The 72,089-nt window shown below is 37.7% G+C and overlaps 3 non-coding genes across 3 annotated transcripts; all 3 read right to left on the bottom strand.

The window, feature by feature from the left end:
• Positions 1 to 36,109: 36,109 nt before the first annotated feature.
• On the bottom strand, positions 36,110 to 36,216 carry LOC116125944. Its single transcript, XR_004127414.1, has one exon. It is a non-coding gene; the product is annotated as a small nucleolar RNA R71 (small nucleolar RNA).
• A 7,826-nt stretch (positions 36,217 to 44,042) lies between these two features.
• LOC116125941 lies at positions 44,043 to 44,148 on the bottom strand. Its single transcript, XR_004127411.1, has one exon. It is a non-coding gene; the product is annotated as a small nucleolar RNA R71 (small nucleolar RNA).
• Positions 44,149 to 54,587: 10,439 nt separating this feature from the next.
• LOC116125943 lies at positions 54,588 to 54,694 on the bottom strand. Its single transcript, XR_004127413.1, has one exon. It is a non-coding gene; the product is annotated as a small nucleolar RNA R71 (small nucleolar RNA).
• Between the last annotated feature and the right edge of the window lie 17,395 nt (positions 54,695 to 72,089).

The following is a 72,089-nucleotide window of genomic DNA, read 5'->3' as shown; positions in this document are numbered from 1 at the left end:
GCATTATTTAGCATCTAAAGCATATATTCATCTTTCCTCAACCGGACTATGAGGATATGCTTACGCGATTTCCATCTTGTTTATATGCATCTCTAACATCTTATGGCATGTAAATATATGTTTTAGTGAGCTTAACACTTTTGATTCATCTATGGATTATCAATCCATTTACATTACCTCTTGCTCACATTCATCATCTTAAAACATATATTACATTGCATCTTCATGACCATGTATATCTTTCAAAGATCATCTAACTAATGGGTAAACATTAGTACATGGCTTAATTACAACAATACATTAATAATCATAAGAATTAATCATGTTAAATCTTAAACTTTAATAACCAGAAGTTTATTCTTTAGGCCATTTTCCATCCATTTCTCAAACGAATTGGCTCTTGGGCTAAACATAAAAGTTATAGGACCATGTCTTAATCTAATGCTTCAAGAATTATCTCATTTCGATTTTTATAACTCAAGTTATGGTTGAAATATTGAATCATGTTTAACATAACCCGTAAACTAGCCAAATCTAAATTTTTCATATTAAACCATGCCATATCAACTTCTATTGACAATTAACAAATACGTCAACTTATGGATCAATTAAACCTCCCTTTAATAGTCTTTACATCTTAAAGGAAGTGTAAAACTTCATTCCCATGATCATCCATCATTGCTATAACATTGTAAGTTAATGCAGACGACACATCAACACTTCTAATAGCAACCATTCAACATCATGTGGCCTCTAATACTACAAGTTTTGCCACAATCAACATCAATACTTCATTTTCTTTAATTAAAACATAACAACTCATAAAACATGAATGGCAATAACTTCATGTATAATGAATTCAAGGCAATAAATTACATTAATGAGTTCAACTACACTTGCCATCAACTAATTCTATGCCTTAAAGCCTTAATTTAAGGTTTCATTAAAATCTACAAACCCTGGCATAATCCCTAGTCATGGGAGGTTCATCCTTATGTAACGCCTACTTTGAGGTACATAGCTTATTCATGTTTATTTGCCTTTAAATGTTGTTTGTTGGCCTTAAGTTAAATTGATATGTTGATATTGTTGTGTGGTTGCCCTGAATTTGGTGGAGAGTTGGCGAATTAGAGAATTATAGACTTCACTGGGGCGAAGAATAAGCCTCGCCTCGGCGACATACGCTCTGTATTTTTTTGTCGAGGCGAAGAAAAATCTTTGCCTGGGCGAAGAGTTGGCTGAATTTCTTGAGAAGTTTCTAAAGGAATTTTCCATAGGGGTAAAGTGACCATTCTACCCCTAATTAGCAGGAAAAGTAGGGAGTGAAATGTAAGAAAATTTCATGGAGAATGCATTGGAGATGAGAGTGTAATTGTAAAGAATTAAAGGGAAAAGATGGAATTTCCAAGAAAGTGTAAGGCCAAAATGGGAAAGAGTGCTTATTTATATGAGCTAATAAGGGTTTAGCCTTACCAACCCTCCCATTCTCTGCACCCTATACACCACTTCCACTCTCCATTCCTCTCATCTCTTCATACAATTTGCTAAGGAAATTGAGGGCTTTTGGTTGGATTTTGATAAGGATTTGATCCTTAGCATCAAAAGGTGAGGATTCTTGCTCTAGTTATGAGATTAATTTGTGCAAGTGCTGAATTCTTATTAAGTTTATGGTTAGGGTTTGAGAGAAAGAACAAATTACCAAAGATCAAGAGCTTTTTATGGAACTACTCAAGCACAAAGTAAGTAAATCCAACCCAAGCTAAGATTTAAGTAATCAAATGATTTGATATGCATGTATATGCTCATGAGTTCGAGATTGATTGTTGAGAATGATGCTATTGTTGAGTATATGGCTTTTGATGAGTAGATTTGAGCCATGAGTAGTAGAGTTGATATTATGGTGGCCAAGTGAAGTTTGGTTGAATTTTAGAAAGAATTTGAGTAGAATATTTGAAGCGTATTTTCCTGGCTAGGATTTGTGATGATTAAAGGGAGTTTTACTCCAATTATGGATGGTTTAAGAAAGAAGGAGAATTATAGTTAAAGTAGAATTTAAGTATGCATGGTAGAATTTAAGTATGCATGCATGTTGTTTGATGAAATGCCTAAGAGAAACATATGCATGAGTAGAGGAAACTTAATTTTTGTGCAACATTGCATAATTGCATTACATGTTTGCACTTATTAAAGAATTATAAGCATGAGCCATCCACATGCATCCATTTGCATATGTATAAGAAGTTAAAGAAAGAATTAATTAAGAATAAAGAGAAATTAAGAAAAACACAAAAAAATTAAAGAAAGAAAAGTGTTAAAGAAGAGAAAAGAATAGGTTGTTGCGATGGGGAACCCGTGGGTGATAAGAAGAAGAATTCCCACATACACGCCACCTTAATTGAGTGGCCTAAGAAGAAGAAGAATTTGTACGGCTCGTAAGAGTGTATGTGGATGAGGGCTATACCAAGAAGAATTTCCTACATGCACGCCACCTTAATTGAGTGGCCTAAGATGAAGAAAGAATTTGTACAGTCCGCAAGAGTGTATGTAAATGAGGACTGTACTCACTCACATGGCCAGGGTTCCAAATCCATGCATTAACTAAGTCCGATCGGCAAGAAAAGAAAAGAAAAGAAAGAAAGAAGAAGAAGAAGAAGAAGAAGAAGAAGAAGAAAGACTAAGAAAGAAGAAGAATAAGAATAAGAAAGAATGAGAATGCTTGAGCAAGCAAGAAAAGAAAAAGAAAGAATAGAAAGAAAGAAATATAGAAAAAGAGAAAGAAATAGAAAAGGAGAAGGAGAAAAGAAAATGCATTTCTATGCATAACTACATATGCATCTCATCCATGCATTTTACCATGATTCCCATCATGGTTAGTGAGAATAAGAAAGAAAGAAAGAACAAAGAGAATTAGAAAGAACAAAGAAACTTAGAATGAAAGAACGTGAGAATTAGAAACAGTGAAAGAAAAGAGAAAGAACAAGAGAGAATGAAGAAGGAAAAGAATAGAGTAAGGAAAGAACTCAAGAGTAAGTCGCGGGGATGGAAGAGTAGAGGATTTACTTATTAAGCAATTAGTGCTCACCCCGCTGTTTTTTCCTGTTTTACAGGAAATAGGTCAAAAGCAGTCGGATTGATGTCGAGAAGTGGAGAGAAATGGCACTACTGTCCACCGTTATTTTTTTATTGTATATACTAGTTTGTATTATGTAAAGAATTGTATATACTAGTTTGTATTATGTAAAGAATTATATATTAAGTAAAGAAAATTTTTGGGCCCATTGCTTTTCAAATTATATGTATGTATGTATGTTTTTCATAGTATAATTTCCGAGTATACTAGTTAAGAAATAAGCTATTACAAATTAGGCCAATCTTCTTTGATCTATAGAGAGAGAAAACTTGGATTAGAGAAGTTATGGTGGAATTTGAGAGAAAATGGTGAAAGGTTGAAGAAAATGGTTCCTTCTCCTCCCTTGAACGAAATTTATGGATAAAATTTATTGAATTTTCATTTTCATCTCTCTTATAACATGTAATTACCTTATTGGCCCAACTATTTTCATTATCTAACTCATAAGTCCTTAATTTCACATATAAGGGCAATTTAGTCATTTGGCACTAGCATAATTATTACTTTATTAATGCCATTCAATACAATTAAGCCTACTCATCCTTGACTTTTTGCAATGCTTATCCATACGTAAAATGACTATTTTGCCCCTAATGCATTTTTATGGATAATTGATTCATACCATTCCAAATGAATTGACTATTTTGCCCTTAGTTAGATTTTATGCTTTTTAACACAAAATTAACATCTAAATGACTATACATCTTGGGTATTACAACCACAAATGCCTTATACATAAAAATCAATATAATTTAGCACCATAAGATGTAAAACATGCCAAAGAAACTAGATGTAAGGATAATAAAAATAGAAAATTATAATCTATCAATTGCACTTAGTGATATTCATTACAATCAAATTGAAATAAAATACAAATTATACAGTCAAGTTTACCTCCACCAAACGATAAGGAATTACCTATACAATCAAGTGTACAATATTAAAACTCATTACCATCCTCATCTTTGTCATCTTCGTCATCTTTGTTCATCTTAATTTTGGCCATTTGAAGCAAGGTATCTATGCTTTATTTAATTTCCAACCAAACATTATCTTAATTTTGAGTTCGTTTTATGCCTTGCCTGATGCTCACTCTTTCATTTGAATTACTCTGGAGAACATTATGTGAGTTTTATCTTGCTCAAAATGCATGATTCCTTTTTAAAAATCAAACAACCTTGAACATTATGTGAGAACATTATGTACATTTCATTTGAATTACTCTGGATTATAGATTATGTTACTTTTACTATTAATAGTAAAAGTAACATAATCTATAATCCACGATCGCATAAATTAAAAATCAAAAAACCTACATCAGCAAGAATAATAAGACAAAGAACTTTCTGGCTTCTAGCCCAAAGAACCTGAAATTCAAGATCTAGAGCTGTTTTTTTGGTTTTCTTCAAGATCGCCTTCTTGCTTCTTGCTCTTCTTTTACTCCATTGCTTCTTTTCTTGATTTCCTTATGAGCTCTCCTTCGATTCTCCTAAATTTTGTGTGCTGACTTTGTAGCTAATGTTAGGGTTAGAGTTTGGATGAAAAAAGGAAAAAATGAATTGAGCAAAAAGGGAAAAAGGGAATGTCCTTATGAACTCTCCTTTGATTCTCCTAATTTTCTTCGATGTTATAGCAAAAAAGGGAAAAATTGAATTGGGTGAATTGAGCCATCTTTGGTCTCTTCTTTTCTTTGTAAAATTGAATTGGGAAAACTAAATCCTAAAAGAAGAAAAATAAAACACAAGAAGGACAATAAGCAGGGAAGGGGACAAACACACTCTAAAACGCAATTGTTTCCCTCACACTTTAGTGTGAGTTTGTATTTTTAGATTAGATATATCAAACATAATATATATATATATAGTAAGGAAGAAGAAATAAATGAGTAGATTGGCTTGAGTGGTTAAGGGGAAGAGTTGAGAGAAAAGTGCATAAGTTCAAATCTCATAGTCCCCTTTTTTAAAAACATGGGTTTTTCTAAATCCTAATACTACTCCAACTTCTAATTTTATAATGAGTAATATTCCTAGTTCCCATTTTTTAAAAACATGGGGTTTTCTTAATCCTAATACTACTCCAACTTCTAATAATAACTATAGACTAATAAAACTTGACTAAATTAATTAATATCAGAAAAAGACCCTACAAATAGTATTTGATTAATGAATAACATAATCTTCAGACCATACAAGCGGTTGTCTCGTCCTCTTTGGAATAATTTCATTCTTTTGGGTTGTCACATACTAAAGTATAGATAGTATATATGATAATGAAATTAGAAGATTGAGGTAAATTATGTAGTTCAAGCTACCCTTGAGGTGGGTGTTTGATATGTGGTTTTAGGTTAATACTCAATTTAATTTAATATGTCATTTCTAATTTATTTTATCAAGGACTTGATTGAGTGATTGATTTAAACTTCTAATTTTATGGGGCGAATGAGAATATATATGCATGTAAATGATGAATATGTATTAGCTTGAAATTATAACAAAAAATCAATTACAATATTTATAGTTATGACAAATAATAATATATATTAAAGATAAAAAAATTTATTTTTTGTATAAGCATAAGTAATTGATTAATTAAACAGATATAAAAACCTGAAAAAAGCTTAGTTGAAAAGTTTGGGTTGTTAAATCTATAAAAATTATGAAGGGTCGAATAATATAATTTGTGTTTGATATGATGAATAATAATATATATTATATATATCAAAGATAAACATTTTTATTTTTATTAAAAATTAGTCTATTAAATAAAAGGAAAAAATTAAGTTTTTTTAAAAAAAGAAAAAATGCATAAAATATAATTAAGAAAAAAAATAAATTTAAGATAAATAGAAAAAATTGCCCAGCCCCTTTTATCTTTTTTCCCCACCCAAAAACTCCACCCCCAATTTTCTTTCTTGCTTGCTGCTTACCTTCCCTCATCCCCACATGACACTTTATTAAAATGTCAAATCAAGTTCAAATTTAATTAAAAGGACATGTAGTTTTAAAGTGTTAAGTTAATAGCCTTATTATTGATTAAAGTTAATTAAACATAATTAGTGGTTAATTAAGATTAATGAAGTATTGTGTAATCTTTTAAAAATTACAATATGTCCCCAAAGAGCCGAAATTCTTGCAAACAAACCTAAACACCTTCTTCTTCTTCCTCTCGCCATTAACGCATCCCTCCCCTGGTTGTTGTTTCTTCTAAGCATCATCTACATCTTCTTCTTCTTCTTCTTCTTCTTCTTCTTCTTCTTCTTCTGCATCTACATCTTTTTCTTCCTGTACATCTTCTTCTTCCCACCATTAACACTATCTTCTTCCTCTGCCATTAACATCTTCTCCACCACAGATCCTCCTCCTCCTCCTCCTTCTGACATTTTGTCCAGGCATGTGTATCTCCCCTTTCCATTTTATATTTCGATTTACAAAGATTTAATGATAGATTGGGTTTGGGTTATGATTTTGATTTAGTTGTTTAGGTTCTTAGGTTGTGTTTGATGTCATGCAAGTTGAAAGGAGTGAAATTTAGTGAATATTTTCTTGCATTATGGGTAGTTGGGGGTGGTAGCATGATAAGAATGCAAAATGTCATATTTACGCCCTTAATGTCTAGTCCTTTATACTTATTTGTTGCCTAAATGTACTCATTATTCTATTTTGATTTAAGATGCAAATGGAGGCGTTAAATGCAAAACGGAACTAATTAGGTGAATTCAGACAGTTTCGACATCACTTCGTAATCTGGGCATAACTCTCTCATCCGAGCTCCGATTGAGATGATTCAAAATGCTGTGGAACCCTAAGAAAGAGATATACAACTTTAATTTTTTAAGTTTGGAGAGATACTCACTGAATCAGGGTTGTAATCGGGCTTGAAGTTGACATACCTGCACTACTGATGTTCTGGAACATTCTGCCCTATCATTCAAGTCAATTAGGCAGTTTATTATTGGAAGTTTTGAATACCTGTTGCACGCAAGTTACAGCTAGAAACACCACTTTCCTATTTTACAGTAGGACTTTATTTTATTTTCAATTAATGAGATTAGGATAAATGTTATTTTAAGCATATTAGAATATTTTTAGGAGATTTAGTAGATATTCCAAATTTGAATTGGATATTCTTAAAAGGGGGAGAGAGATCAGATTAGGAGGATTACACACACCTCTCTTCCTCTCTTCTACAATTTTCTCTTTTGATTTTCGTGATGGCCATGAGCGGCTAATTTTCATAACTTGGTCGAAGGAAACAGAGGCCTCGGAATCATTAAACTATAAGATCTAATATGTTTTTCTTTAGTGTTCAATATATGTTTGAGTATTGAATGTTCTTCTATGCCTATTTTCATGATTGTTGCATTTAATTACTAGGAGGCCTACTAGTTTAGTATTTGTTGCAATCTATTGCTAAATTAGATATCAAATCCGTAATTGTTTGATCTCTCTAATTTGTGAGTAAAAAAGAGTTGAGAATTTGCTGCGTCAGGAATTATTAATTCTTAAGAAGAACACTCGACTAAATTAAATACAACCGCTTGTGTTTGTGTTGTTCAGCTTCATCAATCTCTTTAGTTCTTAAGGCTGCCACTAGATTAAACCTTTAGCGCTTGTCTAGGGTTGTTTAGTGGCAAGATTAATTAGATCACTTGTTTCCTAATTAACTACAACTAAGGAGGGATAGGAAAATAGTTCCAACGGTGAATACTCAAAGTAGCAATTGATATATGCTTGCATCGATGATCAATTGAAAGATTCCAATGGTGGATATTGACTTAGACCAAGGTTTGTTATTTTGATTGATTTCGGTAATTTAACTTCAATTGTTTTTCCTGAAAGTGTTTCCGTTCTACTCAAACCGCTCCAACCACACCCCCGCCGCCGCCTTGTTCACGTAACATTAAATTTGGCTAGACACTCTCCGTGGGAATGATCCTGACTCACATTACTACATGTGTTTTTAGGTTTTAATTTTGGTTGCCTGCGATAGCACACCAGATTTTGGCGCCATTGCTAGGGAGTGATTCTAGTTGATTTTTTTTGTTTTTGTGATTCTTGTTGTTTTTTTTTTTTTTCAGAAAAGAAAAAAAAAATCTGAACTGTAGTACTATTCTGAATTAACAGTAGTACTATTCATAAGAAAAATTTTGGCTAAATTAGGAGTGCTGCGAGTACCCGTTTCAAAGAAAACGAAATTCTGAGTAAGACTAGAAATTCTAGCCCCACCCTCTTCACGCCAAATGACAACGTTTGATATGGTTTTTGGCCATTTTTGTGTTTCTAGCCATTTTATTTTATTTATTTATTTTTTCTAGTCAGTTTTCATTATTTGTCATTTATTCTAATTCTTTGATGAGATTTTTTGTTTTATGACCAGATTTTGGGTCCTCTTATCTTGGTGATTTAACATTCGAACCAGAATTAGAGAGCACTTTGCGAAGGTTAAGGAGGGAAGCTTAGAGAAATTCTGAGGAAAGTAATTTGGCCCTTGATTCCCAATTTGCTAGTAACTCTGATTTAGAAGAGGAGGACGTCATGGCTGGAAATCAAACTTTGAAAGAGCTTGCTGCCCTTGATTTGAATCAAGCACCTTTATGCATAACATTTCCAGTTTTAGATGCTACTACTACTTTTGAATTAAAATCTGAACTAATACATCTCTTGCCCACTTTTCATGGCCTTGCAGGTGAAGATCCTCACAAGCATTTAAAGGAGCTTCATGTGGTTTGCACGAGTATGAAACCTACGGGGTGATCGAGGAGCAAATTAAATTAAGAGCCTTCCCGTTTTCTTTGAAGGATTCAGCTAAGGATTGGCTTTATTATCTACCCTTCGGGACTATCGGGACTATAACCACATGGAACGAGATGAAGAGGTTGTTTTTGGAGAAATATTTCCCAACTTCGAGGGTGGCCAACATTCGAAAAGAAATTTGTGGTGTAAGGCAGCACAACGATGAGTCTCTACATGAATACTAGGAACGTTTTAAGAAATTATATGCAAGCTGCCCCCATCATCATATTAGTGAGCAGCTACTTATCCAGTACTTCTATGAGGGCCTTCTATACACTGATAGGAGCATGATTGATGCTGCTAGTGGAGGAGCTTTGGTGGATAAAACTCCAGAGGCCACGAGAAACTTGATTGCAAATATGGTGGCCAATTCTCAACAATTTGGCACTAGGCTTGACCTTCTATCTAGGCGTGATAATGAGGTAAATATTTCCTCCCTTGAACAACAAATCTCGAGTCTAACTTCTCTTGTTCATCAAATGGCTGTAGGTAATATGCAAACGGTGACGGCTTGCGGGATTTGTTCAGTAGTAGGGCATCCAACTGATATGTCCCCAACTCTTCAAGAGGAGCCTATTGAGAAAGTGAATGTAGCATGTTGTTTTCCTGGACAACCACAAAGGAAGTATGATCCCTATTCGAGCACATATAACTCGGGATGGAGGGATCACCCCAATCTTGGCTATGGGAATTCATAAGTGAATCAGCCTGTCACTCAAAACCGCCCAAGTTACCAACAATATAAGCAGACATATCCCCCTAGACAACAACCGGGACAAACTTCTAATTCTGGTATGTCTTTAGAAGATATTGTCAAGTCTCTTGCCACTAACACTTTGCAATTTCAACAAGAGACGAGGGCCAGTGTTCAAAGTTTGGAGAATCAGATGGGCCAGATGGCGACCACAATAAGTAAGCTGGAGGCGCAAAGTTTGGGGAAATTATTCTCTCAAACGGTGGTAAATCCAAGAGAAAATGCAAGTACGATCGTCTTGAGAAGTGGTAAAGAGGTTGAGATTCCAATAAAGGCAACCCCTGCATCGTCGAAGGAAGAAAAGGAGAAAAAAGTCATTGTAGACAGGAACATTCCCAACGACGATGGTGTTCCTAAGAGTAAGTTTCCACCTCTGTCCGATTATAAACCAATACCTCTGTTTCCTCAAGCTTTAGCAGAATCTAGAAAAGATGAGCAAAACAGAGATTTATATGAGACTTTTCATAGATGCGAGGTAAATATTCCACTTTTAGATGCTATTAAACAAGTACCTCGTTGTGCTAAATTCTTGAAAGAATTGTGTACAATTAAGAGGAAACAGAAACTTAAGGGGTTTGAAAAGGTGAGAGTAGGAGAGAATGTTTCTGCAGTGATTCAAAGAAAACTCCCAGCGAAGTGCAAAGATCCAAGTATGTTTACTATCCCTTGTACGATAGGTAACACTATGTTCAAGAAGGCCATGATAGATTTAGGAGCTTCTATTAATGTCATGCCATATTCTATATATGCTTCTTTGAAACTTGAACCTCTGAATAAAACCGGTGTTGATTCAATTAGCTGATAAATCTAATACCTATCCTAAGGGTGTAGTTGAGGATATTCTGGTACAAGTTAATGACTTAGTTTTCCCTACTGATTTCTATGTGCTTGATATGGAAAACGGTGATCATCTCTAGTAAATACAGTGCATTGCAAGAAAAAAAGCCTTGAGTCGAGCCAACGACAATAAACAAAGGCGCTGCTTGGGAGGCAACCCAAGGGGAGTTTGTTTTCTTATTCTCGCATTTTAAATTTTGGTTATTTTTGCCTTTTCTTTGCTTTTCATCTTACATTGGGGACAATGTCAGTTTTAAGTGTGGGGGAGGGGATTTAGGTTGTGTTTTAATTTGTTCTAAAAAAAAAAAAAAAACAAATAGTTTTTTGTTTTTAGGAAGGTTTACGCTTTAAGTCATGTCTTTGAATGTCTAGTGATGCATGAAATAGTAACTTGACTTTTTTATTGAACATATTCCTTGACTTAGGATGTTAGCAATATTTCATAAAATAGAGTTAATCAGATTTGAATCTTTGTAGTTTGAAACAATATGTCTTGATAAGTTGTGTGAACTTGGTGACGAAGCATGATTGAGGAGTGTATAACAACCCTTAAAAAAGAAAAATTGTTTCTCTTAAGCTAGTCCTAAATTTGGGTTTAAGCAAATAGGAAAAAAGAAAAAAGAAAAAAAAAGGTATGTGATGGGTCGAGATGGAGAGTAAAACGCACTCACTCATAAACACAACCATGAAGTGAGATGGAGCATAAAATGCACTCATTCTTTTTCAAAACAGAAAAAGAAAAAAAAATATCCTCAGTTTGCTACCCAGTTTGTAGTAGTAAAGAGAAACAGTTGAGGAAAAAGTAGAGAGGTGAGTTGTACATGAATTGATTGTGATTGGTTTCCTTGTTTGCATTGACTGATTGAGAGTAATTACGGAAAATGATGAAGAGAGATGAACGTCATTAACTCTACTTTATTTTACTTTGTTGCTTCCTAAGTTAGGAATGAATATTCATGGATTAAATATTGTTGCTTATGCATCATGATGGTGTTCTTGATATGACTTGAGTGCAGTGTTTGTTTGAATTAGTTTGCCCGCGGACGTGCAAAAGCTAAGTGTGGGGGAATTTGATGAGAATGCAAAATGTCATATTTACCCCCTTAATGTCTAGTCTTTTATACTTATTTGTTTCCTACATGTACTCATTATTATTCTATTTTGATTTAGGATGCAAATGGAGGCATTAAATGCAAAATGGAACTAATTAGGTGAATTCGGACAGTTTTGACATCACTTTGTAATCTGGGAATAACTCTCTCTTCCAAGCTCCGATTGAGATGCTTCAAAATGCTGTGAAACCCTAAGAAAGAGATCTACAACTTTCATGTTTTGAGTTTGGAGAGATACTTGCTGCATCAAGGTTGCAATCTGGCTTGAAGTTGACACACCTACACTGCTGATGTTCTGGAACATTCTACCCTATCATGCAAGTCAATTAGGCAGTTTATTATTGGAAGTTTTGAAGACCTGTTGCATGCAAGTTACAGCTGGAAACACCACTTTCCTATTTTGCATTAGGACTTTATTTTATTTTCAATTAATGAGATTAGGATAAATGTTATTTTTATGATATTAGAATATTTTTAGGACATTTAGTAGATATTCCAAATTTGAATTGGATATTCTTAAAAGGGGGAGAGAGATTAGATTAGGAGGATTACACACGCCTCTCTTCCTCTCTTCTGCAATTTTCTCTTTTGATTTTCATGGTGGCCATGAGCAGCTAATTTTCATAACTTGGTTGAAGGAAACGGAGGCCTCAGGATCATTAAACTATGAGATCTAATCTGTTTTTCTTTAGTGTTCAATATATGTTTGAGTATTGGATGTTCTTCTATGCCCATTTTCATGATTGTTGCATTTAATTACTAGGAGGCCTACTAGTTTATTATTTATTGCAATCTATTGCTAAATTAGATATCAAATCTGTAATTGTTTGATCTCTCTAATTTGTAAGTAAATAAGAGTTAAGAATTTGCTACATCAGGAATTATTAATTCTTAAGAAGAACACTCGACTGAATTAAATACAACTACTTGTGTTTGTGTTGTTCAGCTTCATCGATCTCTTTAGTTCTTAAGGCTACCACTAGATTAAACCTTTAGCGCTTGTCTAGGGTTGTTTAGTAGTGAGATTTGGCTAGACACTCTCCGTGGGAATGATCCTGACTCACGCTACTACATGTGTTTTTAGGTTTTAATTTTGGTTGCCTGCGACAACACACCATAGTACCGATTGTAGGTGGACATGACTGAAAATGTGTTCTAGATATGATAGATCACTTAAGCGATCTGGTATGTCTAGTATAATGCAGTAGATTGTAGATCACTTAAGCGATCAGGTGTATGGCAGAAGATTGCTTAAGCAATTTGCTATAAGTCTGGAATATGGCAGCAGATTGCTTAAGCGATCACGTAAATGGCAGAAGATCGCTTAAGCTATCTGTTATAAGTCTAGTGTATGGTAGTAGATCGCTTAAGCAATTAGGTAAATGGCAGAAGATCGCTTAAGCGATCTACTATAAGTCTGGTGTATGGCAGTAGATCGCTTAAGCAATCAGGTAAATGGTAGAAGATCGCTTAAGCAATCAGGCTTAATTATACCAGATTGTTTAACCGATCCATTATATCACTTAAGCGATCCAGTATGCGATATACCAGATCTCTTAAGTTATACACCAGATCACTTAAGCGACTTTGTAGATGCTTTTTAAAATCTTTTAACCTTTAATACATCAGTTAATAATTTTTTTCTTGCATTATAGGTACTTGGCTATTATTAGACATGAGATAAGTTATTTTGGGTGTTGAATATTTTGGTGAGTGGGTAGAGGAAGAAAGTTGTTGGAAGTGGATTGGGAAGAGCAAAGAAGTTATACCAATTGCTGTGAGCACAGAGGTTAGTTTTGATGAGTTGATTGATGAAATAATTAGAAGAGGTGATTTGAGTTGGTCACGTAGTGATATAGTTGTGAAGTATGTTTTAAGTAGAGTTCCTTAATATTATAAGGTACCTCCTGCTATATTAAAGTCCGATGAAGGTGTGAAGTTATATATGATTGATGTGGGTGTTAGGAAATGATCATGCATGGTAGCGGAAAACAAAAAAATATTTACATCATAGATAGTTTCTTAGAACCAAGATCAGGGTACAAATTTATAGTTTATACATAATTTTAGAATCTGCAGAATTTCAATTTAGAGTTTAAGAAATCATACGCACATTTGGAGGCTCCTCCAACTTGTCTCTGAACGTATTTCGCTACCGACCTAAGAGTAGGATCGAACCAATGTAGTCCACACGAAGATAACCCCAAGGAACTAGAGAGGGATTTGCTAGATCCTCTTTAGCCTTTAAGAACCAATAAGCAATCAAATAAAATTTGATTTCAAGCAAAAATAAAACTAGCTTGAGAAGAGGAGCAAAGGGGCTGAAGTTTTTCTTTGTGAATGTAAAATGAATTAATTAAATTAATTCACAAAGTGTTGCACTTATATAGTGCACACTTTGCCCTGTTCCATCATGGAATGGCCTTGGGCTCCAATCCAAACACCCCTTGTATCCAAACATCCCCATTTAGATATTTTAATTTTAATTATCATTATCTCAATTTAATTTAATTAATATATATATATATTAACCTTTAACAATAATGATAATTTATTTAAATATATGCGAACACATATTTAAACGTAATCTCACTTAGATAATTTTAATATCAAATTAAATAAAGGCTTCGACCTCAGCAAATTTAATTGCACTGTAAGATTACCAAAATACCCTTTTGCCTAAAAAGATGAAAATGTCGTTCTTATAAACTGGTTCTTAAATTATCTTCTATGTGTGTGACCCGTAGGCTCCTTATCAACCGACAGTGTGTAGTTTCGCGATTAACACCAATGTAATATCCACTTTGAGGTACATCTTTAATTCATGTTCATTTGCCTTTTAAATGTTGTTTGTTGGCTTTAAGTTTACTTGATATGTGTTACTGTTGTTGGGTTGCCCTTGGTTAAGTTTGTAAGTTGTTAGAATTGCTTGGATGCCTTGAATTTGGTGAAGTCTTGGCAGATTTTGGGAAATACAAACTTTGCCGCGGCGACGTAGGCTTTCTATTTTTTCGTCGAGGCGAAGATCTGGCTAACTTTCTTTGTGAAGTTTCTATTTCTTGTTCTATTTCTTTTCTTTTCTTTTTCTTTCTATTCTTTTCTTTTCTTTCTTGTTTTTTCTTTTCTTTTCTTCTCTTGGCTTGTTCAAGCCTTCTCATTCTTTGTTATTCTTATTCTTTCTCATTCTTTGTTATTCTTATTCTTTCTCATTCTTTCTTATTCTCATTCTTTCTTATTCTTTCTTTTCTTATTCTTTGCCGATGAGACTCGGTTGATGTATGGATTTGGAACCTTGGCCGTGTGAGTGAGTACAATCCTTTTCTACACGCACTCTTGCGGACCGTACAACTTCTTCTTTCTTCTTAGCAACTCCATTAAGGGGGCGTGCATGTAGGAATTCTTCTCGGTGCAACCCTCATCCATATACACTTTTACGGGCCGTATAATTCTTCTTCTTCTTATGCCACTCAATTAAGGTGGCGTGTATGTGGGAATTTCTTCTTAGCACTCATGGTTCCTTATCACAACAACCTATTATTTTCTCTTTTTTAACACTCTTTAATTCTTGCTTATTCTTCCTTTCTCTTTATTCTTAGAGTATTTTATTCTTTATTCTTTATTCTTTCTTAAGTTTCTATACATACACAATTATATGCATATGGATGGCTCATGCTTAAAATTTCTTACTTAAATGCACTTATGGAATGCACATATGCAATGTTGCATAAAATTAAAGTTTCTACTCAACTCATACTTCCCTTAGGCATTTCATCAAACAATACTTGTACATGAACAAACCCTAATTTACTTATCATTCAATTTGTTTCTCAACCATCCAAAAATGAGAGAACATCTCTCTTGTAGCATCACCATACCTACACGGCAAACACACTCCCAAAAATTTCTCCAATTCTTCTAATTTCAACCCATCATCAAACCATCATATACACTTCTCATATTCAAATATATCCAACAACAAGCATAATTCATCATCAATCTCATCTCAATTTCTCAATAATCATAACATATGCATACTTAAAAAAAAATCTCTACTCACTTGAATTCTTAAACTTTAACTTGAGTTGGATTTTGAGTGGAATTTACTTACCTTATGCTTGAATAGTCTCTCCTAAGCTCTCTACTCTTGTTGGATTCAAATATTCTTCTAACCCTAAGCTCAATTCAGTATATGGCAATGACACTAAAACTATGGCCACAGTGGGATTGAGTTGTTGCTCTATCCAGTTTATAATACGGGTCATTGGTCCAGAAACTGAATAAATAATATCGAGAGTAACCGAAGGTTGACACTATTTCTATGCATTCGTCTCGTCGAGATAACGTATGATGAAAGGATCGAATTGCACGATAACCATATTGTTGACAGGTAGCTACTTTGCTGAATCCGAATCTATCGGATGACCATGATGCCTTGCTAGGGGCCAATCTTGGTCTGTGTATTACTGAGACGATTAATTGGTGTTAATCGCAATACTATACACTACCGATATAATGAGGAGTCTATGGGTCACACACATAGAAGACAATTTAAGATCCAAGAAGAAAGAAGGGTGTTTTCATCTTTTAAGGCGAAAGGGTATTTTGGTAATTTCACTGTGTAATTAAATTTGCTAAGGTCGTAGCCTTTATTTAATTTGCTAGAAAAATTAAATAAGTGAAATTACGTTTAAATGTGTGGTCGCACATATTTAAATATATTATCATTATTGTTAAATGTTAATATATATTTAAATATATATTAATTGATTTTAATTGAGATAATGATGGAAAATAAAATAAATCAAATTGGGAGTGTTTGGCAACTTGGGGAGTTTGGGTTGGAGCCCAAGCCTATTCCATATGGGATTAGGGCAACTTAATTAAAATATAAAAGGAAAAGTGTGTGTTAATTAATGGGAGGAATTGATTTCTTTTGAAATTAAAACACATACAACCCCTTTCTTTTTCACTCCCACGGCAGTAACACCTTTTAGCCTAAATCAATTTCAATTGATTTTTTCTCTGAATCTTGAAGCTAAAGAGGATCTAGCAAATCCCTCTTTGGTTCTTTTGAGATTGTCTTCGTGTGGACTACGTGGGTTCGATCCTACACTTGGATCGGTAGCAAAACATTCGTTAACAAATTTGGCGGAGCCTCCAATGTGCGTTTGTTTCTCTTAACTCATGTTTAATATTTCTGCAGATTCTTATTATGATAAAATTGTAAAATTATACCCTTGATCTTGGCTCATGTAAACGATCTTGTTATATCATTTGTTTTTGTTTCCGCTGCGTATACGGGACCATTTACTAACAGAAGGTTTGATGTCATGACTATGAACATAGTCGAGTCCATAAATTCGAAGTTCTTAATAAAAAGAGAGTTTCCAATAGTTACCCTTTTTGATGCAATCTAGAGGACATTGTCATGGTAGTTCTATGAGCGTTGTACGAAGTTAGATAATTTTACCACAACCCTTGTTCCGTCAGCTGAAAAATTATTACGAAACGTATGGAACTGTCAAATGCACTGTTTGCCTATCCTTTTAATGCTCAAGAGTTCACCGTGCGCGACTATGGTCCAGATGCTCTAGTTAACCTTCTTAGTAAAACTTGCAATTGTAAAGTGCTTGACATTCAACGTTTACCTTGTCCTCATGCACTAGCAGCACTAAAACACCAACAGAAGCCAGATTTTGGTTCAAGAATTTACATGGAACTTTGCTCCCTTCTCTATATGGCAAATCACTATATGTTGGCTTATTCAGAAACGATATATCAAATTTCTCCAGAAGAGCAGTAGGTAGTGCCGGCAGAGTTGGTTGACATTAGCATCCATCCGCCATTCAAGAAGATAGAAAAAGAGAGAAAAAAAGTTAAGCGTATTCCATCAGCCTATGAGGTTCCCCGGAGGATAAATAAGTGTTCAATTTGCAAGCAACCTGGCACAAGAGAAACAGTTGCTAGAATTGATCACATGTAGATCCAGAAAATTAGGTTCGAATTGATCAGTAGGAAGAAAGCAAGCAATTTGCAGATAAGATCGGATCGCTTAAGCGATCGACTTTTATCTATAGATCTGAATAGCAGATCGTTTAAGCGATCAAGAAGAAAGATGAAATCGAGAGAGTTGCTAAGGCCAACCATTGAAGAGTTGTTGTTTTCAATTTTTTATGTTTTAAATTTTATTGTTACCTTGAATAAATCATCCTTTATAACGTTTTAAATCAAAATAATTATTTTTTATTTTTATCAATTTTAAAGAGGGTTTAAGTTAGTAAAATTTCGCGTATTACCTATGTACGACACTGATTGCTGCCCAAAGAAGTAAGACAAGCAAAATAAATATTATCAACATTATTGTCGTATCAAGACAATCAATCAATCAATTTATTGAATTAGTTACGAGTGTGGGATGTTAGTAGAAACGTACCTCATTTCACAAATATAGATGGTTATGATTGAATATAGAGCTCACCCACAATACAGAATTTAATTTCTCACTCAAACGTGCACAATATCAAAAGATCGGCGAGATAAGAAGCAAAATGTCCTTGGTCACTTAAGCGATCATGAATCGCTTAAGCGACCAAGGCCAAAAGTGAAGAATCGCTTAAGTGATCTTGATTCTGCCTTGGACATGATCGCTTAAGCGAGCAAGGGTAAAAGTGAAAAATCGCTTAAGCAAGAACTTAAATCGCTTAGGCGATCATGCACTTGAGGTGACTTGATTCTGCCTTGGACATGATTGCTTAAGTGACCAAGGGTAAAAGTGAAGAATCATTTAAGCGAGAACTTAAATTGCTTAAGCGATTGTGCACCTAGGGTGACTTGATTCTGCCTTGCAAATGATCGCTTAAGTGACCAAAGGCAAAAGTGAAGCATCGCTTAAGTGATCCTGATCCTCGCTTGTACGTGATTGCTTGTCGCTTAAGCGACTAGATGTGATCGCTTAAGCGACTAAGGCTGAACATACAGGATCACTTAAGAGAGACCTAGGGTCGCTTAAGCGATCCAGTATAGTCGGATGACCTTTACTTTGCCTTTGACAAGATCGCGTAAACAATTTATTATCGCTTAAGCGACCAAGGCTAAATAGACATGATCGTTTAAACGACACCATATATCGCTTAAGCGATTAAGGGTAATTTACTTTGGTACTTTAAAAACATTTTATACTTTAATATTTCTTTTCCATGTTTATGTATAGACGTAAAAGAATTAATTTAATTAAAATATGATTTTGAAAAAAAAATCGATTAAGTGATCAATTGACACAAGACAGGTCATGGTCCACTGAACTAATCGTACAGTCAAAATTGAAGCTTATTTCAATCTAATCATTCTCAAATACATCATCCATATTTATGAAATCAGGTACGTTTCTACTAACGTGTCATACTAGTGCGCTATAACATTCATCCATATATCATATGGTTGTAACCTTAATATGTGTTGATGAAATTAGGTTGCAAATAATCCTTCTTAATTGGCCTTAATAAATGTTACTAACCGATGTCGCTTAACATTAATGTTAATAATCATGTGATGTTGTGAACGTCCTAAGTTCACATTAACATCACTTAATATGGGGTTGACAACCTATTCCAAAAAATAAATAAAAGGAATCGCTTAAGCGATTCAATGTTTATAAGCTTTCATCGCTTAAGCGATAATGTTAATCGCTTAAGCGATCTTGTGAAAGGCATAATAAAAATAATCCGAATACACTGGATCGCTTAAGAGGTTTCATTTCTTGCTTAAGTGATCCTGTGTATTTAGCCTTAGTTGCTTAAGCGATCTAGTACCGTCACTTAAGTGATCACGTACAAGCAAGAATCAAGATCACTTAAGCGATGCTTCACTTTTACCTTTGGTCGCTTAAGCGATCATGCCCAAGGCATAATCAATATGCCCAGATGCACGATCGCTTAAGCGATTTACTATCTCGCTTAAACGATTCTTCACTTTTACCCTTGGTTGCTTGAGCGATTTGGGATCGCTGAAGCGATCAAGTCCAAGGCAGAATGAAGATTTGCCCAGATGCAGGATTGCTTAAGCGATTTACTGTCTCACTTAAGTGATTCTTCACTTTTACCCTTGGTCGCTTAAGCGATTTTGGATCGCTTAAGCGATCAAGACTGAGGTAGAATCAACATCTGCCTTGATGCACGATCGCTTAAGCAATTCTTCGCTTTTAGCCTTGGTCGCTTAAGCGATTTGGTATCGCTTAAACGATCAAGTCCATGGCAGAATCAAGATCTGCCCAGATGCACGATCGCTTAAGCGATTTATTGTCTCGCTTAAGCAATTCTTCACTTTTACCCTTGGTCGATTAAGTGATCTTGGATTGCTTAAGCGATCAAGTTCGAGGCAGAATCAACATCTACCCAGATGCATGATCGCTTAAGCGATTTACTATCTCGCTTAAGCTATTTGGTATCGCTTAAGCGATCAAGTCCATGGCAGAATAAAGATCTGCCCAGATGCACGATCGCTTAAGTGATTTATTGTCTCGCTTAAGCTATTTATTGTCTTGCTTAAGCGATCCTTTATAGAAAACCCTTGGTCACTTAAGTGATATATAAGTCGCTTATATATCGCTTAAGCGATCATGGGCAATACATATTTTTTCCAGCTTTTCTCCTGAATTTTGACAAACTAAAATCACCAACACATATTAATTCCATGTTTTCTCCTGAATTTGACAACGTAATTGCATCAACACATCAATGCCATGTAACAAGAATACTAAATAAACTTTAACTCAAAAGAGGGAAATAAATATTTAATTTCTTTTATACAAATTTGAAATGTGTCAATTACATTAAATTACAACATTATATACAACAAATAAATGTCCTATATACACCCAAAACAAAAGCAGGGCTAACAGGCTCCATCCCCCCTCTTCATCATTCTCTTCAGCTACTTCCCCATCCTCCAAAATTATTTAGCACACCTTTAGCATCAACATCAGCAGCAGCACCAAAACCCAAGTATCAACAGCTTGACGCCTAACAACACCTGCTCATCCAATTCAAGATAATCCAATTATTCAAGACAACCCAATAAGACAGCATCACATAAACTACAAAATTCTATTTCCAACTTCCATACCTTTTGATGACAGCATCAACAATGACTTGGATTGGGTTCTGGTCAGTCAAAATGGATCCATATGCCCATGGAAGAACTCAACAGCCCAGCGCTCCCGACAGTTGCTCATTGTTTCGTCGTTCAAGCCGTCTATCGGGGTGTTGGTCATGTCAAACTCAATAAATTTTAGTGCATATGCCCCGCAATCAGCACTACAATAGGAGGAAGACATTAGCATTAGAATAAGCTTATAAAACAATGTATTATGTAAGTTTTATACAAAATTTACCTTGAGTCATTTGTAGGGACGGGAAGGCGCTTGAGTGGCCACTTTCCCATCAGTAGTTCATCACCTAAGTGCTGAAACATCTCACTATCACGCAACAACCGTGGGAACAATACACATAGTGGCTGTAACTCCGTCTCCAGTTACCTCTCTCGACAAATACTTGGGTTGCAGTCAAGGATCTGCAGCAAGCCCTCATCGAGTAGTGCGACGATGGTTATCCAATGCATATCTTTGATGTTCATGATGTAGTATACTCTTTTAACGTTTGCCCAACTGTTGCCATGTTTGGGCCTTTCCCCACGTACATGCTGCATCATCCTATCATTAAATTGAAAATCATCAGGGACACTGTCGAAGTCATCTGTGGCCAATCTTTTCCGCTTGCCTCCCCTTGTTGCACCTCTACCATTGGCCTTTTTCATTAAAGTGTCATATGTAGTTACTAACGTTTGGCCAAAGGCCACATCGGTGATGGCATATTACGGGTACAAAATATCACCATTGCTACTCTGTCGTAGCCTCATAAGTGCCAATACCTTATCGATGTGCTGCATCAAATAAAAGCAACATGATAAGTATACAATACCTCATGGAAAAGATAAGCAAAAATAAGGGAAAATAACTCACCGAGTCATCGAGCCACCTGCCCATTGTCAACATCTTTTCAAACCACTCCCAAGGATAATCCCTGGTCTTGCACTTCACATGCCCATCACTTCTAGAATCATTGTAATAGGTATATAAGAGTTTTTTCTTTTCCTCATCTATTGGCCTATACAAATCAACCTTTAACTCCTCCATTTTCACTTGCCCACTTCCTTTGCCTTCCTCCTCCATTTTCACTTCCCTACTTCCTTTGCGTCCCGCCTTACCCTCCTCCATTTTTACTTCCCCACTTCCTCCGCCTTCCTTCTTACCCTTCTCCTCCATTTTTGCTTCTCCACTTTCACGGACTTCCTCATTTTTTTTCTTCGTTTTCCTCTTCTTTCCATACGTTACTGCAGTGTAAGGAGAAATTACATGCTTACTCTTTCGGCTATCTCTTTTATGCTTAGGTTGCACTTTAACCACTTTCAATACCCCACCAACTTCCTCTTCCACCCTACCAACTTTCTCTTCCACCCTTTTCATTCGCTCTTCTATCTTTTCAAACGTCTCATAAACGGCTATTGTAAAACTCTCAAACAACCATTTATGAGGTCAACCACCTCATTCTCCTGACCCCGATGCCTCGGCAAAGCGGTACTTGTTGTGTCAGTTTGCCAATTAGGTGGAGGCATACGAACCTGTTCATCCTCCTCCTCCTCCTCCTCCTCCCTCCCGCCGATTGGAGTTTATCATCCTCGGCGTCAACAACATTCTTAAGCAGTGGCCCTGCAACTGCACTCATATGCGTGACCCCTTCTAGGTCCCACATTAGGCGATCTATCACTTCATCTGCTGCATCCTTCAATGCTTTGAACGATGTAACATACTCCTCTCCCGCTTCACCCCTAATAGCGGTGAGGAAGGGACATATGACCCCCTGCAAAATCAATCAAATTTAAGCCACATTTAAAAGCAAGTGCATATTCAAAAGATTAATCCTTTCATCTTACCCAAGCCGCTTGAATTTCCATGTCTATTTTTTCATAATCCCAATGGGTGCACTTCTCGATGTGCCACCACAACATCCTAGGAAATTGCGGTCGCTCATTGGAAAACTTCATCCTCCCCCCCCCACTTAGCCAGGACAGGGACGACCTTATACATCCAAGCCTACATTGTAAAAAAAAACAGTCCATATCATAATTAAAACACATATAATACAAAAAATATAACAAAAAGCTATTAATATTTACCTACATTGCCCATGGGAAGCCAAACAAATTATACGTGCTCGATCTATTCTTCTCGACAGATTGACACTACTTTAACGTCATGTCTTTTCCTTGCAGGGAGTCCATGGTTAGCTAAAATGATACCTGTCCCCACGGATAAGCATTAAAGAAGTTCACGTTGCTTGCAAACTTCACCCAATCCATATTAACTGCTTTTTTTGAGTCAGAAGCCATTAGGATCAAATGCACGAACCATACCAGGTACATCTTGAACCTCTTTGAAGAGGTATACCCACCTTCCTCTCCTCTAAATTGCGTCCCTAATAGACGTCTTCCCCCCAAAACCTTTTTGGCCAAGTTATCGGTTGCCCTATTCTTCTTTATTCTCTCTTGATCTTCCGCATTTGGAAATGCCCTACATCTCAAGCTTGTCATCAGGGCATATTCCATCATCCCAAAACGTAGTGGCTTCCCATCCATCACGAACCACATTTCATTTTTTTTTTTTTGGCTTTTTACTGAGTGCAGCTACATATAATGCACTCCTTGCCCCCAAAATGCCTTTTTCCAATTTTCTCCGATATTCACAAAATGACCGAAACAACTCTTTTTGAATTAGTCCATACCTTTCTTCTGTTCTTGTAAAATCTTCATTATTCTTGTAAAATCTTGCCAACTCGACCTAACTGTCACCCTTACGGAAAAGTACGGTACCTTATCGTTTACAACCTCCAACCCATAGCTTTATAATTTACGCTTCAGAAAATCTGCACAATCGATATAAACTAAATATCACCAAAAAAAAAAAAAAAAACCCAAAATGATAATCCTATTTTTCCCTATGATTTTGCATTGAATTTTGATAGGATTTAGGATACTCCTCATACAATTTGGGCCATAATTGCTACCTAATCTTTAATTCATTTTTCTTTGCAGACCTAAACGATGATTTTGAGCATAAATGACAGTTTTGAATGTAAATTGTGTAACTTGAGCTTGGAAAATCGGAATGACCTTAATTTAGAAGCTTTGGAAAGATAAGAAGCAGAAATACAACTTTTATGTTTTGGGTTTTTCCTAATTCTGACTGGAAGAGGGTGAAACTTTGCTGGAAGTCGTGAACAGTATGTTGGGAACTGAAGAAAAACGTCTTTGGACGTGCTTCAGTATTTTGGCCATAACTTGATCTGTATACCTTGGATTGGGCTGATTCTTGAACGAGTAGAAAAATAATTGAAAGGGATATAATTCATATGTTTACCACTTTTCTAGATTCAGATATTTTCATGTTCAAATTGGGCCTGAAAAATCCTCGCCGCGACAAGGAAAAATATTCGCCACGGCGAAACTGCATCAGATGTGAAAAATAAAACGATGCGTTTTGGCTTGCTAGGGCTTCATTCTTAAGTGAGAGAGGTATAAATTAGCACAAAAAGGAAGGGGAAAGGGTCTTGGTTCATCATTTGGGAGGCAGCTCATGGAAGGAGAAGATTATTGAAGATTTGGGCTTCAAATAAGAGAAGATTTCTCCATCTTTTGCTTGTTTTTCAATGATGAACCTTGATTCAACTTGTCTTTGTTATTATTATTATTATTTTTAAGTATGAACTGAGTTTTTTAGCTAGGGTTTGATGTAACCTTGATACAATGATTCAAATTTATATGTTTTGATTTACTTTGAGTTTTAATTTCATGATTGAGTGTTTATCTCTTTGCTTAATGATTTTTGGATGCTTGATCACCATACAAATGTATGTAGTTCACAATGAGACTGAGAAGTGATTTGTGATTGTGCCTTTTGGGATAAATACCAAAGATTGAGCGGAAACTAGAGATAGATAAACATGATCTATGAAATCTAGATAGAATTCCTCAAAGCTTAAGAGACCTTGAACTATTAATCTTCATTTTGTTGGGTGCGGAAGCTTAATAGGGATAAGTAGGAAAATATAGCCTGAGAAGATATGCTTTACAACTTAGGGAATTTGATTTTCCATCAAGGAATTAGAACTTGGGTAATAGATTCTATAAACTAGGTTAGCGAATCTAGGTGAAATCAACACCCTAGCATTTTTTTTTACCATTGTTTAATTAGTTAAGTTGGTGGGTTTTGCTTTAATTTCATTTTCGTCATTTATTATTTGTTAATTTGTATTTAGTTGTTAATATTCCATCAATCCAATTTATTGTTGCTTCAATTAGGACTTAAACTAGAGAACCATGCATCACAAAACAACCAATAGAGTGCCAATTTGGGGGATATGGGCTTCGAGGGCATCAGGGAGTGGGTGTTTTTGGCCTCGAGAGGATCAGGGAAGCCAATGCAAGCCCTATAGAGGCTGTTGTGGCAGGTTCCATGAGGTTGGAGGGCTGAGATGCAAGGCAGCCCTCCAGCCCCCCTATTCCGCTACCTCCTGCCATTCCCAACCCTCCAACCTCCCACAAACAACCTCCCTACAACCTCCCTTGCCTTCCCCCATCCTCTGAAACCCAAACAAAGCTACTGCCCCAATGCCCACCAATTGCTCAACAAAACGCCACAACCACCATAACAATAAACCAACTACATATCCCTCAAATTCGCACAAATCAATCAAATTTCTCATCAAATTCAAAACAACAAGTGAAAAACATACCATTTCTTCACCGGCATCCTCCTCCTCGCCTGAATTCTCGTTAGCGTCCTCCTCTTCAAAACCGTTTTCCGATTCTTCTCTCTGTTCATGTGCCGCCATTGTCTCCTTTGCCTCTAGACCACCTTCAATTATCGGATGATCCACCGAAGCGTCTGCTTCGACAACCTTTGAACTATCGTCACCACTAGAGTCTAGGATTTGGAGTGGGGTTGGGTTTTTCTTCTCTTTGTCAATATCATCCATGATTTTGTGTAAGGAAGCTTTAGGATAGAATATTTGCCGGAATGGGGCACTTTCGTCGTCGAAAATGGCAGAGAAATCAAAGGTGTTCGTCAGTCGTTTTTTGGGTATTTGGCTCGATTAAGCGATTTTGAAGGGTGGGGGGTGTTTTTAATTTTCAAAATTTAAACAAACTTCTGTTAATTTTAATATTACCCACATATGTTTAAATCTTTTCAGTTTAACCCGTTTTACATGTTTAATGGATCCTAAGTGTGCCACGTCAGTTTTTCTAAATTAAAAAAAATTGCAAAATATTTTCAGGGTCATTTTTTTAAATGCAAACTTGGGAGGTCCAGGGAGTTAAATTTCCTCACTGAAAACATATTAGAAAACTTGGAGGAATAAAGAATCAATAACTTGCTTTAAAACTATCTTAAACGCAAGCCCTCTTCACCAAAGGCTTTAAGATCAAATTAAACATAATAAAACGCTTTGAAATTGAAGACAAATAAAATCAATATTGCATTTTTCATTAATGGTGGGTTTTTGTGATATTTGAAGAGAAATAAAATAAAGCCCAATACTATGAATAAAAATTTGAAATTTGAAATTGTAGGTTTAGAGGAGTTATAAAATCACAGAAAATTATAGGATCCGTTTGGTTTGTTATTTTGGATAGAATTTTGGAAATAATATTGGATAGTTGAATAGGGTAATTATTACGAGGTAAAATTTAAAAATTAACAAAAAAAAGCCCCTAGGTTTGCTAATTTAACTAAACACCCAAATATATAAATTTTTTGTAAAATAACAAAAACACCCCCACCCACCCATAGTGCCAAATACCGGCCACCATCGCCGAAATTTGGTGTTACAATGCAGACCAGTCGGATCTGACCGGACGTGCTTCGATCTGGCCGAAAACAGCCAGATCGACGGCTAGATCTAGCTGTCAACGGTCGCAAAAGGCCAGATTTGACCGTCAGCGATGGCTAAAGATGTGGCCGCCATTGACCGTCAATGACGGCCATTTCTTTGGTCATCGCTGATAGCCAGATCTGGCCTTTTCCAACTAGATCCACTGTGGATCTGGTCGAAAAAAGCTAGATCGACAAATTACAGGCCAGTTCCGGTCGTTTGTAGGCCGCTGTAACAGATTCCGGCTACCACCAATAGTAGTTTCCGGAATCTGGCAACTATGGGTGGGTGGGGGTGTTTTTGTTAATTTTTAAACTTTTTTTTTCTAGGGGTGTTTATGAAATCAATAAATTTAAGGGGTCTAAAAGTAATTAAAAAAATATAATCGTATTTCATAAATAATTAAACAAACAGTTATTTTGGGAATATGGTATGAAATAATAAACCAAACGCACCCGTATTTGTGTAAAATTCAAATATACGCCTAACGTAGGTCGTGTTTCTATCCACCACAATTGGGTATTTTTAAGAAATTCATATTTTTTTACTTTTAGATTGTAGAATCATATTTTTATCACCTAGGTCAATATGAAATAACATGTTTTGACTCAAATTATTTTGGGAGAATTTTTGGAAATCTTTCTTAATAATTTTTCAACTTGGAAATTTATGAAAATGAAGACTTTCACACCAAAATACCCATTTAGGTACCCCTTAAGTGGGTCTAATTCAAAGCAATACTTCAGTTTAGTAAAATTCATTAGATATTCTCACACCTTCACATATAAACCACAAGGTTTTTTTTTTTTTTTTTTTTTTTTTTTTTTTGGGTAATCGAGGTGTTTTGATCAGTTTGCGCACATTTCAATTAATCTCGAGAGTCCATTGAACACCCTATAAGCCCAAATGACCAATTAAGCTACAATGTTATTATGGTATGTGGTCACAAAGATTTGAACCTAGAAACTCAATTAATAGAGCAAAACTCCTTGACTGTCAAGCCAACCCCTTGAGGTTATAACCCACAAGTATTGCCCCATTGAAGTGGCTTGAATATACGCCTTCTAACACAAGAAAACTACTTACTTTTTGTATACCTAGTTGCATTATGATATGTGATTGTTTGTAGAATATATCAAAGCCTTAAGAAAGGATGACACAGTATTGAAATAAGCAAAGCTTTGAGTTGGAAAAGGCTTAAGGGAGAGATATCAAAGCCTATGGTTAGTGTGAATGTACTAAAGTATGTCAGAGGCTTTGGTTAAGGAAACTATTGATGTGAATGCTAGAGCCTTAAGGAATGCTAGACTGGAATAAGAAGTGTCAAATCCTTTGGTTAGGTGGGAATTGTGGCATGGACTTGTTATAAAGCATGTCAGGGCCTTAAGAAATGATGGGCTTAGAATCAAGCGTGTAAGAGCCTCTGGTTAGGATGTATTTAGTGCATTAGAAACTTTGGTTTGGTGGACTACGGTATTTAATTTTTCTTGAAAAATGGTGTACTCATAGGATAAGGCCATAAAAAAAAGGAAGACTTACGAGAGAGTGTCCGCCTGGGTTATGGCGGACTTGTGAAATGCCATTTTGCATTCAACCATAGTTGACTAGGTAGAACATTTGGTTAGATGGACTTGTGGTTAGTCATTTCCTTAAGAAAGGTTGGACTTTTATTTGTAGAACCCGAAAAGGCATTTGTGTATAATAACCCAAGAATCAACTATCTAAGTTTTGTGTAAGAAGAAAAAAAACATTTGGGTTTTGTGCTGTAAAGCCCAAGCATCAGCCATTTGGGCTTGAAGTGTGAGAAGAGCCTTCTTGAGTCTTGATTTTACCTCAAAACCTGATTGGGCCACTTTCACAAAAATGATTATCAACAAAGCTTTATCATTACTCCCTAAGAGATGGTTATATGAAACATATTGTTATTATTGAAAAGTATAAGTAATTTCTACAAGATAACTTTTTGTAGGTTTTTTTTTTTTTTTTTTTTTTTTTTTTTTTTTTTTTTTTTTTTTTTTTTTTAAGGGGTTTTTGATATTTGCTTGGGGTTTTTGATAATAGTAGGAGATATGTAATCTTTTTTAATAACCATATAGGCATTTCATATATAAAAGGTTCTCACAAAAGTAGATAAAACAAACGTTTGAATAAGGGGTTGAAGGTTAGAGGGCTTGCCTAAGTTATAGTCCATGTTGGAAAACAATTAAAAAATTAGTTTATAATTCTTTTCTTTAAAAAAATAAAATAAAATAAATTTTCTCTTTATTTTTTAAGAAAAAAATAAAAATTGAACAATATTATTACTTCTCATTTGGATTTTAAAATTCTATTTATCATGTACAATAATATATCAATTTTCTTTATTTACATAAATTTTATTCTAACTTTTCATTTATTTGCTTTGTGTTTATGTGTTTAAATTAGTTTTGAATTATATTATTTACTAGTTAATTATATACAATTGTTTTAATTCAATTTTTATTAAATATATATTAATTATCAAGATAATGATTATATCATTTATTACTATGTGAAAGACTCTTAACTATTTTTATTGATGATTCTCTTATAACATTGAAGGTCACTCAAAAAAAATTTCTTAATATTTTAATTTTTTCAAATGAAAAAAAAATTTCTGACTACACATCCCTACCTTCAATGAAATCAGAAAATCCTTCTTTTACAAGCTTGGACTAGTTGATGCGTTTTAACCACTACTAGGATGGTCTAATGGTAAAAGAGCAAAAGAAGTTACTATAAGCTCTTGAGTTTGAGTCCTCCCAAGCACTAATAGGGATGATCATTAAGGCTCTTATCCGACCGACAGTTCTAGGGCCTTAGGAGATCAATTGAAGTACGCATAAGTTGACCCAGATACCCCCAATGATAAATTAAAAAAAAAAAAAAACTCTAATTTGTCAATTTTATATATGGAAAATTTTAAGGTCATTTATGCCTGAATCAGAATTTGTTGCATAATTATAAGTTTGAAGTATGAAGCCGTATATGAAGAAATTGGAAATGTCTTGTTCCCTTTTCCTTCAAATTCAATTCAACCTTTTTGAATATTTATTTTATTCATTTGAATCTGTTAATAATACTCATTATGAAATTGCAATATTTATAAGTATCCCTTTTTACTTTGAAATTTATCTTATTTAATTAAATGATAATTTCATTAATCAACTATGTTATAATAAGCATAAAATTAAGTGATTTGTAATGAAGTTGTAAACACTTAAATTAAATAATGAGAATATCTTTTTGGTGGCTGCAATAGCAATTGCTTTTATGTACCCCAATTTATAAAATAATTTTATGGTTTCAGATCTTGATTCTTGAATAATATAAGTTTTTAAATAAAGATGTGTTTTCTGTTGGTCCCAGATCATGCTAACTTTAAAACGAGGATCACATTATAGCACACATTTTGTACGCTGTTCATATTGAGTGTGTATTTTTTCTTCACAAAAACTCTCAATTCACGTGATTGCAACCAGCGATTCCTATTTTTCTTATATTATAAAATTGATATGCTATCTTTGTTATTTGTCGTATTTTAATAAAGGGATAATTCTTTAAACCTCCCTTTGGCCCAAACACATAGACCCCCTCAGGTATGGCTAGTGACGCAAAGCCCCCTATAGTTACTCCTTTTTCATTAGTTTTAACCGAATCGTGTTAAATGACATTAATGCACTTTTCCCCTTACCAACTATGTCTTCACCCTATTTCCGAAACACTCAAGTAGAGAAACCTTAACCCACTCCTCAATTGATCACTAAAATCATCCATCACTCACTCAATACCATTACGGCCTTTGTTGAGGCCATAATGTCGGCCTTTGAATGCCATAATGTTGGCTTTTGAAGGCCAAGATGCTGGCTTTTTTTGAGACACAACAATGGCAAAAGTCGTGGCCTTTTTCTAGCCCTCAACAACGACCTCTAAAGGCTGTGACTATGGCACTTGTTGAACGCACAACACTGGCCTCTTAAAGGCCACTACCTTGGCTATGGATGAGACGAAAATAACAACCTTTAAAGGGGCGTTTGGTTCTATGTTATCCCCTATTACTGAGATAATGTCATTTTATATTACTTAAATTATCACGTTTGTCCAAAAAACTTAGAAAAGTTTAAAAAACGGCCTAGATCCACGGCAAGATATAATTATCAACGGCCAGAATCAGCCGGTCGTGCGCCGTTTTGACGACTGTTAGTTGTCATCCGACAATGGTGGCCAGTGGCCGACTGTCCTCTTGGATGACTAGGATGCTTTAGTTAATTTTTAAACTTTTATTGTATGAGTGTTTAGCTAAATTAACAAATATAGAAGGTTAAAAAAATAATCTAAAATAATAACAATAATATAATAATATTATTAAAATAAAAGGGTAATTCAGTAATCTATATAACATACCCACAAATTTATTCCAACCTAATCAAACACATTTCCTTAAACATTCTTAGTAATCTTCAAAGTAATCTATCTTCCTATTAATATAACATTCCAAGTAATACAACATTCCGTGAACCAAACGCACTTAAAAGTGTACTTTTTTGGGAGAGGTGTAGTGAGGAAGAGAAGTAATAAGTATTTTAGGGTTTATAATTTTTAATTTTATTAAAATAAATTTAATTAATTTTAGGTTCATTTTACTTATTTAGCCTCCTTGATGTTAGAATTAAGGAAAAGTGAGTAATGACAGGGGGTTTTCTGTTATTACCCATAGCTAAGGGGGTTTAAAACTTCGGCCAAACCTCAAGGGGTTTAAAGGGACTATCCCTTTAGTAAATACTGTATATCATATCATGTTTGATCGATAAATATCTCTCGTCTTTTACGTAATTTATTATTCAACTTCCTAAGGTTTCCATATTTGTCACTAGCATCCCTTGTAAACTATCCATCACATCTTTCAAGATTTTACTTTATTTCTTTATTAAAAAGGGAATTTATATAGATACAACAGAAGCGATCCTAAATAACTTTAGAATTACGAGTTTGTTTGATATTTCAGGTAATGGCAACAGGCAAGGGCCATCCTCGTTTCGGCCAATTCCCGGTCAATTCTTTTTTCTTTTTTCTTTTTAATATAAACTATATAAATATTTTGTTTATGTGATTTTACCTAGAATGCTTATTGTTGCCAAGATTGAGTTAATATATCGATTAAGGAATTTATATTAATTTTCAATAGAAATAAAAATAATTAGATATAACTACCTCTAGGTAGCTTGACAATTCGCTTTGGACTCTTGGGTGTATTGCTCAAGAGGTCTTGAGTTCAAATCTCCATGACTACTAACAAGGGATAGCCACTGGAAGCTTACCTGGCTGTTAACTTCAGGGACCCAAGAGAATAGTCAAGGTGCGCGCAAACTGGCCCGAACACCTCTGGATACCAAAAGAAAAAAAAAATAGATATAATAAAATAAGCAAAAAAAATAAGTAGACATAATAAATATAAAGAGATCCTAAAAATGTTTTCCAATATATATTTTATCGAACAAATTAAAATAATAAGGGTTTAAATCAAAGATGTTGTGTGTGATTTTTCCACCAAGCTCGGGCTACAACAATGATGTAGCTCGACCCAGGATCAATCCAACTCCACCGGTTGTCCGACCCAACATAAGCTCGTCGACATATAGCTTGACCCAACATAAGCTAGTAGTGAACAACCCGAAAGATCATTAAATCAATTCCCAGATATAGTGAGAATGACTAGATCAACAATAATCTTTGTGCAATCACAGCGCCCAATCGCGAGAATATCAAAATTGTAGTTCAGATCAATTGTAATCCCTTCATTTTCGCTATTTCCTTTGTTCAAACCTTGTATATAAACCCCCTCAAATGATGGAAAAGGGTTTACAAAATTTTCATAGAATTCTCGCTGTAAGCTCTCACAGTTAATACAAAAAACATTGGACGTAGGCTTAAGAGTTTATCTAGCCGAACCACTTTAAAAATTCTCATTGCCATATACTTTATTGCATTCAATACTTGTCTATCGCTGATTATCCGTAGTCACGCGCACATCCATTCTGATCCCGCCAAGGTTGATCAGAATTCTCTAGTTGGTGCAGATTTTTGTATCAACATTTTGGCGCTAGAAGGAGGGCTTCCGCCAACATCTCAACAATTCCTAGGAACAGTCGCAACAATCTACCCAATCCAAGCCCACAATGGTGCACACCAAATCAGAGACCACCACTGGAAACCTTGAGAATGTGGAGACCACCCACCAGGAGGTACAATAGGACACCGAGCACCCGTGCCGCCAACTCAATACATCACGAATAATCAGGGGGCATGGACGTCAAACCCTGAAAATGGCCCGCTAGTGGAGATAATCAGAATGATGGTTGCACAGGCGGTGTAACAAAACGTGGCTGAGCTGAGGAATCAGCAACCAACTACCCAAAATCTCAACCAGCCCCGCTTCACCAATGCCACCCAAACAGGTATGAATTCTACAGGTGGCCAGTCCTGTTCATCGACGCCAAGAGGCAGCCAACACCCCCGACATCGCAAACTACACTCCGCTCACGAGCGTGAGTCCCGTAGGCAAACTAACCTCGGGAGGCGGCCAGGGAAGCAACCACTGGAGGAAACTGAAGGCAATGGTAATCCCCAACATGCTCGACAATATCCCCAGTATCAGCGTGCCGATATTGACCCACACTCAAGACAAGATTGATCCCCACCAACTCACGAGACGAGCCATGTGCGTCAATCTGACAATGACTGACGTTCCTGTTATAACCGACGTCGTGAGCAATGAATAACGAGCATGATAGCACTTATCAGCCTAGCCATCATGACTCAATTTCGCGCATCAATGCACACAATGGAGGGGCTTTGCAAGTGACAGACTTGCGAACTCATTTGCTCGAAGTGAGGTTGAACAGAGCCAGCCAAGGCAACATAATGAAGACTTAGATCGCGTGCAGAGAATGCTCGACGATCTGAAAGCCCGTCAAAATGGCATAGCATAGCAAATTGTAAGTTCCCCCTTTATAGAAGAAGTTCGCCAGGCCCCACTTCCACAAGGATTCAAGGAGCTAGAGAGTAAGTTCGACAGGAGAGGGGATCGTAGAGACCGCCTCGATAATTTCAATGACCTAATGGAGCTGCACCAGGTCTTTGACTTGGCAAAGTGTAGACGGGAGAGGGGACCCCAAAGAACACCTCGATAATTTCAATGACCTGATGGAGTTGCACCAGGTCTCTGACTTGGCAAAATGTAGGTGATTCGTAGTCACACTAATAGGGGATGCCAAGAGGTGGTATAAGAGACTCAAGGTGAACTCCATCAACTGCTTGCAACAATTTTCCTCGCTGTATTTACAACAATTTCAAGCAAGGAGACAGTTCGCAATGCCGCTTAGCTACTTGAGCAACATTGGTTAGGAGAGAAACTAATAATCCGAGAATTATACTATTTTTATTAGGCTTTTAGGCTAGATTTTAGATACTTCTTAGTTCATTTATGCCTAAATTGCTACTTAATTCTTTAAAATTTGTGTTTCAGGCCAAAATGGACATTTTGAGCAAATAATGAGCAAATTGGAGTTTCTGGACTTAGAAGTAAGCGGATCTCAGAAGTTGGGAGAGTTCTGAAGCAGAGTAAAGCACTATGAAGCTTGTTTCCATGGGAGAGCATCGAAGATTGAAGATTCAAGCAAAGAAGCAAGCGGAGGGCAATTCTATAATTTCAGAATTATTCATGAAGATTCGTTGATCTTCGTCGCAGCGAAATGAGTCAAGCTCGAGAGTTAATTTACTTCGTCGCCGCGGCAAGATTTCTTCTTCGCCGTGGCGAAGTCTGTAATTTTCAGTTTCTTTAAAATGCACAGTTTCATTTTTAGGCAAAGTTTTAGGTTTTTAGGTGAGGTATAAAAGCGAAACTTTACCATTTTGAGAGGGAGTCGTGTTTTCCTTAGGCTATAACAGCTTTTTCATCTTCTTAGTTTAGATTTGACGAATTTGTGTTGAAAAGTGAGAAGATTTAGGATTGAATCTGGTGGATTTTTCAACTAGGGGAGATCTCTTGTCTTTTGTCTCATTTTTATCATGTTGAACTTTGTGTTATTGTTTTTCTTGCTTATTGTATTGATTTAGCTATGAACTAACCCATTTTGGGTTAGGGTTTTGATGTAGTTTGGATTCTCATGGATTGAGCAATTGATTTTTATTATTTTCATATGCTATTGCAAGGATTGTGTGTTTATTCTGGATTTATTGCTTTTAATTGATGAACATGATGAGATTGAGAAATGAGTCATGTTAAGCTTCTTGGGTAATCACCATTGTAGTATTAAATGCTAGAGATAGATTTAAGAATCAATGAAATCAATCTATGATTCTAGGTGCTTAATGAGCTTAGAACTATTAATCTTCAAATTGTTGGATGCAGAAGTTTAATAGGGAAAGGTAGGAAAACATAGCCTGAGAAGGTATGTTTACAATTTAGAGAATCCAATTTACAATCAATGCATGTGAATATGGAAATAGTATAATCTGTAGATTTAATCCATAGAGTCCGAATGAAATCAAAACCCTATCCGTTGTTTTAAATTGATATTACCTTGTTTTTAATCTTGCTTTCATAATTTAGTTTTGAATATTTAGAATTTTCTGTTTTAGTTTTAAGTTTAATTTTCTCCCATTAATCCAAACAAATTCGATTGCTCCAACTTGAAAACAGTAGAAAACTTAGTGCTTAGCAACCAATCCTAGTGGGAACGATACTGACTCATCACTTTATTACTTTGTGCGACTAGTGCACTTGCTATTTTTACATGTTGTAGTAAACATGCATCAAGTTTTTGCCGCCGTTGCCAGGGATTGAGTTTATGTTAACATTAATTTTTTCTTGTGTTAGCTAGATTGGAGTTTTATTTTTGCTTCATTGTTGTTTGTTTAATTTTAGTGAGTCTTTTAGGTTGGCGTGATCTCACTCTTTCTATTTTTCTGTGTAGTTTATGCGAAGAGCATGACGTCAGCCAGTGGTTCCTGTTGATCCTGAGATTGAAAGAAGCACTCGAAGACTGAACAGAGAAGGAAGAGAAAGAGAAGCTATAGTTGAACCAGAAGTAATAGTTGTAGAGATGGCAGAGAATAGAACACTGAGGGAATTCTTAGTTCCCACAGTTGAAGGCAGTGGGTCGAGTATTACTAGACCAGCGGTACAAGCTAACAACTTCGAGATAAAGCCAGCAATCATCCAGATGATCCAGAAGTCGGTACAGTTCAGGAGGGATTTGAAGGAAGATCTAAATCTACACATTGCCAATTTTTTGGGGATTTGTGATACTTTCAAGTCAAACGGAGTGTCAGATGATGCAATTAGATTAAGACTATTCCCATTTTCATTGAAGGATAAAGCTAAGGGATGGTTAATGGAATTACCAACAGGAATGATCACAACATGGAACGATTTGGCATAGAAGTTCCTGACCAAATTCTTTCCTCCAGCAAAATCGGCAAAGCTGAGAAATGATATCACATCGTTTCTACAGGAAGAATCGGAATCATTGTATGAGGCTTGAGAGAGATACAAAGAATTACTGAGAAGGTGTCCACATCATGGGTTGCCAGTTTGGATGCAAGTCCAAACATTTTATAACGGATTGATGGTGAATGTACAAACTATGGTGGATGCAGCCTTGGGAAGAGCACTACAGAATAAGACTCCGAAAAAAGCTCACGAGTTGCTTGAGGTTCTGGCAAGCAACAATTATCAAAGACCTAATGAGAGGGTGCAACCGAAGACATCTATGGGTCTTCATGAAGTTGATGCATATACAGCCATTTCAGCCCAACTGACAGCACTTCAGAAACAGTTGGGAAGTATGCAAATAAATTCCATTCAAGCTCCTCAACTAACTTGTGATTTTTTTGCAGGTAACCACGTGAGCAGTGACTGTCAAGTGGGGAACACATTTGCTTCATCATCGTCATCATCAGAGCAGGTTAACTACTTGGCAAGAAATCAGAGGCAACCAAACAATCCATATTCCAACACATATAATCCTGGTTGGAGGAATCATCCAAATCTGTCTTGGGGCAATCAGAACTAGAAAAATAATCAATGGAACCAAAGAGCATTGCCAACTAACCAAACAGGGGTAAACAATCAACCATGAGACCCAAGAGTGACAAAATTGGAAGACATGTTTGGGAAGTTTATGCAAGAGACCACAGGTTTTATGAATGAGACGAGAACTAATTTCAGAAATCAAGGGGCGTCCATTCGAAACTTGGAGATACAGATGGGGTAGTTAGCTGAAAAGCTAAATGAGAGACCACATGGGTCTTTACCAAGCAACACAGTGACTAACCCACCTGAGCAAGCAAATGCAATAATTTTGAGGAGTGGGACAGATTTGGAAGAGGTGGAAAAATCAAGAGAAGAAGAAAAGCCACCAAGGGAAAAGGAAGAATCTGATGAGGAAGCAGATGAAGAAATAGTTGCTGAAGAGAAACCATCTAGTTCTAGGGAAGAAGAACAGAAACGGGAAGTGAGACAAAGACAGAAGAAAGAGAAATTGCCATTCCCCGAGATACCACCAGAATTGGCACATCACACTCCTCCTATGCCATTCCCTCAAAGACTGAAGAAGAAGAATCAGGATAAGCAGTTTTCCAAATTCATTGAAATATATAGAAAATTGCATATTAATATTCCTTTTGCAGATGCATTGCAACAGATGCCGAGCTACGCGAAATTTCTTAAGGAGATTTTATCAAACAAAAGGAAGTTAGAGGATGAGGAAACAGTGATGCTGACAGAGGAGTGCAGCGCCATTCTCCAAAAGAAGTTACCCTCGAAACTCAAAGATCCAAGGAGTTTTACTATTCCTTGCATTATAGGAGATATTACTTTTGATCGAGTTTTATGTGATTTAGGTGCTAGCATCAATTTAATGCCTTTTTCTGTTTTCAGGAGATTGGGAATTGGTGAAGTGAAACCAACGACCACGTCATTGCAACTTACAGATAGGTCCATAAAACATCCAAGGCGTATAGTTGAAGATGTGTTGGTAAAGGTGGACAAGATTATCTTTCCGGAAGATTTTGTTGTATTGGACATGGAAGAGGGTAAGGAAATGCCTCTTATTTTGAGCCGACCATTTTTGGCCGACCATTTTTGGCCATGGGAAGAGCACTCATTGATGTGCAAGAAGGAAAGTTACTGTTGAGGGTTCAAGATGAAATAGTAACGTTCAATGTGTTTGAAGCTATGAAGTTCCCATCCGAGTCAGATTCATGTTTAGTGTTGATGTGGTGGATAAACTAGTAGCGGAGGTCATTGAAAAGAACACTCCACACCTACCTCTAGAAGCGTGTATTGCCCAATCAAGAACAATAGAGGTAGATGAGTCAGCAAAGAATGAATGTGCTAGATTGTTGGAAGCACTTCAGCCGATTGATGAGAACCAAGATCTTGAATTTGAGGAATTTGATTTTGAGAAAGAGAAGGCAAAGGAAAGAAACGAGGAGCCTCCAAAGCTTGAATTGAAACCCTTACCTTCCCACCTCAAATACGTGTATCTTGGGGAATCGAAAACATTCCCAGTAATCATCAGTTCAAAGTTGAGCAATTTGGAAGAAGAGCGATTGATTCGGGTTTGGGAGTGAGCAAACAGCGATCAGCAATTGGATAGACTATTTCGGATATTAGAGGCATCTTCCATCTTTTGCATGCACAAGATACTCCTGGAGGATATATCAAGCCTAGAGTTCAACCACAACGAAGATTGAACCTTCGTAGAAGGAAGAGTGGTGAGAAAGGAGGTGGTGAAACTTCTAGATGTGGGAATAATTTATCACATTTCTGATAGTCCATGGGGTGAGTCCGGTGCAAGTGGTCCGAAGAAGGGAGGTATCACAGTGGTAAAGAATGAGAGCAATGAATTGATACCAACTAGGACATTTACAGGCTGGAGAGTGTGCATTGACTACCGAAATTAAATGAAGCGACAAGGAAGGATCATTTTCCACTTTTTCATTGATCAGATGTTAGAGAGATTGGAAGGGCCTGCTTATACTTTTCTTGGTGGTTATTCGGGATACAATCAGTTGCCATCGCTCCTGAGGATCAAGAGAAGACAACCTTCACTTGTCCATATGGCACTTTACTTACCGAAGAATGCCCTTTGGGTTGTGTATAGCACCAGCCACATTTCAAAGATGCATGATGCGATCTTTGGAGGTATGGTGGAGGGTTTATAGAAGTCTTCATGGATGACTTCTCTGTTTTTGGTTCGTTCTTTGATAATTGCTTATCTAATCTCTCTTTTGTTTTGCAGCGATGTCAGGAGACGAACTTGGTGCTCAATTAGGAGAAGTGCCCCTTCATGGTCCAGGAAGGAATAGTGCTTGGTCATAAAATCTCAAAGGATGGAATAGAAGTGGATCGAGCAAAGACGGACATGATTGAGAAGCTGCCACCACCCTCCAATGTTGAAGCAGTTGAAGTTTCTGGGGCATGCGGGGTTTTATAGACGGTGTCATCAAGGATTTTTCTAAGATTTCTAAACCCTTTTGCAATTTATTGATTAAAGATGTTGCTTTGATTTTAATGATGAATGCATGCATGCCTATCAAACTCTAAAAAGTTATTAGTATCTGCACCTATTATTGCAGTCCCGATTGGGGAATACCATTGAATTGATGTGTGATGCTAGTGATTTGATTTAGGAGTAGTGTTAGGACAGTGGAAAAACAAAGTGTTGCACGTAATAATATGCTAGCAAACACTCACTGATGACACATGAATTACACCACCACTGAAAAAGAATTGTTAGTGTGGTTTTTGCTTTTGATAAATTTCGGTCATATTTGCTAGGTGCGAAGGTGATAGTTACACGGACCATTCAACACTCAAGCACCTATGGCAAAGCAAGAAGCGAAACCTCGGCTGTAAGATGGATCATATGCTACAAGAGTTTGAGTTGGAGATCGAGTAAGAAAGGGTTGGAAAATGTGGTAGAGACCATTTGTCAAGGATGAACGACCAATTCAGGGAAAGTGAGAAGAAACCCAAATCAGAGAAACTTTCCCGGATGAGAAATTGATAGAGTGGAGAAAGCACCGTGGTATGCAGATTTTGCAAAATACTTATCAGCGAGAGTGCTCCTCATTGGCATGACCTTCCAACAAAAGAGGAGTTTCTCAGATTTGAAATACTATTTTTGGGAAGAGTCATTCCTTATAGGCATTGTGCTGATTAGATGATATGTAGGTGTGTTCCGGAAGAGGAAATGGAAAGTATTCTAAGGCATTGTCATGAGAGGGAAGTAGGACAGCAACCAAGTATTCTAAGGCCAGTATGGGGGTAAAACATAATGTTGCAACACCTACCATCCACAGACACAGCGGGCAAGTGGAACTGTCGATAGAGAATTGAAGAGAATTTTAGAAAGACAGTAATGCATCTAGGAAAGATTGGTCACGGAAATGATGATGCATTATAGGCCTACCGAACTACATTTAAGACTTGATTGGTATGTCTCCATTCAGGATGGTTTATGGGAAGGCATGCACTTGCCCGTAGAACTCGAGCATAAGGCCTATTGGGCAGTAAAGCAGCTCAACATGGATTTACGAGTGTTGGGAAGAAAGGATGCTGAATTTGAATGAACTCGATGAGTTTCGTCAAGAAGCTTATGGAATGCTAGAATGTACAAGGAAAAGACCAAGAAGTGGCATGACAAGCATATCGGAAGAAGACTTGAAATGGGTCAGAAAGTGTTGTTGTTAACTCTAGACTTAGGCTTTCCCAGGAAAACTTAGGTCAAGATGGTCGGACCCTTCATAGTTACAAGAGTCTACCCATTCGGAGCGGTGGAGGTGTCACATGAAGAAAAAGGCACATTTAAGGTCAATGGCCAGAGGTTGAAGCCATACACGATGAGAGTAATGAGTTGCAAGTCGATTCTTCTCCGGCTCGACATTTCAACATGAGAACTTAAAAGAGTCGAGCTTTCACTATAAACAAGCGCTCCTTGGGAGGCAACCGAGTGTTTTCATTTGTTGTTGTTTATTTTTAATGTTAGTTCTCTTATATTGTAGATGAAGTCTAATTTGGGTGTTTTGGGTGTTTCAGGTGAGTTATTGAATAAGGCGGAAAACGAAATTGTCCATGTTTCGTCAGCGAAGACATTTGTGAAAATTTGGTATTTGAAAAGTCCAGACTTCGCTGCGACGAAGTATCTTTTTCGTTGAGGCAATTCGTCTCTGTAATTTTTCGCTGCGGCGAGGAATTTTGTTTCGCCGCGGCCAAGCAAGTTGGGCAAAAATCATAAAGGGCAATTTCGCCGGGCAAAGAAAGTTCTTCGCCTGGGCGATTTGCTACTGCAATTTTTCACTGCGGCGAAGAATTTGCCTTTGCTGCGGCTTCGACTGGGTTGGTTTTAGGGTTTAAAAATGAAGAACTTCGCCGCAACGAAGATTTGTTCTTCGCCGCGGCGAAAACTGGTTTTTATAAAAGCGCGCGTGACTTTTCATTTTTTCATAAAACTTTACAAAGTCATTTGAGAGAAAAATTTTCCAACTTCAATCCAGAGACTTCCTAGTGATTCTCAACCAAGTCTCTCACTCCTTAACCTTTCAAACACTAAAGAACTCAATATAACCAAGATCTTTGCGAAAAATTGAAGAAATTTGTGGGTTCAAGAAATTGGGGATTTTGCAATAGGTGATTTTTGGCTAAATTGGTGGCGAATACTCCATTGTTTGGTAAGATTTCAAGTTCCCAAGCTTTTAATTACAATTTTTCGAGTTGAGATTTGTAGATTTGAAAATTGATTGTGGTTGAATTTGTGAATTTTGGTGATATTGTACGTGGATTTGAGTTGGAGGAAGTGTTGATTTTGAATATTGTGTATTGAGGAGTGTGGATTTTAAATTTGGAGCGTTTGGTTGAGGTTTGGAAACATTGCAATTGGGGTTTTAAGTGCAAATTTTTGGAAGTGTGGTTTTATGCAGGGTTGATTGTGTTTGTCATAGGGTGAAATGAGTTGAGTTGTTAAGCTGAATTTGTGAGTTGATTGAGAGATTAGAAAAATGCCACTCAAAGTGTTGTCCAAGGAAAAGGAAAAGGAAAGAAAGTGGACAACAGATTTGTGAGTGATCAAGCCCGGACATGTTATGAAGGGGCAGCCCAAGGAAAGATAAAGGATTTACCCTGAGTGTGGATTAACCGTGAGCCAGGCTATGGACTGGAGTCAAGGGAGACGTGGGGACTATTTATGAGTGCACGCACAAGGGCAGTAGAGCTGCTAGTGAGAGAATTTTATGCCAACCTCTCGGATTGTGAAACAGATACTGTGTTTATGAGGGGTAATGATGTGGCATTTAATGCGAAGGTCATCAATGAATTTTATACATTGCCTAATGATAATCCTATTTTCCCTATGATTTTGTATTGAATTTCGATAGGATTTAGGATACTTGTCATACAATTTGGGATAATTGCTACCTAATTTATAATTTGTTTTGCAGGCCTAAACGATGATTTTAAGCATAAATGACTGTTTTGAGCGTAAACTGTGTAACTTGAGCTTGCAAACTCGGAATGACCTCAATTTAGAAGCTCTGGAAAGCTAAGAATAAGAGCTACAATGTTCATGTTTTAGGTTTTTCCTAATTTGACTGGAAAAAAGGTGAAAACTTGGCTTGAAGTCGTGAAAAGTACGCTGGGAAAGAAGAAAAATGTCTTTGGACGTGCTTCCGTATGTCTGCCATAACTTGAGCTGTAGACCTCAGATTGTGCGATTCTTGAACTACCAGAAATATAATTGAAAGGGCTAAAATTCATATCTTTAACACTTTTCCAGATTAAGACTCTATCACGCTCAAATTTGGCCCGAAATTCTCGCCGCAGTGAAACCTACATACGATGTAAAAATAAAACGACGCGGTTGGCTTGCTAGGGCTTCATCCTTAAGGGAGAGAGGTATAAATTAGAGTGAAAAGGAAGAGAAAAGAGTCTTGGTTCGTCAGGGAGGCAGCCATGGAAGGAGAAGATTATTGAAGATTTGGGCTTCAAATTAGAGAAGATTCTCCATCTTTTGCTTGTTTTTCAATGATGAATCTTGATTCAGTTTGTTTTTGTTATTTTAATTCGTTTTTGAGTATGAACTGAGTGTTTAGCTAGGGTTTGATGTAATCCTGATACAGATTCAAATTATATGAATTGATTTACTTTGAGTTTTAATTTCATGATTGAGTGTTTATCTCTTTGCTTAATGACTTTGGATGCTTGATCACCATTCAAATGTGTATTGTTCATAATGATACTGAGAAGTGATTGTGATTGTGCCTCTTGAGATAAATACGTAGATTAGCAAACGCTAGAGATAGGTTTAGGATCTATGAAATCTAGATAGAAATCCATAAAGCTTAAAAGACTTTGAACTATTAATCATGTTGGGGTGTGGAAGCTTGATAGGGATAAGTAGGGAAATGTAGCCTGAGAAGGTATGTTTTAAACTTAGGGAATTCGATTTCAATCAAGGAATTAGAACTTGGGTAATAGATTCTATGATTTGGGTTAGCGTATCTAGGTGAAATCAACACCTTAGCATTTTTAGCATTGTTTAATTAGTTAAGTTGTTGGGTTTGCTTTAATTTCATTATCATCATTTATATTATTTAATTTGTATTTAGTTTTAATTTTCCATCAATCCAATTTATGTTGCTTCAATTAGGACTTAAACTAGAGAAATCATTACTTAGTAACATTATCCTCGTGGGAACGATACTCACTCATCACTTTATTACTTTGTGCGACTAGTGCACTTGCTATTTGCATGTTGTAGAAAACACGCATCAAGTTTTTGGCGCCATTGCCGGGGATAGTGTTATATTAATATTGATAGTATCTAGTGTAGTGCTAAATTGAAGCTTTTATTTCATTTGTAGTTAATCATAAATATTGTATAGTTTTAAGCTTGAGTTCTTTCTTTGTAGTTTTTTTTTTTTTTTTTTTTTTTTTTTTTTTTTGTAGTTAAGTTAATTAAATGTTTCTTGTAGTGCAGTGGAGATCATGGTAGAAGACATAGAACGTTGAGGGATTATGCCATACCAACGGTGCAAGAATGCAATTATGGTATTACAAGGCCACTTATGCAGTGAACTTTGAGATTAAGCCGACATAATTCAGATTATCCAATAGTCAGTCCAATTGGTGGAAATTCATATGAGGATCTAATTTTGCTATCGCTAGCTTTAGAGATATGTGACACATCAAGGTTAATGGAATGAATGATGATGCAATTAGGCTGAGATTGTTCTCATTTTCACTGAGAGATAAAGCAAAAGGTTGGATGTCACATCCAGTTGGGACAATCACCACATGGGACGGATTAGCTCAAAAGTTTCTTGCAAAATACTTCTACAGAAGAGATGGCAAAAATGAGAAACGACATTATCTCTTCATGCAAGGCAATGATGAATCACTTCATGAAGCTTGTGAGAGGTACACGGAGTTGTTAAGGAAATGTCCACATCATGGTCTACCGCTTTGGATACAAGTCCAAACATTTACAAGGGTTGCTACCAATAATTCAAACTATGGTAGATGGGGCAGCAGGTGGAGCCTTAAATAACAAGACCCCAGAAGAGCTTATGAATTGCTTGAGGTGATGCCAATAACTACCAAAGACTAATGAGAGAGCAATGCCGAAGAGAACAATGGGTCTACATGAGGTCGATGTGTTCGCCACATTATCTACACAAATTGCATCACTTCAAAGCCAATTTGGAGGTATGAATGTAAATTTATTCACTCACCTTTTATAACTTGTGAATTTTGTGCAGGAAACCATGGGAGTGTGGAATGCAAAGATGGAAACAGTAGTCTTCTCAACAACCGAGCAAGTGAATTACATGGTTAGTTCACAAAGGCTGCAAAATGACTCCTTCTCTAACACTTACAATCTTGGTTGGGGGAATCACCCAAATTTGTCTGGAGCAATCAAAGCAGTCAATTAAATCAAAGGCAGTGCCAAACCATCAACCAATGGTGAATCATCAACATGTGAGCAAAGAATGTCGAGATTGGAGGGTATGTTCGAGAAATTCATGCAAGAAACCACAGTTTGAATGAGACACGCTCAAACTTTAGAAATCAAGGAGTGTCCATTCGAAATTTGGAGGTTCAAGTAGGGCAATTGGTTGAACAATTGACAGAGAGATCTCAAGGTTCTTTGCCAAGCACAACGGTCACAAATCCTAAAGAACAATTAAATTTCATAACATTGAGAAGAGGTATAGTGTTGGAGCAACTCACAATGAAGAAAAGTTGGAAGAACATGAAGACAAGACAATGAAGAGGAAAAGCTCAAAGCAAATTGGTGTGCAAGATACTTAGGGGAATTTCAACCAAGCAGCTCACCTACAAGGAACAATTTGAGGAATTTGGTGTAAATGCGCACAAGTCAAATTGGTGTTGGAAGAGACTCCAAACATTGGACTTAACCAATCACCATCTCATCTCAAGTATGCATATACGAATTTGAAGTTCCGAAAAGATGCTCATGAGAATGTTCGAAATTCCAAAGGAAAGACCAAGAGGTGGCAATAGGAAGTGAAGCACCCACAAGGATCCAGATTGACGAAGGACCATGGGAAAGTCGAGCTTCCGACTATAAACAAGCGCTTCTTGGGAGGTAAACCAAGTGTTTTCAGTTTATTTGTTTTTGTTGAAGTTTATTTTCAATTTTAGAACTTTGATTTAGTTTGATGAGGTTTGATATTTCCCTACTAATCTGTAATGTGTTTTAACAAATTGGTGCACCATGAGTTTTCTTGTTTGACAGATTCTTATGACGATGAAGATAATGAATGGATGTTGGGCACTGACATAAAGGACACACTTCGCGGATTAATTAGGGGAGGATTTTTAACCCTTCTCTTTTCTCTTCCTGTTCTTTTATGGTGTGACATTGCGGACAGTGTCATTTTAAGTTTGGGGGTAGGAGAAATTTTTATTGTTTAGTTTGTTTGTGTGTTTTGCTCGAAATTGTGTTTCTTTTGTTTTAAGTTCTTTGATTGTTATTTGTTTAGTGTGTTTTGTGTGTGTTGTGTTTTGTTGCCTAGATGAATTGCATAAGTCTATGATGAGACTAGAATTGTTGGGATATTATTTTTGGAAAATGTTAAGCATTGCTTCAAGTTTAGGTTGGTTGACTTGATTTAGCTTGGGGTTCTTGAGTGGTTCAACCACCATTTTCACTCTTTCAGCATGCTTAGAAACATTTTATGTGGTTAGGTGAAGTCTTGATAATGTTGGTGGACTCTAGAACCTAGTTAAGAAGTGCTTGAGGCAAAATTCTAGGATTAGACATTGTTGAGGAATGATTTAGGCATTTTTCGGAACGTTTGAGCCTTTCCAGCCGAATCATGAATGAATCTTTCCCTAGTTACCCAATTGAGCCTTATGAGATTATGATTGCCTTATTTCCTTGCAAACAAAAAAATTGTCCAATCCCTATACCCTAAACACTTTATCATACCCTTTAGGAGAATTATGGACCTAATGTATGACACAAAAGAGCTTTGAGAGGGGTGTGCATAAGTGATGGACCAAAATCTTAAGTTTGGGGGTTGCAAAAACCGGCACAAAGAAAGGGCAAAGAAAGACCTCAATGGGGTTGTAAATATTTGTTAATCAAAAAAAAAAAAAAAAAAAAAAAAAAAGAAGAAGAAAAAAAAAAAATTTCTTTAGTTCGATTAAAAATCAAAAATAAGAAATGCACAAGTTTGAGGGTGTAAATGGTTGAACTTTGATTGGTGGTTGAGAAAGAAAGTGGAGATTGGTGTAGCTGTAGTGTTTGCGGAGGAAAACAGAGTTCGCTTCCTTTGTTTATTATATCTCTTTCCTTGGAGCCCACTACCGAGCCTAACGTTACAAGCTTGCAAAGACTTTTTGATTCTTAGCGATGTCTAGTCTATATTAGTGGGAGAGTAGTTCCATACTTAGGCTTATGGAGTCTGCCACCATTTGAAAAAATTTACATTGCAATAAATAATCTGGGAAGTTGGAAGGTAGACTGAAGTGGGGATTACCTATTCAGGGGACAGTCAATTTAATTAGACCTCTGGAGTGTTGAGCATTTTTTTTTTTTTTTTGTAATAATGTACCAACAATTTTTGAGACTTGCATTGTGATTCACTCTAGGTATTTATCTTTTTTTGTTTTGATTTTTATTCCTTTTTGCTCGAGGACGAGAAATCTTAAGTTTGGGGGTATTTGATACTATTTTTCCCTATGATTTTGTATTGAATTTCGATAGGATTTAGGATACTGTCATACAATTTGGGCCATAATGCTACCTAATTCTATTAATTTGTCTTTGCAGGCCCTAAACGATGATTTTAAGCATAAATGACTGTTTTGAGCGTAAACTGTGTAACTTGAGCTTGCAAACTCGGAATGACCTCAATTTAGAAGCTCTGGAAAGCTAAGAATAAGAGCTACAATGTTCATGTTTTAGGTTTTTCCTAATTCTGACTGGAAAAGGGTGAAAACTTGGCTTGAAGTCGTGAAAAGTACGCTGGGAACTGAAGAAAAATGTCTTGGACGTGCTTCCGTATGTCTGCCATAACTTGAGCTGGAGACCTCAGATTGTGCTGATTCTTGAACTACCAGAAATATAATTGAAAGGGCTAAAATTCATATCTTTAACACTTTTCCAGATTAAGACTCTATCACGCTCAAATTGGCCCGAAATTCCTCGCCGCAGTGAAACCTACATCAGATGTAAAAATAAACGACGCGTTTTGGCTTGCTAGGGCTCATCCTTAAGTGAGAGAGGTATAAATTAGAGTGAAAAGGAAGAGAAAAAGTCTTGGTCGTCATGGGAGGGCAGCTCAGGAAGGAGAAGATTATTGAAGATTTGGGCTTCAAATTAGAGAAGATTTCTCCATCTTTGTTGGTTTTCAATGATGAATCTTGATTCAGTTTGTTTTGTTATTTTAATTCGTTTTTGAGTATGAACTGAGTTGTTTGCGTAGGGTTGATGTAATCCTGATACAATGATTCAAATTTATATGAATGATTTAATTGAGTTTTAATTTCATGATTGAGTGTTTATCTCTTTGTAATGACTTTTGGATGCTTGATCACCATTCAAATGTGTATTGTTATAATGATACTGAGAATGATTTGTGATGTGCTCTTGAGATAAATACCGTAGATTAGCAAACGCTAGAGATAGGTTTAGCGATCAGTGAAATCTAGATAGAAATTCCATAAGCTTAAAAGACTTTGAACTATTAATCTTCATTTTGTTGGGTGTGGAAGCTGATAGGGATAAGTAGGGAAATGTAGCCTGAGAAGGTATGTTTTACAACTTAGGGAATTCGATTTTCAATCAAGGAATTAGAACTTGGGTAATAGATTCTATGATTTGGGTTAGCGTTATCTAGGTGAAATCAACACCTTAGCATTTTTAGCATTGTTTAATTAGTTAAGTTGTTGGGTTTTGCTTTAATTTCATTATCATTCTTATATTTGTTAATTTGTGTGTTTAGTTTGTTAATTTCCATCAATTCAATTTATTGTGCTTCAATTAGGACTTAAACTAGAGAAATCAGTACTTAGTAACATTATCCTCGTGGGAACGATACTCACTTATCACTTTATACTTTGTGCGACTAGTGCACTTGCTATTTTGCATGTTGTAGTAAACACGCATCACCTAACATTTATCGTGATGAGTATGAGCAATTCAGGAAGGAGAAAGAAAAGGGATGAGGTAATCCTTCAGGCTATAGCAAAAACGAACACGCTGGGGAGGTTTCAAAAAAGGGTAAAAAAAGCATCAAGGGAACAAATTGACACGGTGGCTTGGTTTGTGGCAGTACTTTATTTGTGCGAGGATGATGGCGAGACACACTATAGCACGGTGACGTATGAGAAGGCATTACTGCTCTATTCTATTGCGCAGGAAAGAATATGGATATGGGACAAATTATCTGACCAACATTCGGCATGCAGCCAAACCAGGGCGAGTAAGTTATGTTAGTAAACGGTCCCATATACGCAGCGGGAAACAAAAACAAAAATATATAGAGACGTTTACATGAGCAAGATCAAGGGTATAATTTTAAATTCATATTAAATAAAATCTGCAGAAAAATAAATATGAGTTTAAAGAAAAACAAACGCACGTTGGAGGCTCCTCCAAATTTGTCAACGAATGTTTGCTACCGATCCAAGTGTAGGATCGAACCCACATAGTCCACACGAAGACAATCTCAAAAGAACCAAAAAGGGATTTGCCAGATCTCTTTGGCTTCAAGATAAGAAGAAAGCAAATCAATTGAATTGATTTTAGGCCAAAAGGTGTTGCTGCCGTGGGAGAGAAAGAGAGGGGCTGGTGTGTTTTAATTCAAAAAGAAATCAATTCATTTTAAAACAATTAACACACACTTTTCCTTTATAGTTAATCAAGTTGCCCTAATCCCATATGGAATAGGCTTGAGCTCCAACCAAAACCCCATGTTACCAAACACTCCCAATTTGATATTTTTATTTTATTTTCCATATTATCTCAATTAAAATCAATTAATATATATTAACATATTAACAATAATGATATATTTTAAATAGTGCGAACACACATTTAAACGTAATTTCACTTATTTAATTTTTCTAACAAATTAAATAAAGGCTACGACCTCAGCAAATTTAATTACACTAGAAATTACAAAATACCCTTTTGCCTTAAAAGACGAAAACACCTTCTTTCTTGGATCTTAAATTATCTTCTATGTGTGGTGACCCATAGGCTCCTCATCATATCGACAGTGTTAGTTATCACGATTAACACAATTAATCGTCTCACTAATCAAGACCAAGACTGGCCCTAGCAAGGCATCATGGCCACCCGTAGATTCAGATTCAGCAAAGTAGCTACGGTCAACGATACGGTACCGTGCAATCAATCCTTTCATCATACCTTATCTCGACGAGACGAAGGCATAGAAATAGTGTCAACCTTCGGTTACTCTCAATTATGTATTCAATTTCTGGACCAATGACCCGTATTATAACTGGATAGAGCAACAATCAATCCCATTTTGACACAGTTTTAACATCATTGCCATATACTGAATTGCGCCATGAGATAACTTCTCCTATACCGGGAGTGATGAATCCTCTGTCAATCACACCATAGTCTGATACACTCCTCGATGCAGCCAATCACCACCGTATTGACAGCTCTGAAAAGAACTACGTTGGCTAGTGTCAAACTGCACAATCGGTGCACAAGCAATCGATGATCTCAAGTCTAAGGATCACATGCACCACCATTCGTTAGAGGATTTGTTCCATAAACACTGGAGTTACCATCCATATGGAATCCGCTGGTGGGCCAGTCCAGTGAACTTGCTGCGGTGTAATCGTCTATAGCAAGCACCCATGTGTTGCACCAGGTTGTCACCAAACAACCTTGACAAGTGAGATCAGTCACTGCCTTTCAACAGGGTCGTTCAACACTATGATAGCCTTACCGTATTATCTGTGCCCTTATTTCAGAATAATACTGGGGCTACGAACGTTTCTAGAATGGCCACCATATGTGCTCATAGGGTTCTCACTGTTAAGATTTGAAACACTTAATACCCTCGTCACGGTTCTACCATTCTAAGGACATATATCAATACATATTGCAATAATATTGATTTACGCGATATAGAATAAAATGTCTTTTATTGATTAATGAACATTATTACAAAGAGTCAATTCTACAATAATTGATTGGCTCTAGGGCATCTACTCTAACAGTTACCCATTCCCATATCTCATTACAGCTTTGTGCACTAAAGCAGGAATCGAGGTACATGATGATGAGCCCTTATCCATGTTGCCCCAATCCTCGACTCAAACTACTATCACAAGCACCTTGAACGTCCAGACGATGAGCAACATAGCGTCAGGACAAAATGACAGAGAACCACACAAGGAGCTGCCACATCATCCAGTTCCACAACCACTATGAAGGAAATGATGTAGCAGATGATGGGTCAGATGAGACGTATGTCAAAACGTTAGGAATGGTTGGCAGAACAGGCCCGAATGATCTATAATTTACAACAGAGCTACTGCTAAAAGCTGAATACTGATACTTCAGCATTCCAATGGGAAGATTGGGATTCAGATAAGTGGTTGGGCTCTGAGTCAGAAGAGGACAACGCCGAAGGAGAGGTGGAGGCCAACGAATGAACCGGAGCACCTGTTTTGTATTTTGTTTTTGTTTGTTTTTATTTTGGTTTAGTGTTAGGTATTGTGGAACTTTGAACTGATTTTTTATTTTTTTGTGGTTTGTTTTTGGATTGTTTTTCGTTTAGTTTAAATTTTTGTTGAACTTTTTAGTTGAAAAGACGAGATTAGGGTTGTAATATTTCCATATTAGTTGTGAATTTTTCTAACACAGTGGACACCACAGTTTTCAATTATTTTTACAGATTTTGGTGATGAAAAAGTCAAGGATCGGGTGTCCACACTGTTGAGCGAAACTTCAACTTCACAGATTAATCAGGGAACTATCTCGTACTTTTACAGATTTTGTTTTTCTATTCCTAATTTGTGCATAATGTAACATTGGGGACAATGTCATCTTTAGTTTAGGGGTAGGAAAAATTTGAGAATTTTTGAACTTTTTATTTTATTTTATTTCTATGTTTTGTTGTGTATGCCAATGATGAATTGTATAAATCAATGATGAGATTAGGGTTGTTGGGATTTTATTGTTGAAAAATGTTAAGCATTGTTTCAAGTTTATGTTTATTGACTGAATTTTGATTGAGGTTTGTTGAGTGGTTCAACCACCATTTTCATTTATTTCGGCATGCTTAGATTCATTTTATATGGCTAGGTAAAGTTTGATAATGTTGGTGGATTCTAGAACCTAGTAGAGAAATGCTTGAGGCGAAATTCTAGGAATAGACATTGTTGAGGAAATGATTTAGGCATTTTTCGGAACGTTTGAGCCTTTCCAGCCAACCCACGAATTAAATATTTTTCCTAGTCACCAATTTGGACCTTATGAGATTATCATTGCTTTTTATTTTCTTGCAAACCAGAAATTGTCCAATCCAATTACCCTAAACACATAATCACACCCTTTAGGAGAATTTTGGACCTAATGCAAACACAAGGAACTTGAAGAGTTGTGTGAATGAACTAAAAGAATAGTTTGGGAGTTGTGAGATGGGCAAGAAGAATAAGAGAGGTAATTAACCTCAATTTTTATTATTTAAAAAAATATAAAAAAATTTTGTTTGAGAATTACATTACAATAGCAACAATAAGAATTGTTCATGGTTGAAGGTTGTAAATGGTTGACATTTTGAGTGATGGTTGAGAAAACAAGTGGGAGTTGGATTAAGTCCTAATGTTTGCTTTAAGGAAACCAAGTTCTCTTATTTGTTTACCCTTTCCTTCCCTTTGGAGCCCACTACCTGAGCCTAACATTATAAGCTTACAAAGACCTTTTGATTCTTAGCGATGTCTAATCCTCATTAGTGGAGAGTAGTTCGATATTTAGGCTTATGGAGTCTGCCGCCATTTGATAAACTTTACATTTCTGCATAAAATAATCCGGGAAGTCAAAAGGTGAATTGAAGTGGGGATCACCTACTCAAGGGACCAGTAGAGAAAGATAGTCGATGCAACTTATAACTTCTTGGAATGTTAAACATTTTTCCAGTAATAATTTTTCAACAATCTTTGAGACTTGTATAAATTCTAGGCAATTCGTATGTTGAGTTGAGTCTAATTCTTATTATTCATTTCCAGTTTTATTGTGTCGTGCTTTAGTTTTTATTGTTTTCTTTCTTTGAGTTTTGTACCTGATGCTCGAGGACGAGCATGTCTTTAGTTTGGGGGTATTTGATAATCCGAGAATTATATTGTTTTTATTAGGCTTTTAGGCTGGATTTTAGATACTTCTTAGTTCATTTATGCCTGAATTGCTACTTAATTCTTTACAATTTGTGTTTCAGGCCAAAATGGACATTTTGAGCAAATAATGAGCGAATTGGAGTTTTTGGATTTAGAAGTAAGCGGATCTCAGAAGTTAGGAGAGTTTTGAAGCAGAGTAAAGCACTGTGAAGCTTGTTTCCATGGAAGAGCATCGAAGATTGAAGATTCAAGCAACGAAGCAAGCAAAGGGCAATTATGTAATTTCAGAATTATTCATGAAGATTCGCCGATCTTTGCTGCGGCGAAATTAGTCACGCTCGAGAGTTACATTTACTTCATCGCTGTGGCGAGATTTCTTCTTCGCCACGGCGAAGTCTGTAATTTTCAGTTTCGTTAAAACACACAGTTTCATTTTTAGGCAAAGTTTTAGGTTTTTGGGTGAGGTATAAAAGTGAAACTTTACCATTTTGAGAGGGAGTCATTTTTTTCCTTAGGCTAGTGTAGCTTTTTCATCTTCTTAGTTTAGATTTGACGAATTTGTGTTGAAAAGTGAGAAGATTTGGGATTGAATCTGGTGGCTTTTTCAACTAGGGGAGATCTCTTGTCTTTTGTCTCATTTTTATCATGTTGAACTTTGTGTTTATTGTTTTTCTTGCTTATTGTATTGATTTAGCTATGAACTAACCCATTTTGGGTTAGGGTTTTGATGTAGTTCTTATTCTCATGGATTGAGCAATTGATTTTTATTATTTTCATATGCTATTGCAAGGATTGTGTGTTTATTTTGGATTTATTGCTTTTAATTGATGAACATGATGAGATTGAGAAATGAGTCATGTTAAGCTTCTTGGGTAATCACCATTGTAGTATTAAATGCTAGAGGTAGATTTAAGAATCAATGAAATCAATCTAGGATTCTAGGTGCTTAATGAGCTTAGAACTATAATCTTCAAATTGTTGATGCAGAAGTTTAATAGGGAAAGGTAGGAAAACAAGCTGAGAGTAGTGTATGTTTACAATTTAGAGAATCCAATTTACAATCAATGCATGTGAATATGGAAATAGTATAATCTGTAGATTTAATCATAGAGTCCGAATGAAATCAAAACCCTATCCGTTGTTTTAAATTGATATTACCTTGTTTTTAATCTTGCTTTCATAATTTAGTTTTGAATATTTAGAATTTTCTGTTTTAGTTTTAAGTTTAATTTTCTCCCATTAATCCAAACAATTCGATTGCTCCAACTTGAAAACAGTAGAAAACTTAGTGCTTAGCAACCAATCTAGTGGGAACGAACTGACTCACACTTTATTACTTTGTGCGACTAGTGCACTTGCTATTTTTTACATGTGGTAAACATGCATCAGTTTTTGCCGCCGTTGCCAGGGATTGAGTTTATGTTAACATTAATTTTTTCTTGTGTTAGTAGATGGAGTTTTATTTTGCTTCATTTTGTTTGTTTAATTTTAGTGAGTCTTTTAGGTTGGCGTGATTCACTCTTCTATTTTTCTGTGTAGTTATAGCGAAGAGCATGACGTCAGCCAGTGGTTCCTGTTGACCTGAGATTGAAAGAAGCACTCGAAGACTGAACAGAGAAGGAAGAGAAGAGAAGCTATAGTTGAACCAGAAGTAATAGTTGTAGAGATGCAGAGAATAGAACATGAGGGAATTCTTAGTTCCCACAGTTGAGGCAGTGGGTCGAGTATTACTAGACCAGCGCGTACAAGCTAACAACTTCGAGATAAAGCCAGCAATCTATCCAGATGATCCAGAAGTCGGTACAGTTCAGGAGGGATTTGAAGGAAGATCTAAATCTACACATTGCCAATTTTTTTGGGATTTGTGATCTTTCAAGTCAAACGGAGTGTCAGATGATGCAATTGAGTTAAGACTATTCCCATTTTCATTGAAGGATAAAGCTAAGGGATGGTTAATGGAATTACCAACAGGAATGATCACAACATGGAACGATTTGGCATAGAAGTTCCTGACCAAATTCTTTCCTCCAGCAAAATCGGCAAAGCTGAGAAATGATATCACATCGTTTCTACAGGAAGAATCGGAATCATTGTATGAGGCTTGAGAGAGATACAAAGAATTACTGAGAAGGTGTCCACATCATGGGTTGCCAGTTTGGATGCAAGTCCAAACATTTTATAACGGATTGATGGTGAATGTACAAACTATGGGGATGCAGCCTTGGAAGAGCACTACAGAATAAGACTCCGAAAAAAGCTCACGAGTTGCTTGAGGTTCTGGCAAGCAACAATTATCAAAGACCATATGAGAGGTGCAACCGAAGACATCTATGGGTCTTCATGAAGTTGATGCATATACAGCCATTTCAGCCCAACTGACAGCACTTCAGAAACAGTGGGAAGTATGCAAATAAATTCCATTCAAGCTCCTCAACTAACTTGTGATTTTTTGTTCAGGTAACCCACGTGAGCAGTGACTGTCAAGTGGGGAACACATTTGCTTCATCATCGTCATCATCAGAGCAGGTTAACTACTTGGCAAGAAAAAGAGGCAACCAAACAATCCATATTCCAACACATATAATCCTGGTTGGAGGAATCATCCAAATCTGTCTTGGGGCAATCAGAACTAGAAAAATAATCAATGGAACAAGAGCATTGCCAACTAACAAACAGGGGTAAACAATCAACCATGGACAAGAGTGACAAAATTGGAAGACATGTTTGGGAAGTTTATGCCAGAGACCACAGGTTTTATGAATGAGACGAGAACTAATTTCAGAAATCAAGGGGCGTCCATTCGAAACTTGGAGATACAGATGGGGTAGTTAGCTGAAAAGCTAAATGAGAGACCACATGGGTCTTTACCAAGCAACACAGTGACTAACCCACCTGAGCAAGCAAATGCATAATTTTGAGGAGTGGGACAGATTTGGAAGAGGTGGAAATCAAGAGAAGAAGAAAAGCCACCAAGGGAAAAGGAAGAATCTGATGAGGAAGCAGATGAAGAAATAGTTGCTGAAGAGAAACCATCTAGTTCTAGGGAAGAAGAACAAGAACGGGAAGTGAGACAAAGACAGAAGAAAGAGAAATTGCCATTCCCCGAGTACCACCAGAATGGCACATCACACTCTCCTATGCCATTCCCTCAAAGACTGAAGAGAAGAATCAGGATAAGCAGTTTTCCAAATTCATTGAAATATATAGAAAATTGCATATTATATTCCTTTTGCAGATGCATTGCAACAGATGCGCGGCTACGCGAAATTATAGGAGATTTTATCAACAAAAGGAAATTAGAGGATAGAGGAAACAGTGATGCTGACAGAGGAGTGCAGCGCCATTCTCAAAAGAAGTTACCCTCGAAACTCAAAGACAAGAGTTTTACTATTCCTTGCATTATAGGAGATATTACTTTTGATCGAGTTTTATGTGATTAGGTGCTAGCATCAATTTAATGCCTTTTTCTGTTTTCAGGAGATTGGGAATTGGTGAAGGAAACCAACGACCACGTCATTGCAACTTACAGATAGGTCCATAAAACATCCAAGGCGTATAGTTGAAGATGTGTTGGTAAAGGTGGACAAGATTATCTTTCGGAAGATTTTGTTGTATTGGACATGGAAGAGGGTAAGGAAAGCCTCTTATTTTGAGCCGACCATTTTTGGCCGACCATTTTGGCCAGGGAAGAGCACTCATTGATGTGAAGAAGGAAAGTTACTGTGAGGGTTCAAGATGAAATAGTAAAGTTCAATGTGTTTGAAGTATGAAGTTCCCATCCGGTCAGATTCATGTTTAGTGTTGATGTGGTGGATAAACTAGTAGCGGAGGTCATTGAAAAGAACACTCCACACCTACCTCTAGAAGCGTGTATTGCCCAATCAAGAACAATAGAGGTAGAGAGTCAGCAAAGAATGAATGTGCTAGATTGTTGGAAGCACTTCAGATTGATGAGAACCAAGATCTTGAATTTGAGGAATTGATTTGAGAAAGAGAAGGCAAAGGAAAGAAACGAGGAGCCTCAAAGCTTGAATTGAAACCCTTACCTTCCCAACCTCAAATACGTGTATCTGGGAATCGAAAACATTCCCAGTAATCATCAGTTCAAAGTTGAGCAATTTGGAAGAGAGCGATTGATTCGGGTTTTGAGAGAACATCGATCAGCAATTGGATAGACTATTTCGGATATTAGAGGCATCTCTCCATCTTTTTGCATGCACAAGATACTCATGGAGGATGTACAAGCCTAGAGTTCAACCACAACGAAGATTGAACCTCGATGAAGAAGTGGTGAGAAAGGAGGTGGTGAACTTCTAGAGTGGGATAATATCACATCTGATATCATATCTATTATCTGAGTGAGTTAGTGGTGAGCATCACGTGGTGAGTGGTTCCGAAGAAGGGAGGTATCCAGTGGTAAAGAATGAGAGCAATGAATTGATACCAACTAGGACATTTACAGGCTGGAGAGTGTGCATTGACTACCGAAAATTAAATGAAGCGACAAGGAAGGATCATTTTCCACTTCTTTTCATTGATAGATGTTAGAGAGATTGGAAGGGCATGCTTATTACTATTCTTTGGATGGTTATTCGGGATACAATCAGATTGCCATCGCTCCTGAGGATCAAGAGAAGACAACCTTCACTTGTCATATGGCACCTTTACTTACCGAAGAATGCCTTTGGGTTGTGTAATGCACCAGCCATTTCAAAGATGCATGATGTCGATCTTTGGAGGTATGGTGGGAGCGGTTTATAGAAGTCTTCATGGATGACTTCTCTGTTTTTGGTTCGTTCTTTGATAATTGCTTATCTAATCTCTCTTTTGTTTTGCAGCGATGTCAGGAGACGAACTTGGTGCTCAATTAGGAGAAGTGCCACTTCATGGTCCAGGAAGGAATAGTGCTTGGTCATAAAATCTCAAAGGATGGAATAGAAGTGGATCGAGCAAAGACGGACATGATTGAGAAGCTGCCACCACCCTCCAATGTTGAAGCAGTTCGAAGTTTCTTGGGGCATGCGGGGTTTTATAGACGGTTCATCAAGGATTTTTCTAAGATTTCTAAACCCTTTTGCAATTTATTGATTAAAGATGTTGCTTTTGATTTTAATGATGAATGCATGCATGCCTATCAAACTCTAAAAAAGTTATTAGTATCTGCACCTATTATTGCAGTCCCCGATTGGGGACTACCATTTGAATTGATGTGTGATGCTAGTGATTTTGATTTAGGAGTAGTGTTAGGACAGTGGAAAAACAAAGTGTTGCACGTAATTCAATATGCTAGCAAAACACTCACTGATGCACAATTGAATTACACCACCACTGAAAAAGAATTGTTAGCTGTGGTTTTTGCTTTTGATAAATTTCGGTCATATTTGCTAGGTGCGAAGGTGATAGTCTACACGGACCATTCAACACTCAAGCACCTATTGGCAAAGCAAGAAGCGAAACCTCGGCTGATAAGATGGATCCTATTGCTACAAGAGTTTGAGTTGGAGATACGAGATAAGAAAGGGTTGGAAAATGTGGTAGCAGACCATTTGTCAAGGATTGAACGACCAATTCAGGGAAATGCAGAAGAAACCCAAATCAGAGAAACTTTCCCGGATGAGAAATTGATAAGAGTGGAGAAAGCACCGTGGTATGCAGATTTTGCAAACTACTTATCAGCGAGAGTGCTCCTCATTGGCATGACCTTCCAACAAAAGAGGAAGTTTTTCTCAGATTTGAAATACTATTTTTGGGAAGAGTCATTCCTTTATAGGCATTGTGCTGATTAGATGATATGTAGGTGTGTTCCGGAAGAGGAAATGGAAAGTATTCTAAGGCATTGTCATGAGAGGGAAGTAGGACAGCAACCAAGTATTCTAAGGCCAGTATGGGGTAAAACATAATGTTGCAACACCTTACCATCCACAGACCAGCGGGCAAGTGGAACTGTCGAATAGAGAATTGAAGAGAATTTTAGAAAAGACAGTTAATGCATCTAGGAAAGATTGGTCACGGAAATTAGATGATGCATTATAGGCCTACCGAACTACATTTAAGACTCTGATTGGTATGTCTCCATTCAGGATGGTTTATGGGAAGGCATGTCACTTGCCCGTAGAACTCGAGCATAAGGCCTATTGGGCAGTAAAGCAGCTCAACATGGATTTACGAGTTGTTGGGGAAGAAAGGATGCTGACTTTGAATGAACTCGATGAGTTCCGTCAAGAAGCTTATGAGAATGCTAGAATGTACAAGGAAAAGACCAAGAAGTGGCATGACAAGCATATCCGGAAGAAGAACTTTGAAATGGGTCAGAAAGTGTTGTTGTTTAACTCTAGACTTAGGCTTTTCCCAGGAAAACTTAGGTCAAGATGGTCCGGACCCTTCATAGTTACAAGAGTCTACCCATTCGGAGCGGTGGAGGTGTCACATGAAGAAAAAGGCACATTTAAGGTCAATGGCCAGAGGTTGAAGCCATACATCGATGGAGTAATGAGTTGCAAGTCGATTCTTCTCCGGCTCGACATTCCAACATGAGAACTTAAAAGAGTCGAGCTTTCCGACTATAAACAAGCGCTCCTTGGGAGGCAACCCAGGTGTTTTCATTTGTTGTTGTTTATTTTTAATTGTTTAGTTCTCTTATAATTGTAGATGAAGTCTAATTTGTGTGTTTTTGGGTGTTTCAGGTGAGTTATTGAATTAAGGCGGAAAACGAAATTGTCCAGTTTTCGTCGCAGCGAAGCACATTTGTGAAAATTTGGTATTTGAAAAGTCCCAGACTTCGCTGCGACGAAGTATCTTTTTCGTTGAGGCAATTCGTCTCTGTAATTTTTCGCTGCGGCGAGGAATTTTGTTTCGCCGCGGCCAAGCAAGTTGGGCAAAAATCATAAAGGGCAATTTCGCCGCGGCAAAGAAAGTTCTTCGCCTGGGCGATTTGCTACTGCAATTTTTCACTGCGGCGAAGAATTTGCCTTTGCTGCGGCTTCGACTGGGTTGGTTTTAGGGTTTAAAAATGAAGAACTTCGCCGCAACGAAGATTGTTCTTCGCCGCGGCGAAAACTGGTTTTTATAAAAGCGCGCGTGACTTTTCATTTTTTCATAAAACTTTACAAAGTCATTTGAGAGAAAAATTTTCCAACTTCAATCCAGAGACTTCCTAGTGATTTCTCAACCAAGTCTCTCACTCCTTAACCTTTCTAAACACTAAAAGAACTCAATATAACCAAGATCTTTGCGAAAAATTGAAGAAATTTGTGGGTTCAAGAAATTGGGGATTTTGCAATCTAGGTGATTTTTGGCTAAATTGGTGGCGAATACTCCATTGTTTTGGTAAGATTTCAAGTTCCCTAAGCTTTTAATTACAATTTTTCGAGTTGAGATTTGTAGATTTGAAAATTTTGATTGTGGTTGAATTTGTGAATTTTGGTGATATTGTACGTGGATTTGAGTTGGAGGAAGTGTTGATTTTGAATATTGTGATATTGAGGAGTGTGGATTTTAAATTTTGGAGCGTTTGGTTGAGTTTGGAAACATTGCAATTTGGGGTTTTAAGTGCAAATTTTTGGAAGTGTGGTTTTACTGCAGGGTTGATTGTGTTTGTCATAGGGTGAAATGAGTTGAGTTGTTAAGCTGAATTTGTGAGTTGATTGAGAGATTAGAAAAATGCCACTCAAAGTGTTGTCCAAGGGAAAAGGAAAAGGAAAGAAAGTGGACAACAGATTTGTGAGTGATCAAGCCCGGACATGTTATGAAGGGGCAGCCCAAAGGAAAGATAAAGGATTTATCCCTGAGTGTGGATTAACCGTGAGCCAGGCTATGGACTGGAGTCAAGGGAGACGTTGGGGACTATTTATGAGTGCACCTGCACAAGCGGCAGTAGAGCTGCTAGTGAGAGAATTTTATGCCAACCTCTCGGATTGTGAATCAGATACTGTGTTTATGAGGGGTAATGATGTGGCATTTACTGCGAAGGTCATCAATGAATTTTATACATTGCCTAATGATAATCCTATTTTTCCCTATGATTTTGTATTGAATTTCGATAGGATTTAGGATACTTGTCATACAATTTGGGCCATAATTGCTACCTAATTCTATTAATTTGTCTTTGCAGGCCTAAACGATGATTTTAAGCATAAATGACTGTTTTGAGCGTAAACTGTGTAACTTGAGCTTGCAAACTCGGAATGACCTCAATTTAGAAGCTCTGGAAAGCTAAGAATAAGAGCTACAATGTTCATGTTTTAGGTTTTTCCTAATTCTGACTGGAAAAGGGTGAAAACTTGGCTTGAAGTCGTGAAAAGTACGCTGGGAACTGAAGAAAAATGTCTTTGGACGTGCTTCCGTATGTCTGCCATAACTTGAGCTGTAGACCTCAGATTGTGCTGATTCTTGAACTACCAGAAATATAATTGAAAGGGCTAAAATTCATATCTTTAACACTTTTCCAGATTAAGACTCTATCACGCTCAAATTTGGCCCGAAATTCCTCGCCGCAGTGAAACCTACATCAGATGTAAAAATAAAACGACGCGTTTTGGCTTGCTAGGGCTTCATCCTTAAGTGAGAGAGGTATAAATTAGAGTGAAAAGGAAGAGAAAAGAGTCTTGGTTCGTCNATGATGTTTTAGGCAATTGGGGGAGCAACGATCTCTTCACCGACGGGAAGAGACAATTCTGCAATGGAAGGGACAGTAGTAGTTTCTCCAAGGTTGGGAGCCTCGCTCGGGAAGTCTGGTCAGGAGAGCTAGATCCTTGACTTCCAGCTTGAGCTCGATCTCCTCTTCGCCTTCCTCGACCTCTTCTTAGTCCTCGCCATCATCCTCGGAGTCATCCGAGTACATGTAGGCCATTCCTTACACTTCAACCTTTATCCTCTCGACTTCCTTCTAACAAGCTCACGGAAGGAAAGAGAAGTCGATCAAAGGGTGGGCTTCCCATAGCTTCTATTCAAGGAAGACCGATGTTTGTTAGGCCCGAGTAGTGATGGCCTTGTTCAGCTTCTCAATTTAAAGTCTGAGTTGCCCGGCCCCAGCTTTGGCCTTCTGTTGACCTTCCACCTCCTTGACAAGGTCGAGCGAGGACTGCATAGATTTGGACTCCCAGTCCAAGGTAGCCTTTTAAATAAAAGAAAGCTCAGAATTTAACTTGTTATTGACACCTCGCTGCTGTGCCAAATTCTTCTTGGCTTCTAGTGTCTTAGCTTCAGCCTTCGCTCAAGCAGCCTCGCTCGGGTTGAGCTTGTCAAGGAATTCCCTTTCCTTGACCCCAAAGGCCGCCATTTCTCCCTTGAGCCATTTGAGCTTAGACTGTTTGGCCACCTTTTCTTTCTCTGCAACCTCGACCCTGGCTAGAGCATCCTCTTTCACCATTTCTGCCATTTGCCATCTTTTATGAGTGCCCTCCGAGGTGACATAGCACTCATCATAAAAAAGCATGTTCGCCATGGCAACCTAAAAAGGATAAGATGGAAAGTCTGTAAGAAGCGAGGATAACATGCAAATAAAAGAAAAGAGGAGAGAACTACCGATATCTTCGCCGCATAGCTGCACACCAAGGCCAGCATCTTGGTTGGGGCAGCATCTCTAATGGCCGCGAAGGTTCGTGGGGTTATTCCATCTCTAGTCGATGCGGCCCCAATGCTAATATGGTTAGGAAGTTGATCGATCAGTGCATTGATCGCAACTTGAGCCGCTTTATCCGTTTTCTTACTCTTCAGCTAGGATGACCTAGATTTACTCCCTCCGACAATGCCAACCTCGCCCGTAGGAGTGGACTTCTTCTTGGCCAAGTCTTTGGCTGCTACTTTCTTTAGGCTGCCAGCATGCACGTCGACCTCTTTACTTGAGCCAACATGTTGCTCGCCCATGTTTTGTTTGCTTGAGCCCTCTAAAGGCTCGGTCGTCTTTTTCTTACTTGAGCCATCGTGCTACTTGGGTGCCCTCTGTTCCTGAGCTTCCAGTCAACTCGGGTATTTTCTTTACCGACCCCTTTTAGGGCTCGGAGTAGTGTTTTGAAAATCAAACCAAACTGGATGATTAGACCGGTTCAACCAGGAACAAGTGTCATCTCTGGTCTGGTTTCCCCTAAAAATCAGTATTCTTAATCAAACCGGATGGTGCCGCGGTTGGACCATTGGAATAATGTTGAATCGTAGTCCAGTCACAAGTCAATCCCGCCGGATTCTAACATCGTTCGAGGGAGATAACACCACCATAAGACTTAATGACATCTCCACAAAAAAAACCCAACCATTTTTAGTGGCCTCCATCTAGCCTTTCATCACTCGCTATTCACGTATCGTTCACATAACCGTCGGACTTCCTTCTTGATTCCGATAAATTTTGACGTCGTAAGAACTCCCTAACACCACCATAAGATTCGCCGGCACCTCTACATCAAAAGCCCTATTATTCCAAACTTAGATTGGCCATTGATCACCGTCCACCTATTGTTCACGCAATCGTTGACCTTTCTTTTTAATTCCAGAAAACTCCGGCACCGATCAAACTCCTTGACACCATCATAAGATTCGTCAGAACCTACACATTAAAAGCCCCATGATTCCAAACTTTGATTGGCCGTCGATTGTCACTGTCGTCACCACTCACCAGTCTCTTAGAGCAATATGGGTGTTTTGGATAGATTTCAAACTTTAGGGAGTCATATGTAATTATTTAAGGGTGTTTTTGATGAATTTCAAACATTTAGGGACTAAAATTTAATTTTATAATATACGGTCTAACCGACCGATCCAACTAGTCAAACCGATCAAATCAGAAACTAGACCCTTGAACAAGTCAAGGTCTGGTCCGGTTTTCAGAACACTGGCTCGGAGACATTCTTCCTGCCAACTGCCTTTAAGGTAGTCACGAGCTCTTTCGTGTAAATGAGTGAAACAGATTCGCGTAGCGGAAAAATGACAGAAAATAAAACAAAACGAATCTGATCGTCACATTAACGACCCAAAATCCAGGCAAAGATTATGACATTATAAATAAAAACAGTGTAAAAAAAAATCTGTATGAATCAAAGTCTAACCCATACAAGGATTTGGAATACATTACAAACGTTTGGAGGCTCCTTCAATATCTCTGAATTGATCTCACTCCCAATTAAAAGTAGAATCGCACTCACGTCGTCCACACGAATATAATCCATAGAACTATCAAGGGATTTGCTAGATCCTCTTGATGGCTTCAAGAATCAATGTTTTCAATGAGTCAAGAAGAGAAAGAATATTTTCTCTTCAATCAATGAGTAGGGCGTGAGAGAGAGAGTAAAAAGGGTGCGTAGGGTTTTAATTATTGAATGAATTAATTAATTATCTCTTGTTTTAATTTTTTTAAGTTGCACTTATATAGTGCAACAATTAAAACCCTATTCCACTTAGGAATAACCATGGGCTCCAACCCTAGTTCACCCTTACAACCAAACACCCGCTCTATGGTATTTTTAATTAATTAATTATTATTGTAATTAAAATCAATTAATATGTAATAATATATTAACATTTAATTAATAATAATTCATTTAAATATATGCATAGATATATATAAATATAATCTCACTAATTTAATTTTAATATTAAAATTAAATACAAGCAACAACCTCAGCAAATTTAATTGCACTGTGAGATTACCAAAATACCATTTCATCCTGAAAGACAAAAATACCCTTATCACAAATTGATTCTTAAATTATCTTCTAAGTGTGTGACTCATAGGCTCTTCATCATATCGGTAGTGTGTAGTATTGCGATTAACACCAATTAATCGTCTCACTACACACAAACCAAGATTGGCCCCTAGCAAGGCATCATGGCCACCTGATAGATTCGGATTCAGAGAAATTGCAGCCTGTCAACGATATGGTTACCGTGCAATCAAATCTTTTTATCATTTGTTATCTCAACGAGACTGAGGTACAAAAATAGTGTCAACCTCAGATATCCTCGACATATTTGTATTCGGTTACTGAACCAATGACAAGATTATTAAATTGGATTGAGCAACAACTCAATCCCACTATGGCCACAGATTTAGTGTCATTGTCATTTATTGAATTACCTAGTTAGATAACTTCTCCCGTACCCAAGAGTGATGAATCCTTTGTTGATCCACCATAGTCTCGATACACTTCTCAATGTAGCCAATCACTACCATATTGATAGCTCTTGAATAAAACTACGTTGGGCTAGTGTAAAACTATAACAATTGGTGCACAAAGCGCTCCAGTGATCTCAAGTCTAAGGATTTCATGCACCACCATCCGTTAGAGGATTTATTCCATAGACACTAGGGTTACCATCTATATAGAATCCTCTAGTTGGTGTATCCAGTGAACTTGCCTCTAGCAAGCACCCATGCGTTACACCAGGTTGTCGGCAAACAACCTTGACAAGTGAGATCATTCACTGCCCTTCGACAGGGTCGTTCAACACTATGATAGCCTTACTGTATTATCTGTGTCCTTGGTCAAAATAATACTGGGGCTACAGACGTTTCTAGAATGGCCGTTATAGAAGCTAACCTAGAGAAGATTCAGGCTCTGTTTGATATGAAAAGCCCAACCAACATAAAGTAGGTACAAAGCTTGATAGGGCGTGTGGCCGTACTTGGCAGTTCGTTTCCCAGCCACAGATAGATACTTACCATTTTTGAGACCTTGAAAGGAAAGAAAGATTTCAATTGGATAGAGGAGTGTGAAAGAGCCTTCTAGGAGCTGAAGAAACATCTGAGGACAACCTCCTTTGTGTTCAAAACCATCCAGGGTAAGCCATTGTTATTATACTATCGGTTATCGAAGTCTACTGTCAGCCTGACATCGGCTTACGAAAGAGGAGGATGCAATAGCCGGTATAATATGTGAGCAAAAGACTGCTCGATGTGGAGACGAGATACCTGAAATGGAGAAGCTCGCCTTCACCCTTGTCATCATTGCCGGTTGCTGTAGCCCTATTTCTAGGCACACTCCATCACGTGTTGACCAACTTTCCCCTGAAGAAAATAATGCAAAAGCCCAAGAAATCAGGTAGGTTAATCCAGTAGACAATGTAGATAAGGTAGCACAACATTAAATATATCCCGAGGACAACAATCAAAGTTCAGCCTGGCTCATTTTTATATGTGAATTCTCCTACCAGCCAGAAGGTGAATCAACGCTGAGGGGCAGATACCTCGAGAGAATCAAAGCAAAAAGTCGAAGCTCGACGACTTATGGCAATGGACTTTACATGTGGAGGCTCCTCGAATGAGAAAGAGGCAAAAACAGGGCTCTGCTGAAAGTCCAGAGGGAAAGATCAGAGGTATAGTAAGATTCGGGTTCGCCGCTCAACAACGAGGCTGAGTATGAGGCGTTGCTCGCAAAGGATCTGCCTTGCCAAAGAAATGGGGGTAGAGTCCATTAAGATTTATAGTGCTCACAAAACCGTAGTCCACCAAATTACTAGGGAATACCAAGCAAAAGAAGACAGGGATGGCGAGTCCTACCTCCAAATAGTGGAAACCGAGCTCAAGCAATTCAGATCCTTCATAATTCACCAGATTCCAAGGGAGAAGAACTCGCAAGTAGATTTGATAGCCAGCTTAGCCTCTATAATGAACCAAGGAGAAGGTCAATTTTGCCCCAGTTAAGTTCCTTCCAAAACCAAGCATCTCCGCTTTACAAGGACTAGTTTAACAATGAGTCAGAGATAGAGTTGAAATGGACGTAATCATTGCCTACTAAGGGATGTACACTACAAGAGGAGGAACTGAAGCCAGGACACTTCATACAAAGGTAGCTGGTACACAATCACAATGATAAATTGTACAAACGCGGATTCAATGTACCGTTGCTACCATGTATCGACCATGAAGACGCGGATTATGTTCTGAGGTAGATCCATGAGGGAATTTGTGGAAATCATGCAGGAGGCCGATCCTAGCCTACAAAGTACTTCGCCAAGGGTATTATGGTCGACAATTTTTAACGATGCGAATAGACTACATGCGCATGTGTGATAAGTGGCTAGAGGTTTGCAGATATTCCGCGAGCTCCACCTTAAGAATTGACTACTCCAATAAGCCCCTGGCCTTTCCCTATTTGGGGATTGACCTAATCGGCCCTTTGCCTCAAGGAAAAGGGGCATCAGTTTGCCGGTGGTCGCTGTTAACTACTTCACAAGTGGGCAGAGGGCCAAGCCTTGGCTATGTCACGTCGAACAGTGAGAAGGATTTTGTCTACAAAACATTATTTGTCGATTTGGAATCTACCACAACTCTAATAACCAACACGGAAAATAGTTTGACACTGAAGACCTCAGATCTTTCGCGAACAAATTGACATTAAGAAGAGCTTCGCCGCTGTTTAGGCCTCAAGCCAATGGTCAAGTAGAGGTTGTAAACAAGGTCATCAAAACACTATTAAAAAGAAGCTCAATGCCCTGAAGGGAAGATGGGCTGAAAGAATGCTTGAAGCCTTATGGTTTAAAAAAACAGTAGGAGTCGATAGGTGAGACCTGTTCTCTTTATATACGGGTGTGAAGCAATGGTCTTGCTTGAGGTAGGAATCAGTCATTCTGAAGGGAAGTCTTCAACGAGGAAGTAAATGAAGACCCTCTTGCATGAGGCTAGATCTAATTGAAATGCATCGGGCCAAGTTTCAACTAAGGCTTGCCTATATTTAACACCAAAAAAACAAAAAAAAAAAAGACTTGAAGTGGGCAACCTGGTTCTCAAAAAGGTCATCCAGGGTACCCAAAACTCAAACTTGGGGTACTGGGATCCAAATGGGAATTTCCTTTCAGGATCTTAGAAAAGCTCGCACCAGGATCTTTTCACCTAGAACGCTTCAATGATGAACAATACTGCGAGCCGGAATGCTGAGCATTTGCGAAGGTATACCAATAAGCAACTCAGGTTCTCATGTTTCTCTTTTATCGTTGTAAGTGCTCAAGGCCAAAGCATTGATCAATAAAAGAGGTATTATTCATGATTTTTTTTTGTTCAGTTAATGTTTTTTAGCTGTTAGCATTTATCACTTAAAGATGCGACCTACGTGATGGTATTCAAAAAGAAAACTCGAAGTCAAAGGTCCGAAAAAGGCAGCTTATCTCAAAAAGCCACGCCAAAATTCAACTCTTTAAGGATGAAACATCCTAAATCGATGAAGTTAAACTTGAAAAAATTCAAGAAAAAACACGTCGAAGGAAATCAGCCTTAAGTCGACGTCCAAAACCGAAACGGACAACTAATCTGGAAATCAGAGTTGCTTGTCGCAAAAGATTTCCCCGCACACATCCAAAAAAGCTTTTTAAGAAAGCGAGCTACGCATAACTTAGAGCGAATTCGGATCTTTATTACAAGTCCAACTAGGACGAATGAAATGACTCTGCAGAATATAACAATTTTTGACGTAAGGACATACTGAAGATTTCCTTTCATAATAGAATTCTATTACATTCTAAAAACAAAAAAAAAAAAAACAACAACACAAAAAAAAAAAAAAAAAAAAAAAAAACAACAAACAACAAAAACAAAAAAAAAAAATGATGTTTTAGGCAATTGGGGGAGAGCAACGATCTCTTCACCGACGGGAAGAGACAATTCTGCAATGGAAGGGACAGTAGTAGTTTCTCAAGGTTGGGAGCCTCGCTCGGGAAGTCGGTCAGGAGAGCTAGATCCTTGACTTCCAGCTTGAGCTCGATCTCCTCTTCGCCTCCTCGCTCTTCTAGTCCTCGCCATCATCCTCGGAGTCATCCGAGTACATGTAGGCCATTCCTTACACTTCAACCTTTATCCTCGACTTCCTTCTAACAAGCTCACGGAAGGAAGAGAAGTCGATCAAAGGGTGGGCTCCCATAGCTTATATCAAGGAAGACCGGATGTTTGTTAGGCCCGAGTAGTGATGGCCTTGTTCAGCTTCTCAATTTAAAGTCTGAGTTGCCCGGCCCGATGTGGCCTTCTGTTGACCTTCCACCTCCTTGACAAGGTCGAGCGAGGACTGCATAGATTTGGACTCCCAGTCCAAGGTAGCCTTTTAAATAAAAGAAAGCTCAGAATTTAACTTGTTATTGACACCTCGCTGCTGTGCCAAATTCTTTTGGCTTCTAGTGTCTTAGCTCAGCCTTCGCTCAAGCAGCCTCGCTCGGGTTGAGCTTGTCAAGGAATTCCCTTTCCTTGACCCCAAGGCCGCCATTTCTCCCTTGAGCCATTGAGCTTAGACTGTTTGGCCACATTTTCTTCTCTGCAACCTCGACCCTGGCTAGAGCATCTCTTTCACCATTTCTGCCATTTGCCATCTTTTATGAGTGCCCTCCGAGGTGACATAGCACTCTCATAAAAAAGCATGTTCGCCATGGCAACCTAAAAAGGATAAGAGGAAAGTCTGTAAGAAGCGAGGATAACATGCAAATAAAAGAAAAGAGGAGGAGAACTACCTATCTTCGCCGCATAGCTGCACACCAAGGCCAGCATCTTGGTTGGGGCAGCATCTAATGGCCGCGAAGGTTCGTGGGGTATTCCATCTCTAGTCGATGCGGCCCCAATGCTAATATGGTTAGGAAGTTGAGTGATCAGTGCATTGATCGCAACTTGAGCCGCTTTATCCGTTTTCTTACTCTTCAGCAGGATGACCTAGATTATTTACTCCCTCGACAATGCAACCTCGCCCGTAGGAGTGGACTTCTCTTGGCCAAGTCTTTGGCTGCTACTTTCTTTAGGCTGCCAGCATGCACGTCGACCTCTTTACTTGAGCCAACATGTTGCTCGCCCATGTTTTGTTTGTGAGCCCTCTAAAGGCTCGGTCGTCTTTTTCTTACTTGAGCCATCGTGCTACTGGGTGCCCTCGTTCTGAGCTTCCAGTCAACTCGGGTTTTTTCTTTCCGACCCCTTTTAGGGCTCGGAGTAGTAGTGTTTTGAGTTTGTTTTAGTTTTAAGTTTAATTTTCTCCCATTAATCCAAACAAATTCGATTGCTCCAACTTGAAAATAGTAGAAAACTTAGTGCTTAGCAACCAATCTTAGTGGGAACGATACTCACTCATCACTTTATTACTTTGTGCGACTAGTGCACTTGCTATTTTTGCATGTTGTCGTAAACACGCATCAGAGACGAAACATTAACCTTGTACTGAACGAGGTTCCAGAACGAGCAAGCAAAGGTTGCGAATGCACCCGAGGAGTCCATCTAAACTTTACTGATTGTAGAGATCAGGCCAAACACAGAGCTGTGGAAAGAGCTCCAAAGTGAAGATCACGTAAGTCTGGCCAAGTTTTACCAAATGGCTGTAAAACACCAGCATGTGGAAAGCTTGCTGGTAGCATTGGGTACAAGTTCAGCACGAGGGGTTCCGGACAAGCGACAAAATCAACCATCGGATAAGCGTGGGGGCCAAGACCGCAATGATAGGGACCGCAATAGGTTCCAAAAAAGACAAAGAACAGATAACCGTGGAGACAGGCAGTCCTTCCCACGGTATGCAGAATACACCCCCCTTACTCAAGACATTGACCACATCTATGAAGTCTCCTGTAGGGCGAAGAGACTGCCCACTCCAGAAAGAATGAAGGAGGCTTCGGGCAGAAGAGATTAGCAAAAGTATTGTCGATACCACTGGGATGTTGGGTACAACACAAACGAGTGTCAGGCTTTGAAGGATTCCATCGAATACCTGATAAGAAGGGGCCACCTAAAGGAATTCGTTAAGATGGCATCAGCTCGCGAAAATCCTGGTGATCAAAATAACCAAATCCAGAGCCAGGACCAAAACCAAGCCCAAAACCAAGTCCAACAAGCCCCGCCAAATGCCAACAACGAAGTCTAGGTAGGCATGATCTATAGGGGGCACAACATAGTAGGGAGCTCAAGGCGTGCTCGTGAGCAGTATGCCCAAGAGGCAAGGATAGACTTGGTCCCTTAGATAATGAGTTGTGAATAGAAGCCGCCCAAGCGACCCAACCAAGAGAGCGAGGTAGTAGGGTTCACAATCGAAGAATGCGAAGAATCCCCTCGCCATAATCATGATGTGATTGCAATCGCGGCCAGAATCAGTAATGCCCGAGTACAAAGGGTAATGGTCGATAATGGGAGTGCAACAAACATCATTTTCTTGGGAGCTTTCTGAGGAATGGGATTCACAGAGAGAGACCTAAGGGCATGCCCTTCGTTGCTCTACGAATTTATCGGGGACAGCCTGGTTCCCAAGAGGACGATCGACCTCCTAGTGACTCTAGGGATAAATCCCAAGATCAAGACAGTGATGGCTGAATTCTTAGTGGTAGACTGTCCTACCACGTACAATGTCATCCTCGGAAAGTCGATCTTGGATGACTTGAGTGCAGTCACATCGGTGTGTTGCCAAGCAATGAGGTTTTCGACCCCTAAAGGGGTTGCGACAATCAGGAGCTACAGAAAAGAATCTCGGGAATGTTACAACCGAGACATACATACAGCATAAAAATGGCTACTCTTGAGAACAATGGTTATAGCAGAATCCAAGCCAAACCTCGAGCCATTCGAGGATACTATATATCCTTGCATCCGTAGAGAAGAGCTCACAGTAGGGCCGACAAAAGAGCTGTGAGAAATAAGTGTCAGCGAGGAAGATCTAACTCGCATACTGAAAATCAACAACAATTTGAGCTTAAAAATGGCCGATAATTTGGTGGGGTTCCAGAAGAAAAACCTCGACGTGTTCGCATGGGTGCATGCGGATATGGTGGGGATCAACCCCAAGGTAATGTGCCATAGGTTGAATCTCGACCCTAAAGGTCGACCCATAAGACAGAAAAGAAGGTCTATAGATGCAGAACGCTCACAAGTGCTCAAGGATGAAGTTGACAAACTCCTGAAAATCAACTTCATTAGGTAAGTCAAGTACTTGGACTGGCTCGCCAACCTGGTACTGGTCAAGAAGTTGAATGGCAAGTGGCAGACTTGCATCGACTTCAAGGATCTGAATAAAGCCTGTCCTAAAGATAGGTTTCTGCTACCACATATCGACCAGCTAGTAGTTTCGACAGTTAGAAATGCACTACTTAGCTTCATGGATGCGTACTCGGGATATAACCAAATACTGATGTACCAGCCCGATGAAGAGCACATCTCATTTATTACTGACCATGGAATTTATTGTTACAGGGTTATGCCATTTGGCCTCAAGAATGCTGGGGCGACCTACCAGGGCTTGGTGAACAAGATGTCTGCCGACCAAATCAGCAAGACCATGGAGGTATACATCAATAACATGCTCGTCAAGTCAAAGGTCGCTGAAAGTCACGTTGAGCATCTAGGGGAAATATTTGATATCCTAAAAAAATACCCAATAAAGCTTAACCCCTTAAAATGTGCTTTTGGAGTAGGCTTAGGGAATTTTTGGGCTTCCTTATGAACTAACAGGGTATAGAAGCTAACCTAGAGAAGATTCAGGCTCTGTTTGATATGAAAAGCCCAACCAACATAAAGTAGGTACAAAGCTTGATAGGGCGTGTGGCCGTACTTGGCAGTTCGTTTCCCGAGCCACAGATAGATACTTACCATTTTTTGAGACCTTGAAAGGAAAGAAAGA

This window comes from Pistacia vera, unplaced genomic scaffold (assembly GCF_008641045.1).
Source record: "Pistacia vera cultivar Batoury unplaced genomic scaffold, PisVer_v2 Contig173, whole genome shotgun sequence".
NCBI lineage: Eukaryota > Viridiplantae > Streptophyta > Magnoliopsida > Sapindales > Anacardiaceae > Pistacia > Pistacia vera.
This window is presented reverse-complemented; position numbering and strand designations above follow the sequence as displayed.